This window comes from Acipenser ruthenus, chromosome 5 (genome assembly GCF_902713425.1).
Source record: "Acipenser ruthenus chromosome 5, fAciRut3.2 maternal haplotype, whole genome shotgun sequence".
Lineage (NCBI taxonomy): Eukaryota > Metazoa > Chordata > Actinopteri > Acipenseriformes > Acipenseridae > Acipenser > Acipenser ruthenus.
Window position 1 is genome coordinate 10,235,168 of NC_081193.1, and position 72,089 is coordinate 10,307,256.

Consider the following 72,089-nt stretch of genomic DNA (forward strand, 5'->3'; position numbering starts at 1 on the left):
GCAAATGAAACTCAGTTTCAATAAATGTAAAGGGTCACTTGCCAGTTGCCAAAATGTAAGATCCAAATACCAAATGGGCGGTATTATTAATTAGTCATTTCACAGACACTTTTATCCAAAGCGACTTACAGAGACTTGGGGGTGAACTATGCATCACAACTGCTGCTGCAGAGTCACTTACAATAAGGACCTCGGTTTTACATCTCATCCGTCTACAACCATGAGAAAGACCTCTGTGTTGTAGTAGACTCATCACTATCAGCAACCACACAGTGCGGAGAATCTACAAATTGTGGTTGCCACAGGATCGAAGGGACATTGTGGCCCTGGAAAGAGTACAAAAAAGAGCAACCATACTAATTCTGAAAGAACTGAATCTATTTAGCCTTAAACAAAGAAGAATGAGGAGAGAGAAGAGGGAGGGGGATAGGGGTGATTGTTTTCAAAAGTCTTAAAAGGAGTTGACATAACCCAAGCCAATACTACTAGGAACCGGAACCGGATGAGCTTAGATGGGTTCAATAGCCTCTTCTCATTTGCACATTTTCTTATGTTCTTATTTCAAGAACTTCAGGATACAAACAGGATATGTATCGTGCTTGATATTCAGATTTTTTTTTTTTGTCGAACTTACTAGTTTTAATTTACTTGTAATCAGTGCTGATACATTAACAAGAAAACTTTAGGGTTACCCCATCTAATAAGAGGATTGAAAGTTGCAGTTTACTAAAAATAACTATAATTAAATGGAAGCATTGACCCTTGCCATTATGTCACCACTACAAAATGACAGCCGATGAGTTTTTAAGCCTGTGCTGAAGCCAGGAGTTCTTAGAGTTCATTACTCATTATACAAGGATTTAAATAACCCAAGCATTGCATAGCAGTTTGAACCACTACAGAGCTGCAAAGGAATGTGTTAATGTTAGACTACAGGTGCCACCAGCTGGAATTGTTGATCTTAAAGGTAAAATCAAACCAGCATTTTCTGCTTGCCACTTCATAATTTTACATCTACCTAACGTTTATCGCAAAAATAAATACAGTTTATTTTTGCCCACATACCTACCACACACATTCTTTGGTCTGTAGAAGCACAGAGTGATCTGGCTGGCTCGGGGTTCTCTAACACACACATTCTTTGGTCTGTAGAAGGACAGCGTTATCTGGCTGTCTCGGGGTTCTCTACCACACACATTCTTTGGTCTGTAGAAGGACAGAGTGATCTGGCTGGCTCGGGGTTCTCTACCACACACATTCTTTGGTCTGTAGAAGGACAGAGTGATCTGGCTGTCTCGGGGTTCTCTACCACACACATTCTTTGGTCTGTAGAAGGATAGAGTGATCTGGCTGGCTTGGGGTTCTCTACCACACACATTCTTTGGTCTGTAGAAGCACAGAGTGATCTGGCTGGCTCGGGGTTCTCTAACACACACATTCTTTGGTCTGTAGAAGGACAGCGTTATCTGGCTGTCTCAGGGTTCTCTACCACACACATTCTTTGGTCTGTAGAAGCACAGAGTTATCTGGCTGGCTCGGGGTTCTCTACCACACACATTCTTTGGTCTGTAGAAGGACAGAGTGATCTGGCTGTCTCGGGGTTCTCTACCACACACATTCTTTGGTCTGTAGAAGCACAGAGTGATCTGGCTGGCTCGGGGTTCTCTAACACACACATTCTTTGGTCTGTAGAAGGACAGCGTTATCTGGCTGTCTCGGGGTTCTCTACCACACACATTCTTTGGTCTGTAGAAGGATAGAGTGATCTGGCTGGCTTGGGGTTCTCTACCACACACATTCTTTGGTCTGTAGAAGCACAGAGTTATCTGGCTGGCTCGGGGTTCTCTACCACACACTTTTCTGTCGATACAGAAAGGACAGAATGCCTCTGTTTTAATCATCAGCATAATTGAATAACGATCAGATAACTTTTTTTTTACTAATGAATCTCCTCCTAGGAGATGATGAGTTAATATTAGCATCAGCATAAGACCGTGCCTAACTCTCGACTACAGAGCTTGCTCTTTAGTTGAATGGAAAGACCTTTGTTTTTTAACTGTATGGTTTGTGGTTCACGTCCAGCCAATGCCTTGCTATTTAATTCAATGGACTGAGATGCCAAGCCATTACAAAAGCTTAAATAATCTTAAAGCAGATGACTTCAGGACCATCTAAAGTCTGGAGAGTGAATTGAATAGCAAAGTAAACTAGATTGCATGTAACTACAGCAGTTGTTTCTAATGGGAGGGGGTGAGGTAGTTAGAGCTAGGCTAGATTCCATTGGTAAATATCTGCAGATCACAGCATTGTTGAGTATTACAATATATTGTAAGTAAGTCTGTCATAATGGGTTGCTAAGTGTGTCTTAATGTATGTCCAGACATTTAAGTAGCAGGTCAGCCACCCTTTATCTTGGACATTACAATGCCCTCGGATTCAGAACCTCCCCTGTTTTCAAGAACCAAATATCAGTGTTTACTGCTTTTCATACAAAAAAGCCATAAAAAGTAGATTGCAAATTCGAGACATAAAAGGCCATCAAATTGTCCATGTTGGCTGTACAGCATGTACCAGTGTTACAGCCATGTGAGTGTGTAAAGCAGACTGCGTCTGACTATATTAATAGCAAACACATTGCCTTCATTACATCTATTTCCTTTAAAAGCAGGTGCATAAGCCCTTCGGCTTGTTTGTACTTTGGTTTAACAAAGCAAGTATCGGATATGGACATTAATGAACAACTGGTCTTCACTGATCAAAATAAAAATATCAATGTTATCTAAATAGCATGGGTCTCCAAATTAAATTTACTTAGCCAGATTATTAACTAGAAAACATACAGTACATAAAGTGCCTAATTGGGTGAGTAGATATAAGAGACCAGAGATGAAGATCAAAAGGAGCAACAACAGCATGGCGTAAGACAATGTTTGCTCCCCACAGCTGGTCACACATTTTTTCGAAATAAAAGATAAACGGGTGAAGTGTTACGTGTGTGGGTCGTCATTGAATAATAATGAGGCAGACACAGAGCATTGGGTTTTGACACGCTGCACAGGGGCACAGATTTAATAACATAGGTGCTTCCACTAGGGTACCAGCAATGGTAGCCCTAGTGTCAGATTTAATAAAGAAAACAAACAAAAAAAAGCTAAAAATAAAAGTTTGCCCACAAATGGCGAGCGCAAGTCCTACTAAAAGGAACGTCCAGGTCCAGGAACCTACTACACTACTAAACCTCACTGTAGCCTACTTCTGGGTTCACGGAGGCAAGGAATCAAACAGCCTCGGCTGGGCAATGCCTTCATGAGCACCATCTTGAAATGGAAGGGTTTTGTGTAGTAGTTCTCTTCATGGAGCAGATGCTCTCCTCCTCGATGTCAACAAGCGCCTGTCTGTGTAACAATGGCTGTCCAGTAGCCTCGAGCTGTGGCACAGATGCTTTTGGAGCTCCACACAGCCTCCCTGGGAACACGCCCTGGCCAATCTGGACCTCCCAATCAGCTCAGTGCCGGGCGAGCCTAACTGCTCAATTAGTCTCTGCGTCCCAGTTACACACATTTGTGCAGGAATCAGTGTCAGGGCTCTCCCTTTCACAAGATGGCAAATACATCAGGAGACATTCATTGGATAGACCACCTCTATTGACGTATATCAGTTTTAACTGTTGCTTTGGTTGTACTCCTCTAACACATATATGCAATTCTAATTCCATAGCACATAGATGTGATAGATTATGACTGTATAGTGTGCACTCAATGTTTTCTTAGTAATAACACTTTTGGTTAAAATAAACTGTAAGCATTAAGCAAATACATATAACCTTGATGGTATTAGGTATTAAAGAGAAAAAGTATTTCTCAACACTAAAGCAAGTTCAATGTAAGTTAAATTGCATAACAGATGCATGAGTGACAAGTTTTAAAACACCGTCACAGCAAATAGGTGTATTTTTAATTTAAAAATATATTTACAATATATTAATGTCAATATAAATACAAATATATTGCAGTATACATATATTTTTATATTTAAGAAATACATTTTGACAATATATTTATATCTTAAAACAGCAATAATTTGCAAATTAAAATATATTGTTATATGTTACAACATATTGCAATATATTTACCAGATAAATATGGCAGTATATTGCAACATATATATTACATTTCCATAAGGGATTATCATGTCATCCTTTATGATGCAATATTACTCTATACCCATAGAGTTTGTTTGCTTAGAATTTCAAAGCAGGATCAGCCTAGGGAAATCCGACCAATCAGAACAGGTTGAGTGAGTAACCTGACGGGAACAGTGTTGGGCAGGCTGCACAGTCATTTGAATGTCTTAAGACTAAGAGGTAGGGTTACTATGGGTTAGGCAGAAACTCAGACTATGACGTGCTCAATGTTCATAATGTACTGTAGGTCATCATTATAAGTGCATTGTCTGTTGCCTGTTATGGAATGTTGTAAATGTTTGTTTATCCAATGTGCTTTTATCCAATGTGACTTACAGAGACTAGGGTGTGTGAACTATGCATCAGCTGCAGAGTCACGTGCAACAACATCTCACCCGGAAGATGGAGCTCAAGGAGGTTAAGTGACTTGCTCAGGGTCACTCAGTGAATGAGCCAGGATTTGGACCAGGGACCTCCTGGTTACAAGCCCTTTTCTTTGACCACCGGACCACACAGCCTCCTTAAATAGGATTGTTTGTGGTTTGTTATCAATGGAATTATGGATTTTTGGTTTGGAGGCATTGTAATGACTTTAGCCAATTGCTTTCATTTGCGTCTCAGCAGGAAGCTGTTTGCTTTGAGTTTAACAATCATGACATTCACATTAGTGGTTTCACAGACTAAGATTTGCACTAATCTTAGACTAGCATTAGTGTCAATCTGGGTCTGGGAAACCAGCTGTTAAAGTGACTGTGTATGCAAAGGAAACAACCTCTTCACTTGGGTGTTTTTACTAAGACTGATATTTTTTTCTTATATATATATCGAATTAGGGCACACTTAAATCAAATCCCCTCAGTGGAGAAGTGCATATTTTACCATTAATGATAAGAATTACATTTGTAAATATATACCTCTTTTGGTTATGTTTCTTCACTAATATGATTTTAGATGGAAAATGATTTCTGTCCAGATTTGTTGCCCCTACAAAAAGATAACTTCAATAACTTTTATTTTGTGGGGAAAGACAGAAAAGTGTATACATATATTTAGCAATCACCAACATATCTGATATGTTTAGACAAGTTTAAAATTCTAATAGCAATCTATTATTGGGGCTTGATTTCTGAGTCACCTGTGCTTGCAAAAAGAAAATTCTGAAGAGATTTTGCATCTGTTTACAGGGTTACAGTCTCATTGCTATCATGTCAAGGTAGGGTGACTAATGTTTGGAACATGTAAATTGGAAGTTAATTTGGAGATTTGTATACAGTAAATAGAAATTGTTTTGCATCAATTGCATAAAGCCATGTGACATTGTGTTAGAAAGTTATATACTGTTTGCAGAATGTAGATCATGAGGTATGAAAACATGTCTTGTTTGGTACATAACAAACTTTTCTCCTGGAAACACTGTAAATAGAGAAGCTGTATAGAACACTCCTTTAACTGGTTTTCTATCCACGTGACTCCTGTATTGTTCCCAGCTGAGGATTGAAGCGTTCTAATTGGCTGGAACAGCCCATTCCACTCAACTCCCACACAGAAATATTGTCTTTATTAACTATTTCTTTACAGGCTGACTGCTTGTACAGTAACACAAGGCAAATGACAATCCCACACTGACCGAGCGACAGCCATTATGGTAGAACGAACCAGCATTGTGGTGCAACCATGTCTGCATCATGCAGGTTTTCAAAATGTTTCTTACTGGTGTTAGACTAGTCTTATTACTAGCTGTGTGGCAAATGAAAAAGTAACTTACTCAGTCAGTGTATGAAGAATAGCTTTATGTTAGGCATGTAATCAATTCCATTATAAAATTAATTTATTATAAAGTTTAAAAAAAAACAAAAAAAAAACATAGAAACATAATGTTAGGTCTGTTATGTTTTCCCCAACTAGAATCAGTCACATGAGACTTTAAACTTTTGAGTGCAGTTTATAGCCTGGGGCACATGACTCTGAAAGCAAGATTCACAGCAACAACAACCATTCAGCAAAGTTTCAAAGGCAGACAGACAACACAATATGTACTGCTCAAATAAAGGCAAATCACATTCACTGCTGTCCAAAACATTTTAAATTATAACACGCTTCAAGGTGTTTTTTTTTGTTTTTTTTTTGCTATGGTCAAAAAACATCAAGCACAACCATGGTGTACATATTTCTTATGTGTCTGTGCCCTACACTGTAGTATCAATACACTTACTGACATCGCTTGTCTTTGTTGTGGAATGTGCTGTATATATTCCTTATTGAGTGCATAAAGACTACTTGACAGATAGTTTTCCCAATAAAATATTTTATTTGAAGAGATAATTATAATAATTATGTGTTGTTGGTGCAATAACATATTAATACTGTTTTAGGCACCGGAGGTGCTTTATTCAAAGGCTACACAAAAAAAAAATCACCCACCCCCTGCATGGCCCCAACCCACACCCCATGCCAGACCTATATAATTTGCTAAACTTTTTCAAATGAAACTACCAGGCAAAGTGTTTATAATGGAACAATACAATGTCATGAAAATAGCTGAAACTGTGCATGGTGGTGCATATTTCATAATTATTGAGCACACATAACAGTTACAGGCATAAAACAGCATATTCTGTATTTGATCTGTGTTTATGTTAAGGGAAACATGTTTACATGAATACATACTGTGCTCTCCTAAGACGTTACTTAATATAGACAGTTCCTAGATAAGGGTATGTTCAAAACCACTGTGAAGCACATACTGAAGGCTTGCGCTTCCTTTCCAAGGTCAGTGTTTTTCCTGGTTGGTGCCATATCATTGGCTGAATCTCCCCATCCCACTTAGCCCTATATGCTCCACCCCCATATCCCTTAGGGACACAGTGAAACATTTCCTAGAAGTTTCTTGTTTTTCTGATTCAGCGCTAGCAAGCATTCTAATCAGCAGAAATGTTATGTTAAAGACAGCATGTACTTTATAGCTAGAGTTATAAGTAAAGGGCGTATTCCTTTCCCCACTCTGTAACTCTATGAGAAAAACAATCATGCTCTTGCTTGTATGAGTAAGGGATTATGAACCCTTTCGTTATTGTTATATGGATAACATTACAGGAACAAATGATCAGCTAACAACTACAGGTGTATGGGGTACTGAAATGTTGTTTGTAATATTTATTCGTTACACAGCCTCAGTAATTTTCCCAGGCTGGAACATGCAAGTTCATAATGAACAGGTGCTTGTTTTAAAGTGTGACCAAAAGTTTCATACTAAACATTGTGCTGTCGAATTTGAACCGTCAACTTCTTATCCTATGTATATACTTTTAGCAAATTTATTTAAGCAGCTTAACAAAAGCATGAGACCCTTGTAAGTAGTTAGATTACAAGGTGGCAGAGAGTGGATTTCTAAAAATATACAGCATAAAAAGTGTCAACAACCACAGTAAAACAAGTAGCAGTTTATGGCTTTAGATTCTATCTGTAAGCTTGTGGTAAATACAGTGCTGGACAGAAAATGTGAAACACCTGCTAAAAACATATCAATAGGGGGGCATAATGAATCGGCACTTTAATTGTGAATGCTTCCTCATAAAGCTCAGATAGCTCCATGGATTGGCCTGGATGTTTGTTAATGTTGTCCTATCAGTGCGTGTGTGAAAATAATTTTGTCAAGACATAGAAGTATCTTTTGGCTAAGAAATGAGTTTAATTTCTCTATGCTAAGCTAAATCTTCAGTCATTATTCTTTCAAAACTCTGAGATTGATCAGCTGCTAGGACCTGGACGTGCAGCACAGCACTCTGAGAGCCCTTTCATTTCTATTAATATAATCTGGTGTGTAGTCTGTGTTTGCACATGATTTACTGTGTCCTGCCATGTATTGAAGCCATATGAAAACTAGAAGGGTGTTTGCCTTACATAACAAAACAAACCAGTGATTATGCACACATATTTGTACTGTAAATATAAATGGTTGGTTAGGTTTTTAGTTCATGTCTCGGGGAAACACTTTCCTATATAAATCTGCAATTGTCTGCGTTTGAGTATACATCATTCAATCAAATCAATGTGCCACAAGCTTTCCTAAAAAGAAATATCCAAAAATCTATACAAAAAATAAACATACTGTAATACAATGTCACATTATGTTATACAAAAGCATGTGATATGCCATAAAATCGACTGTAAATTGATTTGTCTTTGTGTGGTTAAAAGTGCCATACTAATGTTTTTGGGGCACTTGTATTTATTTATTTTGATTTTAAAATGTTCTGTAGAAATAAGATTCGGGAGCAAGAATCAAACTGAGAAACAACAGCATTGAGTGACAGACCTTGGATGTTCTGCTAAAAATAGTATCCCCTGACTAAACTATTGGCTTCTTGTAACCCACTAACTAGCTGCAGTATACACTGCAATTCAGACCGTTCTGTTTATCCAGCATTTGAAATTTTGAAACCTTTGAAACATTTAACTACTTAATGCTACACTGCTAAATCATATGCTGTTCTTGCTGAATATTAATAAGTCTTGAACTGGTCCGCTCTTGTGGGGTTACTGGTGCAATCTCAATAACCCTGTGATTATGACACAATGGCACGGGGGCTGATGTAACCATTTTTTTTTCCTGCAGTAGGAATGTTCTGTTTTTTATAAGTCAGGAGCAGCTTTTATGTATTGGTTACTTACTTGAGAAGATTACAGGCAATTTAATGTAATAAATAAATACATAATACCCTTGCAACTAGCAGCAGTTCAAGTAGTTTCCACCTACTGAGGTTGGCATATGCTTTTGGTTTGTATTCAACAAGTGGAAATGGCAACATTTCAAAGTATAATTAAATTAAGAAACACATATTAAGTACATTTTGTGGTACATGTACATACACATCTAGTGCTGTACCACAGTTCCAGAGGAGTTTGGAATTATCTCTTTATTATGCAGCACCAAGACATAATGAGTGCATTCCTATAATATGCAAGTCTTTGCGACCACCCATGTTTGATCCCTTCAGCTGAAAACCTTTGTGTTAAAATGTTTTATTAGAGATAACTAGTATTTTAAAACAGGTGTGTGCAGTAACCTGCTTTTCACCACAGTATACCAATAGTTTACTATATATATATATATATATATATATATATATATATATATATATATATATATATATATATATATATAGTGATAAGGCAGGGAGGGGGTTAAAATCCTCCCTGCCAGAAACATTTGTTTAATTGTTTGTTTATTGTTTAATTAAATTTGTTAATTGTTGTATTGTTTAATAATTACCTGCACCTGGCTATTATTGTAAATTAGAGCGAGGTGCAGGGTATTTAAAGAAACCAGTCAGTCTGCTTAGGGTTGCTGAGTAGTAGGAAGTAGAAGGTGTGCTCTGTTTCTGAGCAGTCATTTAAAAAAAAAAAAAAAAAACCCTAAAAGTCTTTGGTAACTTTATTGGGTGTGTTTCTCCTTTTTGAAAAAAAAAAAGTGCTAATGACTATTGAAGTAAATTGCTTTGAGAAAATAGCCGTGTCTAAATTTTGTGTTCAACCAAAAGCAATGTTTGGTTCACACACAAAAATCAACAAGTTTAGCAAAAACGTATTGCTATAAATTACACAGCAGACTCCGTGTCAAGGCAATGTAGAAAAACCATTGGCTGTGGTATAATCACCTCATGACTTTATTCCACCAGTCAGTGCGCAGTGAAGTTGTGAACACTCATATTTCAGACACAGAAGATGATAGGGGACTTTAAAGGGGTGTCGAAAAATTTGTTATTTTGCAATAAAAAATGTAATAGTTTATTGACATTTATAAAAGCCCCAACAGTTCGATAACTACATCTTTACAAAAAAAAAAAAAAAAAAGTGGGGGGCTGCAGATTGAAACATGTTACGGATGTGTGGGTCCCACTCCCCTCGCTGGGCCCCATGTGGATGACAGTTTGCTAGTACTGTGTGACAGGATTGCGAACACCACAAGTAGACTTCTGTTTGCATATTTTTCCCTTCAGCTAGATAAGTGTCTTATTAATACTTTATTTAGTTGTTTATTTTACCTTCCGCAACAGAATATATCGACGGCGATTTGAAGAAAGCTTTGTTTGGTTTTTCAAATAGGAAGTGTGCTTCGCTTGGCTCAGCTCAGGATGGTGTGTGTCTACTCTCGTGCTCTTATTGGGTAGGGGCGGGTTCCACTGTGATGATGTCAGCAGTATAATTGGGTAGGTTTTTAGGTAGAGAATCAGTAGCGTAGGAAGACCCATTGTACGTACCGGTATTTTGCGGCTTAAGAAAGGTTCGTTGTTGTTCTTAAGAAATATTGAAGCTGTGGCCTACTCTGACTCAATTTCATTGAATGGGCAATACTTTGTTTACCCGTACTGCTGGTGCATGGATGTTTACGAACTGTTAAAGTGGTAAGTCAAGATTTTTTTTATTATTATTTTTTTTGAATACCTTTAATTTAACCCGAAAAGTAATGTTTTAATCTGCATTTTTTTTTATGTATAGATATTTACATGATTACATTTTCAATGCCGATTTTTTTTTTATTGGAATGTAAGTATTTTCAGTATTAAAAATATGTGTAGCCTAATATGGTTTATGTAAATAAATATTATAGACAGTAGTGGTATCATTGTATGACTGCATGAGTCTTTTAAAAGATAGAAATTTCTGCCTTTTATGTATTTATTTATTTATTTTCATTGTGCTGCCAGTGAGAGAGAAGCCTCATTTTCCCCTGTCATGGTCTTGAGTACATATTGTGAATTATTCTGTATCGAAATACTGGAAATATTGTATACAACACGTACCTTGAAATCATAAAATACATATTGCAGTTACTGTACCATGTTTTCATATTCACCTCATGTACAGATACTTATCACAAGTCTGGTCAGGATTAGAAGCAGGCTGTGGGAATTGTTTTACATTAAATATGTATTTGAAAATGTTAATGTAATCTCCTAATATATGCCAATTAACAGTACTATGTGTCTGTATGTACAAAATAATACAACAGAGGTATAACTACAGTGTAGGGAATGCAGTTAAGCTACCCACACTTTGAAGTGTAGTCTATGTCAAATTAGTTTTAGAATGTTTCACAACAGCACATCACTCCCAATACCTACTACATTTGTGTACAGTGTTGTTACAATAAAAAAATATGTCACAAACGAATCCCCCAATTTAACCATCTGTGTTTCTATGACATAGCAGTAACACTGTTGGGGTGTAAAGTGGTTTGATTTCAGTTTAGTTCTACATCTCAAGTAATTAATGTATGCTGTATATTTCATAAATCAAGGCTGATTTCCTTGTACTGTCCCCACTCAACATATCTGTTTGTTGTCACAAATACAGTAAAAGTCATGACTTTGAGGTTGTAAGGTAAAAGTATTTAAATTCCATTTGAAAAGGGTTTCTCAGTTTCAATAAAAGCCAGTGTCAAAGTGAGTGTTGTCATTTTCTTTCATTTTAAAATTCCGTGCTTAAAGCACAGCACAATTATCGGAATAAAATGAATGGTGACTGATAATGTGGAGACGTTTAATTATATAACAGAAATCATAACTTCCAGATGAAATACACTTTAAGACAAGCTTTAGAAGGTGGCTCACACATATTGAAGCCTTCAATAAATTTACAGAAAAAGTGAAAATAACAAAAAGGCCCTTTCTTTACTGCATGTAATTTTTAGCGAGAAACACAGATACAATATACAAAACATGTAAGCAGGTTTCATGCAGTAAGAGAGCTTGTTACTGTGGGGACCCCTTTGACTGGAACACTGCCATGTAAAATAAGAATTGGAAATGTATCTCCCTTTCCCTTCCTCTTTGTTTACCGTACAGTAAGGACAATTTGAAATGACTAGCTAACTTTCAGATGAACAACTTTAAGCAGAACACAGCCTTTTTTAAATTGTGAAGCTGCTTGTAACATAGAGTTAGATATGTTTTATGTCAAAAGAAGGCAGCATTTCTGATTGGATACTCCTGGGTCTGGGTCTGTCCATGCCAAATACCCACACATTGTCTATTTTAGGGGGTGGGCAATATCAATAATGACTGTTTATACTGCACAGTTATTATACATAGAACCGATTTGGGATTCAAATGGAAGAGGAGCAGTTTTAAGAATAGGGCTTTGACAAGAGCGTACACCAATTTTCCTCTGACAAATTGTATGGAATGTTGCCTATTGGCTGAATGAGTTGTTTACATGTTGGACACTGCTGTCTGGAACAGTACAGTACATTTTTTGTGCTAGAGATGTATTTTGGCACGACTTTAAAACGTATCCTTGGGGACTTGTGCGGAAACATCACTGTTCTGTTATAGTTTTTATTAACATTTATACTGGATACTTATTTCACTGTGGTTTCAGGTTATAAATTTGATGGTTCATGTTCGCAACGTATTTACCCAAGTGGAGATGGATGGATGGATGGATGGATGGATGGATGGAGGGGGGGTGCATACTCTGCAAGCTTAGAATTTTTTACATTACACAGACATTCATGTAATGTATAGGCCTAATGAAAGTGATTATTAGAATAATAATCCACATATCTGAAGTTCTGTATAATATACTGATTTATTAATTTCCCATTTCATAGAAATACATAAACTGTACTTAAAAGCTCACAGGTACTTTATCATTTATACAATATACATGGCTACAGTATACTTTAAAAGAAAACGACAAAATCAAACATTAGACTCGGTCAAACTTTGAAATATATTCATTGAAACAGAGTATGATACTGTTGCCTGAGGAAAACACAACACAAAACATGAGGCTTTTATAAAGAGACACTTCTACCTACTTTCCCTGATAGGTGCCCCACTGTGACACACAGTACAGTAGAGATCAATAAGACATTATGACAGCCTTCAAACTCTGCAAAGCAACAGCTGAGGGTGGATCCCTGGTTCTTGGCAGATTATTCAGTCATTCAGCTGGGCACTACCTGTGATTTGGTCAGGTGTGTTTTTGCTGCTACTGGTTGTATTAGGTAGAGGGTTCAACAGGGCGAGCCAATTTTCATGCCTATTAGGGTAGCCAGCTTTAAAAAAGTATCAAAGAATAATGCAGGATTATTTGAACATTGAAGTACAATGACTTCCCACTGTAGCGCCATAAGTCAGAATCCTCCTTCCCTGTTCTTTCATCATAGTACTGCACATAAAGATAGGCGTGGATGCAGTTACTGTAGCATGACGCCACCCCTACAGTATATCAGAAACCGCCAAAGGGGGTATGTTTTAAAAAATACAAGTATTTTACGACCACAGAAAAAAAAAAATCTATAACTGGTTTGGCTAGGAATCAGACATATTTAAGTGTGGGCGGATATTGGTAAATTAAACAGATGGGTAACCTATCTGTTAAGAGATCTCTGACTTGGATGGAATTGTTTTTTTCGAGGCAGAGTAAACTGTCATGTTTTTGATATGCAGGTTAGTTTTGAAAGGCATACTAGATAAGTTAATTCACATTAACATAAACAAAGGTCTTGTCTCACGAAGGCATTAGCCAGAGCCTTTGTCTGCTTTACTTGACTTAGTTTCTTGTGGTTTTACTGTACCATGTAAATCACTGTACATTTATTTTTTAGACACAAACCATGAACTACGTTGGGCAGCTTGCCGGTCAGGTGTTTGTCCAGGTGAAGGAGCTATATAGAGGACTAAATCCTGCAACACTATCAGGATGCATTGATATCATTGTGGTGCGTCGGCCAGATGGGACTCTCCAGTGCTCTCCGTTCCACGTCCGGTTTGGGAAAATGGGGGTGCTGAGGTCACGGGAGAAAGTGGTAAGACAATGTGTCTGGGGGGAAAAAAAGTAATCAAATGATTTTGTCAGCATGATCAACATAATTGAAAAAACTTTTTTTTTTTATGATTTGTAATGTTTAAATGCAGACCTAGTGGTTTATGCTAGTTGTTGGTCATACATAATCAATGTTATTATTTTTTGAATTGACACCTACATGTATTGGCTGTTCAAGAAAACATTTACTTCAACAATGATGTGAGATTTCTAGGCAGCTGCTGTCTTACAATTTGTTACTTGCCTCTTGTGGATCACTTGCATAAAACAATCTGGTGGTGCTTTCTAAATAAACACATTAGTGAAGAAATAAAAGGTGTAGCACAACTTTCCTATTAGTAATACAAAATGTTGTAGACTTTCTCAGTACTGTTTGATGTGAATCTGTGCTTAAAGTGTATAGTCACGTTTTACTTTTACTTGTATGGATTATTTAGATGCAAAACTAAGAAGAATTTTAGTTTTTCATGAATTGTTAGCACTTTAATGTTACAGCAAACCAAGAAAGAAAAGTCAAGTGTTTCGTGTTTGGTACTACTGTGGGTATTTTTTGTACAAATGCCGTAAGACATGTATAAGAGGTTGGGTGTTAACACTGAGGCAGCATGCACTCTTAGTTTTAACTAATTTATACGAGTATTTAATACATATTTTAGAGAAGTAGATTTTTATTTAATCAATGGTGTGCAAGTGATATTATAAGAAACCGAAATTAACATCTTGATGGCTCTATGTTCTTATAGTTTATTTGGCAGACACCTTTATTCACAGGCGACTTTTAATTAAGAAAGTCACATATAATTGCCTATGTTGGTTTGACAGATACTCATTGCAGCTTTTCCCTGTTCTGGAAAGTACCAATAGTATGACATTCACTCACTGAGATTTTCTTCTCATTCATACTATTGCATTTTCCAGATTATATTTGGTCTCAAACTCTAGGTGTAATTTGTTTGGACTTGTCTTTTTAAATGTAACTTGTCTTCATTAAAACATACTGTTAAGAACCAGAACTTCTTTGGAGGAAATATTATTTTTTTAACAGACATTTGAAAAAGTAATATATTTGTCAACAATTATAGCATTAGTGATTGTTTACAACTTCCAACATTGCACTTTTACTGTAAAAAAAAAACAAAAAAAAAACAGTATCATTGTTTTATGGTTTATGGTTCACTATAACTGAGACTTTAGAATAAGTACTTCCTTTATCAATGTTTAAATATGATGTCAAAAATGGACCCACAGGTAATAAATGCTGAAAGGATTTTCTCATCGACAAAGGCAACAATAGGCTTTCCTTTGATAGGCTTTCACAACTCATCTGTTTCTCTCATTTTTTTATTAGGTGGACATAGAAATTAATGGGGAACCTGTGAGCTTACATATGAAGCTTGGAGAAAATGGGGAAGCCTTCTTTGTTCAGGAAACAGGGGATGATAAGGTAGGCCTGAAATTGATTTACATAGCCATTACACAGAGAAAAAAATGTCTAACAATTTAACTATTCATTTTATTGTCTGATCACTTTTGTTTGGTTTAATTGCAAACCCTGTTCTGATCCTCCTCCTTCTGGCTCTGATTTCTTATTCACTTGCAAATAAGGCACATCACTCATAAAAGGAAGTACTGTATACATAGCGTTCCACATTTCCAGTTTATTCCGAATTTTACCGAAACTGAACCTTGTCTTTTACTGATTTATACCTGAGTTTTAGTCTACTATTCAGTATTTAACCAGTACTATTTTCTAGAAAAGACACAATATTTTTTATTAAAAAAAACTCTGACATTGTAATAAGCAGCCCTACACTGACCTAGGATACAGCAGGTACGTTTAGACGTCAGAGGATCAAATAACGTTCAAACGTTGCATGTGATTGGTTCTCTGTTACTTCACAAACACATTATCACCTGATTCTGTTGGTCAATGGTGAATCAAAGTCTGATTATTGTGACAAGTGCTGGTAACTAGCTTGATCAAAAACTAAATTGAAATACTTACCTTAAAATATAACATTTTGAGTGGATGAGGAGTGGAGGGAAAATGTAAATCAGTTTATGAATATTCAAAAGAAAACAAATGTTTCGAAGTATACAAAAAGCCAAATAGCAGAAGTGAGCCAGATGAGGCAGAGGATGCATAGTGATGCAAATACTGCTGCATTGAGGTACATATTCACGCTGACAGATAAAACTAAAACCAAGAAAGTGAACTGAGAGACGAGCAATCAATTTCTGTGGCTTTTACACGCGCTTTAATAAAAGAGAGAGAGTGCAGAATGACTGTTAATGAGTTTGTCAGAGCTCTGTGCTTTGCTGGACAGCCTCTGTTTATTGCAGAGGGGTGTGGTGATTTTGTGCGACAGTACTATCCATCACATCAGCTAAAACACTGCCTAACACCGACAATCTTGTAAATATTTGACAGAAAATGATGATGCTTTAGTTGGTAAACTTATGGAACTCACTGATGGAAATGTCCAGTGTGATTTTTGACTTCCAATGCCTTGGACCATCCAGTTCTGTCAATTTTCTTTTCATTTTATGATTCCAAGGTATAAACCTGGCGTGTGTTGTGCTAATGTCACGTTCACATCTTCTGCAGATACTAGCTCTGTCAGCACAGCGATTGCCCAAACGTTCGCAAAGTACCTGCTAACTTGAGAAAATGTGTCCTTGACTTGCACAGATTCTGCTTCATCATACATGGCAAAATTTGCGAGGACATTAAACTTAATCAGAAACCAGAACTGCTACGCATCATATTCCACATGTAAAGTGTGTATAGTGAGAATTTTTTTTAGTCGATGTTTTAATTAAAAACATTTTTTTAATGTTTGTATCTCTATTTTAATATTTGTAAAATATACTTGGAAAAATCCCGGGATACATGTGTTAAGATAAAAACTGAAAATGCGGAACGCTGTGTGTACAGTAAATGGCTAAAATATGAATTATTATAATCAGTTTAGTTTTGATCAAATCCAACATTACTACAGGCATTACCACTTAATGTGTATTTTCATATTTTCTTTTAAGAAATAAATAAAAAAAAAAGAAAATTCTAGAAACATTTACAGTAGCGTTTAAAAATTTCTCTTTTCTGAAATATAAAATTTTACAATCAAAGAGTGTCATGTGCAGTGATTAAGTTTGGACCCTGGTTTAATTGACTAATGGACTGCAATAGACCATTTGCCTATGACGGAGGAGCAGGAATAACAATGTGACACTGACCTTTGCAGCAGGACATTCCGTGTATCAGTGACGGGATCAAACCACGTAAACAAGTAGAATGGGACTTCAGCTCTCACTCAGCTGTGATTCACTCTATCCCTGGTTCTGCTTGGCATCAAGTTTCAGGCAGTTTTGGAATTTTGTAAAATAGTTCTGATTGTGATTCAGTGGGCATTTACAGATTTCTATTTGCTTGTTTATGTAAATACAGTCCTGCAGAAGTGACCTTGAAAACTTGGGTTGTTGGCAGTTTTACAAAACATAAAATACATTTTATGCCCCCTTTATAACACTGTCATAGTTGGAGTTGTATTTAAGAGATTGCTATTTGTGTTCAGCCAAATATAACAAAAGTGAAGACCTTGCAAAGTCACACGTTTGTTATGTCAGATCATTCTCACGTGGTAAGTAAGTGCATTCCCCACCCAGTCCAGTTTTGATTGAACGCATGCTCCTCTGCTGCTATGGAGCAGGTTTGTGAGTAAGGGTTAAATCAACTAGTCAGGCTACAGTAAGTCTGTTTAAACTAACAAGTCAACAACAGTGTATGGAGGGAGGTAGGTAGCTAGGTGGGGGGTCAGCTTCACCTTCAGGTGGCTTTACATTGAACACAAGAAAATGCTTTACAAATGAATGTATTGTGTATGTTTGTAACCCAGATGAGAAGCATGATGCAGTGGTGTCTGAGCTATTTTTTTACTGCTTGCAGGTTCTCGAGGTTTAGAGTCCACCCCTATGAAAAGACAGTTACTTTATAAAAGTGGCTGTTGCATATCTACGAAATCTTTGAAAACTAAAATACAGTGTAAGGTATAGTCACATGAACTGGGTGTCACAAAGCGGACAAATAAGTGACTCTCCCAAATACAGCATGCTTCTCCTAATGTGGACAATGAGGACAAAGCCTTTAGGCAGCTGTCCAATTAAAACAAAAGTGCAAGACATAAAGTACTTGGTGGGGACGACAAAATGGTCTAGTCTTTTCTTTGTTGCGCTTTCTAAAACACGTTGATTGTGTGCTAGTTCGCCATTGGTGTCTGATAAAGCAGGGGTTCCCAAACTGGTCCACGGCCCAAGGGTGGGCCGCGACACAGTCCCGGGTGGGCCGCGGGAGCAATGACATTCTATGTATTGTTTTCTATTAATAGTGAAAAGCAGGCGCCAGCGGCAGCTGTAACTGTAGAAAAATAAAGTATAGCAACGGGGTCTTGGTGGACTGTCAATCGAAGCAGAAATTCACAAATCAGAGCTAACAGATGGCCTACCTGTAGGCGGGATGTAAAGCGAGAGCTCTGACAATAGGGCAGTGTTAAGGCCATGTGATCATTCTGCTGGCAGATGTAAACATTGTGTTCAGTATTAATAAAATTACAACAAATCGAATCCGCAAACAAAGAATACGTTTTGCAAAGTATACAGAACAAAAAAGGCAGCTACAGGAGTTTGAATGCATTTGTACCGTGGGCTCAGTTTTGATAACGTTAATTTAAAAATGCAATTGATGCTTATGATGAATACGTTTTTGTGACTAATTAGCTATTAACATTTTAAATATTTAGTACTTTGATGTATGTTTCAATATTAACTAAATCAGGTTATTCATCAAACTGATACATCTTGTTACATACCGGTAACTGATTTATTAAAATGTTTGGATATACTGCTATTTTATTGATTATTGGCTTGTTAGAATAATAACGCTAGAATATGTTTTGTTTGAAAATAATTTTAAAAAGAATTTTTTGACTGATTCAAATTTCGCTATAGATGGATTTATTTTCCTAAGTTTTCTTTTGTTTAAATGGCGCAGCTGTGCTCCAATTTTTTTGGGGGGGGGGATGTTCCAAGCCAACTGAATGTGATTTTGCAAGTTGTATTTGGTTGTACAGAGTAGTGGCGAAAAAAGTAACTTCTGTAAGGCTCTCGTTTCCGTCTGTATTGTGTGCATTTGTCTTTTTTGTGCATGACAGTTCAGCGTGAGAGGTAACGGCTGGAAGTTTTATTTACAGTGTTCAGAAATTAGGATTTAAGAGTTATGTTCTTGTGCACGTTGTACTGGTTTTACTCAAAAGTTCAGGTATTTATGAATGGGAATAATAAGAGACATGCACTTTTTTGTTTGATGAGCAAAAAAAATAACGGCATTTCTAAAATGTTCAATTATACAAAAGTACCTAATTTAAAGGTTTGATACAAACTTCTGTTTAGTTTTTGCAATTTATATTATTTACTAAAATTAAAGTGTTTCAAAAATGTTTATTTTCACTCAGTGCATATTCTATGTGATTTCCATCTTTCATAATAGTTAGTCAAATGAATAAAGGACAGTTTAGATTAGGTTTATTTATAATGTTACAGGTTTAAACATATAAAATGTTTTTAATTTAACAGTGGTTAAAGAAAAGGGCTTGTAACCAGGAGGTCCCTGGTTCAAATCCCACCTCAGCCACTGACTCATTGTGTGACCCTGAGCAAGTCACTTAACCTTCTTGTGCTCCGTCTATCGGGTGAGACGTAATTGTAAGTGACTCTGCAGCTGATGCATAGTTCACACACCCTAGTCTCTGTAAGTCGCCTTGGATAAAGGTGTCTGCTAAATAACTAAATAAACAATAATTTTCTCAAGGAGTGCTAATAGTGGGCCGCAGTGCCAAAAGCAGCTGAGCAGGTGGGCCTCGGGTAAAAAAGCTTGGGAACCCCAGTGATAAAGGACAGGATTTCTTGGCATAAACATAACTTTAAAAGGCAATTCTACTCACATTTACTGTAAAGAGTTAGTTATCTTAATGCAAGAGCATTAAAGTTCCATAAGATATAGTTACTCAGGTTTAAGGTGCATTTTAGAGGACAGAGATAGGGTGAACATTTTTCAGTTTTGATCTATAAATGTCACACTACAATATATTTCCTGCCTAAAAGGTCCGAAGCATATTCCTTGCTGTCTCCAGTACACTCTTTTTTGAAATTTTGAAATCTCAAGAGTTAACTGAATCCAGGCATGATGCTAATTTTTATTTTTTTAATTGAGGAATGAAGAATTCACAGATTATTACCCCCATGTATAGTACAATAAATAATTTTCCTAGTACTGGCACAGTAGTGTGCAGGGGGTTTCCACATGGAGAAATATTTGTCTATCAGACAGACGTGACCTAAATCAAGCTGTGATAATCTGCACTTAGATTAACTTTGATCAATTTCAGTTTCAGATCAATGCTGCTTAACGTTTGCAATGTATTTCCGTGGAGTAACCCTCTTTCCATTTGCTGCAGAGTATCAGTAAATCACATACTGTAGCAGTCCCTATAGGATTTTACAGCTGAAGAAGGATTTTCTAGTTCGGAGTGGTTTATCTTTTTCAGTTGTAAAATTCAATACGCTTTACGGTGTGCAAAATTATCTTATCGACAGATAGTCGCCAACACAAACTGAATACAGTGTAAGCATTTCTGACTGTAACCATGAATAGGTTTAGTTTACAGAGTTTCTACACATTAAATTAAGACGCTTCTCGAGTAATTCTTTTTTTGGCATTAATCGTTGTAGTCTTTTTTCAAACCCATTATTAGCCTTAAATAGGATACTTGCCCTCTAAATCAAAAGAGCCATCAGTTGGACAGTCCTGGCCTTTATGAGTTTAGTACGACGGTTTGTCTGGTTTACACATGTTTTGTTCAGTTCCTAAATCATGGAGAATTCATGCTCCGCTGTGTAGATTATATGTTTTAAAATGTCGACCCACACCACGACAGCATTAGAAAGTTGCCTGTCATGCTCAGCAAAATGTGTAAAATAGCCTACGTCACTGTGTAGAACTTGGCTGGCTGTAACTGTTTCAATAATGCATCGATAAGGAATGCAAAGGCATGCAAAGTAACAGCCAAAGTGGACCGTGATCTATTAGCTCAATTGATTGTGGAAACTATTATTAGCTATGCAGGCTGAATTCGTGCACACTGTGCATTATTCTGCACCCTGACAGTTTTATTTATTTATTTATTTTTATTTTTTTTAATAACCTGGTTATAATTCCACGACTAGTACAGTATCTATCTATCTATCTATCTATCTATCTATCTATCTATCTGATTCAGTACTTTTGACGCATCAGCAGAAGACCTCGACTGCCCTTCAATCTGATAAGAGTTAGTGATAGCTGCATTGCTGCACAGTCACAACAACTTTATCTAATTTTGTGTTTTGGCTTTTCACATTTATTTTGGCTGAAAGGTAAAAAGCCAAGTTAGCTTCTGAAACTGTGTTCGAGTTGAAGGATGTTCATTATGAATCATACTAGACTTGGTAGCCAGTAAGACAGCAAGAGGTTCCAGAGAGGATTAGAAGTGCTGAAGCAATAATAGATTATAACGTTTTTCTACAGTACATTGTATCTACCGTAGATTCATGCATCCCAATGCAGTACGAAGGCAAAAGTATTTCTGGTACTTTTAAATTTTGCAGCTTAATTTTTTTAAGTTGATACATTACTGTTGTATACATCATATGGCAGTTTGTTTACATAAACTCGTTTATTTTTTCAAACTCCTACTTTCTGTAAATTAATGTTCAATAAAACAAAATGAGCAGAAAACAAAACAAACCCCAAATGAATGATAGCAGACCCCCAAGATATCCATATATTAAAAATATATGTTTTACCCACTTCTCCCTACAATGACACCAAAAAGCATTTGTTGTGTGGCAAGATGTTCAGACCTCTTTACCTCAGCAACACCTTCCTGTGTCAGTTAATGCATTTAAAACAAAAGGCTGTTTTTGCTTCCCTCCCTTATTCTCTGTCTGTCTCTCCTTGCAGGAGATTATCCCCTCATACCTTGCTACCTCCCCCATCCTCTCAGATGGGGCCACGCTCATGGAAGCACAGATGAAGAAGAATTCGGTGGAGAGGCACAGAAGCTCTGCCCACAGTGCATCTTCTCAATCACTGATCTCCATTCACGTGTCCCAAACAGGAGCGGACTGCCAGCCAGGCATCGGCTCCTTGAAGAAAAGACGGAAGAAACGACGGAAACCAAAGCTCGACAGCATGAAGAGAGAGGACAGTGGAGATCACTCTGAAGATGAAGACATGTTTCCTATTGACATGAGCTCTGACGAGGAAGCTGAGCTGGCAGACAGTGCGGGGTAGGTTGGGGGGGATGCAGGGTTAGTATATGCTTGACATGTGAATGGGTTAACATCCGCTGATATCGACTGTTACATGCAGTAAATAATTCTGTTCAGAACAATTGTTTCAAGACAGTCTTACAACCACAGTGATTTAAGCACTGGGGACCTACAGTGCCTTGCGAAAGTATTCGGCCCCCTTGAACTTTGCGACCTTTTGCCACATTTCAGGCTTCAAACATAAAGATATGAAACTGTAATTTTATGTGAAGAATCAACAAGAAGTGGGACACAATCATGAAGTGGAACGAAATTTATTGGATATTTCAAACTTTTTTAACAAATAAAAAACTGAAAAATTGGGCGTGCAAAATTATTCAGCCCCTTTACTTTCAGTGCAGCAAACTCTCTCCAGAAGTTCAGTGAGGATCTCTGAATGATCCAATGTTGACCTAAATGACTAATGATGATAAATAGAATCCACCTGTGTGTAATCAAGTCTCTGTATAAATGCACCTGCACTGTGATAGTCTCAGAGGTCCGTTTAAAGCGCAGAGAGCATCATGAAGAACAAGAAACACACCAGGCAGGTCCGAGATACTGTTGTGGAGAAGTTTAAAGCCGGATTTGGATACAAAAAGATTTCCCAAGCTTTAAACATCCCAAGGAGCACTGTGCAAGCGATAATATTGAAATGGAAGGAGTATCAGACCACTGCAAATCTACCAAGACCTGGCCGTCCCTCTAAACTTTCAGCTCATACAAGGAGAAGACTGATCAGAGATGCAGCCAAGAGGCCCATGATCACTCTGGATGAACTGCAGAGATCTACAGCTGAGGTGGGAGACTCTGTCCATAGGACAACAATCAGTCGTATACTGCACAAATCTGGCCTTTATGGAAGAGTGGCAAGAAGAAAGCCATTTCTTAAAGATATCCATAAAAAGTGTCGTTTACAGTTTGCCACAAGCCACCTGGGAGACACACCAAACATGTGGAAGAAGGTGCTCTGGTCAGATGAAACCAAAATCGAACTTTTTGGCTACAATGCAAAACGTTACGTTTGGCGTAAAAGCAACACAGCTCATCACCCTGAACACACCATCCCCACTGTCAAACATGGTGGTGGCAGCATCATGGTTTGGGCCTGCTTTTCTTCAGCAGGGACAGGGAAGATGGTTAAAATTGATGGGAAGATGGATGGAGCCAAATACAGGACCATTCTGGAAGAAAACCTGATGGAGTCTGCAAAAGACCTGAGACTGGGACGGAGATTTGTCTTCCAACAAGACAATGATCCAAAACATAAAGCAAAATCTACAATGGAATGGTTCACAAATAAACATATCCAGGTGTTAGAATGGCCAAGTCAAAGTCCAGACCTGAATCCAATCGAGAATCTGTGGAAAGAACTGAAAACTGCTGTTCACAAATGCTCTCCATTCAACCTCACTGAGCTCGAGCTGTTTTGCAAGGAGGAATGGGCAAAAATTTCAGTCTCTCGATGTGCAAAACTGATGGAGACATACCCCAAGCGACTTACAGCTGTAATCGCAGCAAAAGGTGGCGCTACAAAGTATTAACTTAAGGGGGCTGAATAATTTTGCACGCTCAATTTTTCAGTTTTTTATTTGTTAAAAAAGTTTGAAATATCCAATAAATTTCGTTCCACTTCATGATTGTGTCCCACTTGTTGTTGATTCTTCACAAAAAATTACAGTTTCATATCTTTATGTTTGAAGCCTGAAATGTGGCAAAAGGTCGCAAAGTTCAAGGGGGCCGAATACTTTCGCAAGGCACTGTACGTACAGTGACTTGCTTGTCATTGGTCGACCCAGGATATCATTAGGTCGTTTTCTCTATTCCAAAACTAAAAAAAAAAAAAAAGTTAAAGTTGTTTGAATATATATTCTTTGCTTTCAGGCCCTTGCTTTCTTTGGGGGGGGAGGGGGGGTCATCTTTCACCCCAGGAGTGGTTCCAAACACAATAGAAGCAAGGGCGTGTATGTGTAACTGCTACATCAATGTCTGATTTTTAATTAGCTGGTCTACACAATCGGCGTGGTCTGTTTACAAATGATCTTCAGCCTCTCAAAGTTTCTTCCCCTTTACAAACATTCTTAAACAAATAAATTGAGCGCTTGACAGCAGAAGTTTTTAAATGAAAACAGTGATGTGGTGGATCAGTGTGTAGTCTGTGATAAATGTGGCAAGGGTTGATTTGATAATGCTAATATGAACTTCATTGCTCTAAATTCATTTTTATTTATTTGGTACAGAGCATCAGCACGGGATGAAAAACCATTGAGCAGTGACTACACACAGAGTACAGTACGTGCTTGTTCAGATGGAGAATGGTCACCTATTCAAAGGCAAGTGTGACCATTGTTGCATTGGCATGTCAGCAAAAACATGCAGCACATTTCTGGTAAATGCTGATTTTGTTCTTCACAGTTTTAATGTTTTATTGACACAGCTTAAACGATGCTTCCTGTCATCATTGTCACATCTGCTACATTTTTCTAGACAGACTTTCATGCAGCTTCTTTGACACCTGCATGGTGGCTGTAGAAATCTTTATTATCAGACAGCAGCTGCTCTGTATATAAAAAAGTGACAAGCTTTGTTGGCTCTGTATTTGCTGCAGACTGCTTCTTATATCATTGCCAGCAATGGTGAAAACTGTTTTGCAAAAGTTATGTAAAGTGATAGCCTTCAGCATAGATGTGAAGACACAACAAGTGGACAGTGAATTTATAAAGCATAGGTAGCCAGAGGCTGAAGGCATCATACTGTTTGAGAAGTGAGAAGAGTGGTCTCAGTAAAACCTTGCTCTTCCATGCTCGCTGAATGATTTTATTGTTGGAAAGGCCTGACGTCTCCTAGAGAGACTATGCTGTACAATATGTTTTTCTCTTTACCAAAACCAATACCACAGGTAATACTAACGAAACAGAGAGAAGAATTACATTTATTTGACATGTAACTTTTTCTCTTTTAATGTTCTGTAAAATGTAGCAAGACCGTAGAGTGCAAAGGTCCATCCTCTGTTTTACATGTCCCTGGCAGTGGAGGCTTGTCTGTCTCTTGCCCACAGCAACCTTCTCTCTTCCAGTCTTCAGACAGGTATAGGACTGATAAATCATCTTGTCCCACACTGTGACCCCCCCCCCCATAACACGGTTTCTGCCTACTAACAATTGTAAGGTAGAACAAGGAAGTGGCAAACGGACACTCTGATCTGGTGTGGTGCTGAGGTTTCACTGCCTGACTTCAATGTGTGATTTTATGCACATTTTAATGATTGGCTGTTGTGCTTTTTAATACATGGTGAGGATGAGGAAGGTAGGATGGTTAGGATCACTGCGGTGGGTCTGAAACAAACAACAAGCTGCTTAACAATAACACTGTTTGACTTTAGGCTCAGTTTTTCCTGAAAGTTGCAATTACTGAAAAAAAAAAAACCAACGGTCATTTGTGGTCCTTAACCTGATCCCAGTATGTGTGTGTGTGTGTGTGTGGGTATTACTATCAATGTGTGGACAACATTTGAGAAAATGTCCCCACAAAGATAGTAACTCCTGAAAAAACAACGTTGTGGGGACGTCCCCACTTTGTAAAACCCCTTTTTTAAGAACTAAATATGTCTTAAAAAAAAAAGAAAAAAAAGTGCCAAAATATTTAGTGTGTTGTCGACTTTCACCCTGCGTGGAGTTTTGTCTGACTGGAGTTAGAAATAGTAAATAAAAATATAGTGAGAGTCAATGAGAAGTCCACACAAATATAGGAATGCAAACGTGTGTGTGTGTGTGTGTGTGTGTGTTGTTTCCAAGTGTCTTACCACAAATGTTCCACAAAACTTACTCGAAGCCTACTCGAAATGTTAATTAAAAGGTCTAGAGCATTAAAGCTTGTAAATACTTGTTTTGAAAGATTAAACGTATTTTTTCTTTGGGAGCATTTTTAATATATCACTTAAGAAGATTCAGTGTGGTCTTTAAGATTAATTATCCTGCATGTCGCTTGTTGCTGGTTGACGTGTTGGTATAGGTTTGAAAACATTTGTGTTGGAAGATGATTGAATTGTTGCCATTCTAACTAAGCTTCTTCATGTTTTGATTTTATAGCCCTGGTGGATCCCGCCCTTCAACCCCCAAAAGTGACTCGGAGCTGGTCAAGCCTTCAGACAAAGTGAAGCAGAACAACCCAGAGATGCTTTGGGCCTGGGGAGAGCTCCCTCATGCTGCAAAGGTATGTTCCCCAGTCTTGGTCATCGTCGTCTCATTTTCTAACAGGTTTGAGAATATTTACATTGTTTGTTTTCTTTCTAATATTTCACTTCCAGATATGTCCGTATTATGAGCTTGTGTATCCCAAGTTCTCAAGACCATTTATATTATCCCTGCAATATACATATCATGGTAGAGTTTGCAGAGGTCACACACGGGGGTAGTTAGTGAGTGGAAATCCCAGCATTGCTCTTGAGTGACCTGGAGATGTCAGATGATGGTCAACAAAATACTGAATATGTAAAGGAACAAGATTAGGTGTATTAATTTTTATAAATAAATAAATAAATAATATATATAATATATATATATATAATTACACACACACACAGAGTAGTTTGCAGAAGTATTCCCCCCCTACCAATAATGTCACATTTTGTTGAATTACAAATGATGTATGCACAGTTCTTCAAACAAACTTTTTTTATTCAAAGCTGTAGTGGTTAAACTGAACACTGTTATATGAGGAGGAGGTTAAATGTCAGCAAAACTTGCAAAGAAAATGTACCAAATAAAATTTACTGGTTGCATAAGTATTCAGCCCCTTAAGTCAGTACTTAGTAGAAGCACCTTTTGCAACAATTACTGCTATGAGTCTTTTTGGAGAGGTCTCTACTAGCTTTGCACAGTAGGATGGTGACATTTTTTTGCCCATTCTCCATGGGGAAAATTGCTCCAGTTCTGATAAGTTTCTTGGGGATCGTCGATGGACTGCAATCTTCAGGTCTCACAATACATTTTCAATTGGATTCAAGTCAGGACTTGACTGGGCCACTCAAGAACATTAATTCTCTTCTTGTTCAACCACTCCAGTGTGGCTTTGGCTTTGTGCTTCGGGTAATTGTCTTGCTGAAATGTGAATTTCTTCACCAGTTTCAGAGTCTTGGCTGACTCAAACAGGTTTTCCTCAAGGATTCACCTGTACTTTGCACCATCCATTCTCCCCTCTATCCTGACAAGCTTCCCAGTCCCTGCTGAAGAGAAGCATTCCCATAACATGATGCTGCCACCACCATGCTTGACAGTTGGGATGGTGTTGACTGGGTGATGTGCAGTGTTGGGCTTGTGCCAGACGTAGCGCTTGGAATTTAGACCGAAAAGTTCAATTTTTGTCTTCTCTGACCACAAAATCTTTTTCCACATGTCTGCAGCATTATCTACATGCTTTTTCGCAAACTCCATACGTGCATTAAGATGAGGCTTTTTGAGTATTGGCTTCTTTCTTGCCTACAGGCCAGCTTTGTGTAGGGACCGTCATTATTATTATTATTATTATTATTATTATTATTATTATTATTATTATTATTATTATTATTATTTATTTATTAGCAGACGCCCTTATCCAGGGCGACTTACAGTCGTAAACAAATACATTTCAAGAATCACAGTACAAGTAACAATACAATTATTGTTGATGTGTGAACACTGACTCCCATCTCAGACACAGAAGTTTGCAGATCTTTCAGGGTCATTATTGGCTTCAGAGTGACATCCCGAACCAGTTTCCTGCTTGCCCGGCTGCTCAGTTTGGGAGGGCGACCTGATCTGGGTAGTGTCTGGGTGGTATGATGCATCTCCACTTCTTAATGATGGACTTCACTGTGCTGAGAGGGATAATCGATGCCTTTGAAATTTTCTTGTACCCTTCCCCTGCTCTGTACACCTCTACCACTTTATCCCTGACTTGTTTCGAAAGCTCCTTGGTCATGGTTGCTTTGTTGGATCACTATATGAGTTGCAGGATGAACGCATTTTATACCTGACGTAAATTATCTACAAATTAAACCACTTTGCGTACACACAGGCTGAAACCATTTCACTAATTTTGTGACCTTTCAAACAAATCATTTGCACCTGAGCTGATTTAGGGCTGCAGTAGCAAAGGGGTTGAATACTTATGCAACTGAGATTAATTTGTTTTTCTCTGTAAATCTTACTTATTTATATTCTATATGCATTTTTTAACTTTATCAGTGTGGAGTAGTTTGTGTATATTCTGCATATAAAGTCTAATTTGAAAGCGTCGTGGAGTACGCTTACGTGCCAACAAAATGTGAAAACTTTGCAGGGGGGTGAATACTTTTGCAAACCACTGTGTGTGTATATATGTATATATATATACTGTATGTGTGTGTGTGTATATGTATGTATGTATGTATGTATGTGTGTGTGTGTGTGTATGTGTGTGTATATATATATATATATATATATATATATATATATATATATAACCACATGTCAATATCAAAAATGTATATACATATATTTACTATTGTTTTATTTTTTTTAAGCCTTCGTTCACACAGAAATCGGACCTGTCCACTGTGGTAAACATACCAGTTTCAACAAGCACTCACTTTCGGGTGATTTCCAGTGATTCAACTTCAGAGGCCCATCTGAGTGTTTCACCCTCCCCTCCACTCTTTGAACCAGTGGCTTCAGAGTGCGAACCCCAGGCTGACACAGGCTTTAACGTCAGGCCTGATTTTGAGATGCTAGGAGCAACTGCACCATTATTATCAGAAAATGGAGAGCAATGCCAGGCTGAGCTACAGCCAGTCAGTAAAACAGATTCCCCTTCTAAAAAGAAAGGTACCACATATGCTGTACTCTTTATTAATGGCATGTCACACAGATGAGGTGTAGTAATACACACGTCCAAAAGACAATCTTGTTATTCTCATTTAAACTCTTGTATTTGGTCTCTAACTACACTTACAGTTTTTTATACAGTGCAAAAAGGGAAAAGGGAAATGTATTGGTGCCCCCGTGTGGTTAGTTGGAGGTACTTCAGTTAAATTGTTACCCTTTTAGATACCGTAATAGGATTTGCATATTATTTTAAAAACTCACATTTCAACAATGTAAGCATTAGATTTTATAAGCTAATATTTTGATTATCTTGCCGCCTCAGATTTATTTTTACAGTACTTTATATAATTAAAGATGTTTCTTAAATGGGAATTTCATATTATCAGTTTTACACAGTAATAATTTGATGTCCGAATTAATCTATTTTACAGGTTTTACACCATAACTCTACATAGAAGGGTATAATTTAATACTTTGTTCTATTTATAGATAAGAGAAGTCGACATCTAGGAGCTGATGGTATTTATTTGGATGACATCACCGAGCTGGAACCTGAAGTTGCAGCTTTGTATTTTCCAAAAAGGTAGCTTCTTAATGCAACGGTGAAGTACCTGTAAATACAGTTCTTAAGTGAGATTTGAGGTCAATTTAGGACCCATAAACACTTAATTTACATTTTAAATGATGTTTTGCAACAGTTAAAACACATAGTACTACACATGCTGCTTCAAAGCATTTACTGGTTCTCTATGACAACTAACGTTTTTAAGTTCTTGCAGTGAAACCAGCAATCCTGGTAAGGGCTGCCCCGACAGTGAGGCCAGGTTAGCAAACCAGTCCCCCCAGTCTGTCAGCTCTGGAGTGGACAGCGGGGTCGACAGCTTCTCAGACCAAATCGGAGATCTACCGTCCATTGCCATTTCCCTCTGTGGTGGACTAACTGACAACAAGGAGATAACGAGAGGTACAGCAAAAGAAAATGGAGTGCTGGCTAAAAAAAATACAAAAAGTTCATGTCTTAATGCCCCCCTGTGGTAAATTGGAGGTACTGCTCCAGCAAATTGACCCCAACATTTGTTTTCCCTTTAAATTTGTATACAATTATTTATTTTATTTGTTTAGCATTTTTTTATTTATTTTTAACAGAACTGTTTCAAGAAAAAGCTGTATCGTATCAGCATTTTGTTGAGAACCCGGCAATCATTGATGATCCGAAGCTTGTGGTGAAAATTGGAAGCAAGTAAGTTCTGTGGTATATTACTACATGATAGTGTTTGGCTGGTTTTAATGTAAGTTCTCATTTCTGTGAATTATTTATTTATGTAAATTTCTGCTCAGCAGGATATGCTCCCTAATATGCCCCTTCATCTTGCCTTGCAGGGCAGCTCAGTGTACTTTTGACCAATATTCTGATGTGATTAGCACAATGTGTTTTTTTTTTACCTGCCCTGGCTTTCAGCTGGCCATGCTCAGGAGATGACAGTGTGGTTTTAAAGGCTGGTAATGCTGCACACAAAAGCAATATATTTAATTTAGGTTTTATAAACCCAGGTTGTTTTCCCAATAGTACCTAGTCGCTAGAATATTATTATTATTATTATAATAATAATAATAATAATAATAATAATAATAATAATAATAATAATAATAATAATCTTTATTTATAGAGCGCCTTTCATACCACAAGGTTCAAGGCGCTGCACAAAAAACAAAAAAGAAGATAACAGAACACAAAGATTAAAATCAAAGTTAATAAAACGGCATAAATTGATGAGTAAGTTAAACAGTTACAGTTAAAAAAAAACAAAAAGAGAAAAGACACAATTTAAAACAACTAAAAACAACAATATATAAAATCAAAAAGCTAAATTATAAAAATAGGTCTTAAGCCTAGATTTAAAAGTAGCTACTGTAGGTGAACCTCTGACATGGTCGGGGAGAGAGTTCCACAGCTGCGGAGCACGAACACAAAAAGCAACCTCTCCTTTCCTCCTGAGCCTCACCCTCGGAATACAGAGGAGGCCACTATTAGTCGACCTCAATGCACGCCGAGGCTGATAGAGACAAGAACTCTGAGAGGTAATCTGGTGCCATTCCATTTAGTGCTTTAAATGTAAGCAATAGAATTTTAAAATCAATTCGATATTTCACTGGAAGCCAGTGCAGAGAAGCAAGTACGGGAGTTATATGTGCTCTCCTTTTGGTTTTGGTAAGGACCCTTATTTCTCATCAGTACTGAAAACTGTATCTTTCCAATATTTTAGGTATTATAACTGGGCAACTGCTGCACCTCTGATGGTAGCCATGCAGGTATACCAGAAACCTCTTCCAAAGGTGAGTCAAAACGAAATGTTAGACCAGCAGCAGAACTCAATAACCACATCTCTGTTACAGAGAATGTATTATAGGCTACTTTTGTCCACTCGCCCTCAAGTAACTGGTTACGAATGTAACTCCTTGTGTGCTGTTCTGGTTGATAGAGCTTGCTCACTGTCTGCATTCAGTGTTTGGGTTTTTACTGCTTGCCACTTTGTGATGTCAGTCCTCTGCAGCCATTGTCTTCCCTTGTTGAACAATCAATAATTGCTATTCCTTTAAGACGTGTGACTCAGTGATCCTTAGTTTCCTTTTTGTCGTAGGGCATCCCACTTCCTCTCCCATTTCAGACGCAGATAGTTTTTTGCTTCTACCTATTTTACTACAGCTAACTGCTGTATACTGCGCAACTTGCTTGCATAAATTGAGTACTGTAATCTGCCAAGTGTTTAATCTGTAGTATTTTGTATTTAATCATATCCTGATGTAACTATCACTGACACTGTTATCTGCTGTATTATTGAATTTTATTTTGTCACACTTGTTCTTGCTTGAACCAAAGTCATTGTATTTATCTTGCTCTTAATTGTATTATTACTTGTACTGTAATACTTGAAATGTATTTGCTTATGATTGTAAGTCGCCCTGGATAAGGGCGTCTGCTAAGAAATAATAATAATAATAAATGTACATTATGACATGTCCACTTTATAGTGTACTGATAAAGTGCCCACATCCTGTAAATGTGCAGATGCTCTGTTTTGACATGCATTTAGCTAGATTGTTTTAACATTCGCACGCTTTATCTCGGATGTGTTCCTTTGAAGAAGTTGCTTTCCTCAAATACAGATGACCCTCCCCCTTTCCCTAAGTAAACCACAGCCAGTGCACCAATCACAATGTACCAATATGTACCACTGTAGTTGATGTTATTCTTGCATTCCTAAATAAAATAGACCCATAACGTTATAATATTTCAAGCTTTTTATTTAATTTTCTAACCCGGCTTTGTTTTTATTCCCTGTTTTCCTCTCCTCCTGTTTTAAATATGTGTGCTAAGTATTCATGCTTCAGTTATGTCTTGTGTGCTTTGGGTGGGTTCACATATAATTTGTCGAAGATCTTTGTCTCATCCGGCGTATGTTGTCATTTTAATTTTTGAAATTATTTTTTAGTTGTTGCAGCCTGCAGTTTCTTTTGCATGTTTTTCATTTTTGGGTTCTGTTGGTTATTTTGTGCATTTACTCCAGACCACTGTGGAGAACATCATGAAGGAGAAGATGCCCAAGAAAGGGGGCCGGTGGTGGTTTTCGTGGCGTAGGAGAAACAGCACTGTCAAAGCGGTAAGGCCTCCTCTTTTATCAAGAACACTGTCAGCTCAAAAAATTTGGTGCCCTCTCCGTAACTCAGTTTTGGCAGCCAATATGGCACAGAGCCAATGTTTAAATTGTTCTTTTAATACTGACATTTCTTTATTAAAGTAGCTCAAAAACACCTGAACTGTTTCCCACTGTTTTAAGTACGGCAAGGTGTGTTTCTTAACCCTTTATGTGCCATTGCTACTTTGTCATCTACTTATAGTTTACATTTTCACTTTAACTATAAGTGTAAATGTAATGTATCAAATTACATAAATACAGCTTAGGTTCAGATATTTTTTCAAAGAACGATTAATTTGGTAACAATGGGTTAATTCTGATTAAAAAAAAAAAAAAAGAGGGAGCCTATTATAGGTCCCCGTTTGTGCAAGAAAGTCCAAGAGAAGGCATTAAAAATGTCACCTACTAGAAATAAAGGACATACAAATATATCAGAAATAAAGGACATACAAATCGTCACCTCACTACGAAAAGGATATTGCTGCTCTAGAAAGAGTGCAAAGAAGAGCGACCAGAGTTCCTGCCTTTTAAAAGGCATGTCATAGGCAGACAGGCTAAATTATTGAATCTATTCAGTCTTGAACACAGAAGACAACGTGGCGATCTGATTCAAGCATTAAAAATTTTATAAGATATTGACAATGTCGACCCAGCTGACTTTTTCGACCTGAAAAAAAGAAACAAGGACCAGGGGTCACAAATGGAGGTTAGATAAAGGGGCATTCAGAACAGAAAATAGGAGGCACTTTTTTACGCAGAGAATTGTGGGAGTCTGGAACCAACTCCCCAGTAATGTTGTTGAAGCTGACACCCTGGGATCCTTCAAGAAGCTGCTTGATGAGATTCTGGGATCAATAAGCTACTAACAACCAAATGAGCAAGATGGGCCGAATGGCCTCCTGTCGTTTGTAACCTTTCTTATGTTGTTGTGTTCTATATAATTCCTAAAAGGCTGCCTTGTGTGTTTAGTTGTTTTCAGATTTTCAGTTCAGTTTTTGTTTCTTACCTCCATAATCTTTCTTGTCAATTTAAGTCACTCTAGTGTCAATAATCTTTGTGTTTTCATGAGTGTAGTAGTTGGTTTAAAATCTTTAAGGTCTAATAAATTTGATTGCCTCAGCCCACCCCCCACAAAGTAATACTCAGTATCAACTACTGCCCTCCTGCTGTGCTTGTATTTAGAGTAAAAACAAAGTATCTATTCAAACATTTTGTTTTGATAGGAATCCACATCAGAACCAGGAGGCAGTATGTCAGGATCTATAGGAGGAGAGGAGTCTGGGCAAATGAGTTCTTCAGACAGGTAATATTGGAGTAGGACCTCTAGAACACTGAAATACCGTGATTGTATTTACCTTTGCTCTTTTTATATTGGCTGAATCTTCCTACTGTTTTTCCTTGAATTGCTTTTATAACATGTCAGCGGAAATCGGAATATAACTCATTTCAGCTGCACCCAGGAGGAATGACATTGGCTCAACCTGCAGAATACCAAATCAAATGAATGAGCGCGTAAGGGAATGAGTAAGTGGCTGGATGAATGAGTAAATAAATGAATGAGCAAACAGCCATCTGCGATGATGAATGAATAAGGAGCAATTAGGGACAGCTTTACACACCGTGCAGTCTTAAATGTCATCCCAGGAGAGGATACTGTGATTTAATCAATACAGATCGTCCTGTCCCACTGCTCAGAACTCATTTATTTTACATGGGGACTGAGAAATGTAGACGCAGTGTCTGGGCCTTACGCGGTTTTGTTCCGTTTTGTTATTTTAGGTTGAAAGACGAGTCTTCTTCCAGCGATGAAGACACCCATGCCTCCAAGCTGAGCTCCAGCACCTTAAAGCAGGAGGCCCTCTCGTTCTCCTCTTCAAGTGTTTTATACAGAAAAACTCTCCGGCTCACCTCCGAGCAGCTGGTGAGTTTCCATCACAACCAGCTATGAGTGGTGCAAGAGGCTTTTTGGTGTTGACTTTTGGGGACGATCCTTCTGCTTCAGTAAAAAAAGCAGGCTTTCATATTGAACAAGAAATTCAACGAGCCGCCCTGTCAAGCTTTGGAATGTGCCACTACCCCCAGTGTTTATTTTCACACATATGGTGAACACGCGCTAGAAAAGTATATTACCACAGCAAAAAGCTTGGAAGATGTTTCTTCTGAAATTATGTAAATGTAAAACATATTTAAATAAATGGAGATAAAATAACAGGTTATTGCTCAGACTAGTTACCATAACTACTGGTCGAGGGTTTGGTACTTTGACATATAGTACCATTTAGGCCTCTTTCTTACAAACTAAATAAGTAGTCTTAATTGAATTTTTATAAACATTCCTTGGTAGAATTTTGAACTAGATTATTCAGTTCAAATGTGTATGAAGGGGGGATATAGAACTAATAAAGCCTTTATTAATTAACAGGGAAGCCTCCAGCTGAAGAATGGCCCCAACGATGTGGTGTTCAGTGTTACAACACAGTACCAGGGCACATGTCGCTGTGAAGGAACCATCTACCTGTGGAACTGGGATGATAAAATCATTATCTCGGATATTGATGGAACCATTACCAGGTGTGTACTCATTCAACATTAATAACTTCAGTATATGAATTTCAGTACAAATAATAACAAAGCTTTTTCATTACATGTTACCAGAAAACAACCCATAACTATGAAGAAACTGGCAAGCAGTTTTTTTTTTTATTTATATAAATAGGATTTGTGGTGCAGTGTAACTGTGAAGAGCTGTTTACCAAACCATAAATGTGACATTGTGTGAAGAAGAAAATGTCAATTCGGGGCACTGGGCATATGTGTTTTTTTTGTTTTTTTTTATAACTTAACTTTGGTTTTTACTGCTTTATACCTGATTTTTTGTCTACTATTCAATATTTTCCTGGTATTATTTTTAGGAAATACACAATATTTTGATTAAAATTATGTTTTATTTTGACATTGTAATAAGCAACCCTACATTGCATCCTATTATACAGTAGGTACATTTAAATGTCAGGGGATCAAATAACTTTCACAAACACATTATTACCCGATTCTGTTGGCCAATCAAAGTCTGATTATTGTGGCAAGTGCTGGGCGTAGTAACTAGCTTGATCAAAAACTAAACTGAAACACAGTCGGCGCCTCTTAATTGGGAAACCTCGGGAGAAGTAAAAATGTCCCAATTAACCGAGATGCATTTGAAAGGACCTTCGTCACAGTTATATTATGAAAAGAAAAAGAATGAAATCAGAAAACAGTACAGTATGAATACAGTACTGCAGTACCTGTAAATGTTAAATGCGTCATTTGAAATAGGAGTCAGTTTCTGTGACTGAGCTGCTTGGGACTGAACTTTGTCTTCCACCATCCTCAGAAGGGGAAGCACAGCTTGTCTAAGGCGGTCCACCATTTGTAACTTCTGAGCTAAGGTGAGAGCTGGCGGTGCACTGTCATCGTCACAATCAGAATCTCCCTGTCGTTTTAACTTTGACATGCTTGCTGTAATTTGCAGCCTCCAAAAGCTCAGCATTGGTAAGTTCGCCAGCAATTTCTACGTCTTTGTCCATGTCAACGAATTCCTTAAATTCTTCAGACATCCAGTTTTCAGGAACTGAATCATCCCCATCAGACACATCTGCTGCCTCGTCGATGCAGAGGCTGCCCTTGCGAAAGCAGTTCAGGATCGTCTGTGAGCTGACTGCATTCCAAGATTTGTTTGCCAGGTAGAGCGCATTTAGCAGTGTGATGCTGTTGGAAATATCCTTGGCTTTGTTCTCAGGAGCTGCATCAAGAGCACTGATGATGCTGTGGTTGAGCCGGCTCTTGTAATGCGCCTTACAGTTTTTGACCACCGCCGTGTCCATCGGCAGTATTATACTGGTGGTGTTGGGTGGCAGAAACTTGAGGTCGATGTTTGTTAAACAGATGTTTGAGGGATGCACCGAGCAGTTGTCAACCAAGAGGCATATATACGGTGATCCCTTGTGCGAAGAGCCCTTTTCTTTAACCACTGGACCACACTGGTTGTGCAACCACTGCTGAAATATCTGGCCAGTCATCCATGCCTTCTTCGAGCTGGCATAATCCACTGGAAGTCGGTTCAGATCCTTCGGGAAGCAGCGCGGTTGTTTACCCTTGCCAATGATTAATAGAGGTCGCTTTTCAGAGCCCAACATATTCGCACAGAACAGTGCAGTAATTCTCTCCTTGGTTTTCTTGCTGCCAGCTAGCTCCTCTCCTTTAAAGCAGTGACCTTTTTCAAGAAAGCCCCGGAAATACAAACCAGACTCGTCTTCATTGAAGATGTCATTAGGGCTGTATGAATCGAGAGTTTGAGGCAGATTTGTATGCTTCCAGTCCAGGGCAGCACACAAGTCCGCATCTTGGTGCTCACCTTCCTCTTTCTTGAACACTATATTGTGACAAGCTTTCCATCGAGAAAGCCAACCATCAGAGGGCATGAAGTCTGTTCCTTCAGCCACTGCCAAATCTACAGCCGCCGCCTTCAGCATGGGGCCAGACATTTGAGCTGCTTGACTTTAATTTCTGTCTAAAACACAAGAAGAGCGCATTGCTGACCTACTTGTCCTTGCCCGCTCTCTGGCGTTTTTGGTTTGAATTGACGTTGTTTTCAAACTGCTTCAGGGTTTCATCTTTACCATTCACGAGGCGAGACACCTGCGATGTTGACATGCCAAATTTCTTTGCCACAGCAGCCTGAGAAACCACAGGAGACGCCAGCTCCTTCAACAGTTCAGACTTCTGAGCCAGAGGCAAATCAACTCGTTTTCGCTTCTCAGACATGATGACAGGCGAGGTGAGGCAAAGTCACAGCGTAATCACTTACTCTCTGTAATGCTCTGAAAAGCGATCTCCGCTCGTCATTTGAAAATTAAACGAAGTGACTTCTCAATTAAACAACATAAATAGCACTGGGGAGAACCGTCTCACAGGGTTGTATCCCATTTAAGCAGAAATCACGATTTATCAGGATCCCGATTAGTCGGTGCCGACTGTACTTACATGAAAATCTAATATTTTGAGTGGATGAGGAATGGGGAGAAAACGTAAATCAGTTTATGAATATTCAAAAGAAAACAAATGTTTTGAAGTATACAAAAAGCCAAATAGCAGAAGTGGGTCAGATGAGGCAGAGGATGCACAGCGCTGCAGATACTGCTACATTGAGGTACATGTTCGCGCTGACAGAATAAAAGAATATGCTGAAAGTAAGCGACACATTAAACTAAAACGAGAAAGTGAACTGAGAGACAAGCAATACATTTCTGCGGCTTTTACACGCGCTTTAATAAAAGAGAGAGAGCGCAGAATGACTGTGTTAATGAGTTTGGCAGAGCTCTGTGCTTTGCTGGACAGCCACTGTGTATTGCAGAGAGGTGTGTATTGGTGACTTTGTGCGACAGTACTGTCCATCGGGGGGGGGGGAATGTGGCCTTGACTTGCACAGATTAAACTTAATCAGAAACCAGAACTGCTACGTATCATATTCCACATGTAAAGTGTGTATACTGAATTTTTTAACCCTTTTTTTTTTTTTTTTTTTTTTTTTTTTTCCAATTGTTTCAATTGAAAACATTTTTTTTACCTATTTTAATTCGACTTTTAATATTTGTAAAATAAACTTTCCCATAAAAATTCCCAGGAAATTTATTTTTAAGATAAAAACGAAAATACGGAACTCTAGCTTATATAGTATGTAGTGTTTCTTAAGAATACTACTTTTGTTATTTAACCAGGAAAATCCAGTTGTGATTAAAATCTCTTTTATCAAGGGAGACCTGGTCAAGAAGGTGGTTTATAATTTAAAATAAAAAAAAAACACAAAACACACACAAATACAAATGAGCACAACCAATACAAACAAGTTAATACAATTACAAAAAAAAATATTTAGGAGCACTGGCCAAAACAAAAACATGACTCGGCTACATAGATTCATTTAAAAGTATCAAGACAGTAAGTATTATTTCAGTTCCTCCTGAAGTTTATTCCAAGACTATGGAGATAGAAAACAGAATGAACTGGAAAACTTATAACAGTCTAAGATCTAAGATTATAAGCACTACTAGAGGTAGTTAACACTTGTTGTATGTGGGAAATTGCATAAAATGTATTAAAATGTGTTTATCCAATTCATTTAATTCATAAGTAAACATGCTAGTAATTGATCCCACTCATGTCTCTATTTTACAGTTATAAATGATCTACCTTTGATATGGTACTTTTGTTTTTCATAAATATATATATTTTTTAAAAATTGAATTTAATAGGAAAATATATTTGTTTTATGTTAACCTTTCATGTATGACTTCAGATGGTTCAGTGACTCTTCCCTTTCCATACCTCAGGTCTGACACACTGGGTCACATTCTGCCTACCCTTGGCAAGGACTGGACTCATCAGGGCATTGCCCGGCTTTATCACAAAGTTAGCCAGTAAGTTTAAATAGTACAACAATATTTGATTTGACACCTCCAAGCGCTCTACATATTTAACGCAGAACACAAGCCTATAAATATGTTTTGCTTTGTATTCTGTACTATATAATATAATGTATTTTTTTTCCAAGGAATGGCTACAAGTTCATGTACTGCTCAGCCCGTGCTATTGGAATGGCAGACATGACAAGAGGGTACCTGCACTGGGTTAATGAAAGGGGAACCATGCTACCTCAGGGGCCTGTACTGCTGAGCCCAAGCAGTTTATTCTCAGCATTGCACAGGTACGCATTTGTCCTTTAATTTATAATGTAATGTTCTTAAAAGAGTCAGTTGATTATCTCCAGTTGGAAAGATGAGTTCTTTCTTCTGTCAGTCACCCAGCTGACAAAACAGGTGATTTGAGATTTTGCAAGCAGCCCCTAAGGGCCGAGAGAGTCACAGAAGGTCATATAGTTCAAAATCCTGCCTTTAGAAATGCCAGATCTTGTGAAACTCAAGCAATGGGGTCATTTTAAAGGCAGCTACCTTGGGCATTATAGAATTTGTCAGCAGAGGTGCTTAATTACAGCTTTTCAGTCTCATGTGAATGCTTAATATTCAGTTATTGTGCCACAGCATCTCTTTAGAAATAATCATGCTTGAAGAGATTACACTGCAAGTAAATAAAGCAGATTCAGGATATCAGGATATTAATGTGCTATTAAAATGGGTAGCATCATTCTGAGAGATGGAAAACCAAATAACTACTACTACAACTGATGAACACCAACTTTAGGGGTTACCAGCAAATACAAGATTCATTTTTCATTCATTGTTTACTTCTTCTAAATTGGAATAAAATACAATATCTTCAATTACAGAAGCACAATTATCTTTCCTTTTAAAATGATATTGTGCTTTTTGAGTTTACTGGAATGATTCACATGACAGCTTTCTTATTGAAAGATGGTTTAGCCTGATTGTGCTACATTATAGGTTATACATTGAAAGATGAAAACGGGATACTGGGTGCCTTTGACAAGGGAAAGACAGGTTTGTTTATGTTAGAAGCCACAAATTGAGAGTAGATAATTTACATAACAAATAGGGGTCATTCCAGTTGAAGTGGCCCACATTCTGGGGAGGTGTTTCCTTTATCTGTGCTAATGATACATACTGGGAGAAAAGGTTCCGGTTTAGAATACAAAAGGAGAGCTGTGTATCTCTGCCCCACATTGTGAGGGTGGTGAGACAGAGCGTGACTCAGACAATTAAAAGCTTGTTTCAAAAGCTTTCCAAAAAATATTATAATAAAGTTATGCAAGTCGTTGACGTAAGTGGTCCCTGGAATGACCCAGATTGAGACTGGCCAGTATTGCTGGACGGATAGACCAAGCATAAATGCAAGTGTAGAAAAAGAGCTAAGCAAGCATGTCCTTTATCAAAGTAAATTAGTATGGTCATTTTGCATTTCACTTGCTTTTTCCATGCACGTACAATGCATTTGCTGTTAGTTGACATCACTTTGTCATATGCTCTACATTGTTAACCACTGTAAACTTTTATAAAGGACAGCTTGACTTTGTCGTGTCAATCAAACGTAGCTTTTCTGAAGTCCATATTTCCATTTAATGTACACTGTTAACGACGCAGAAATTCTTTGAAATATGTAATATAAGGTAAGGATTTAAGCTACTTCAATCACCCTATCCTCTTATCCTACATGTCTGTATTTGCACTGCTATTGCCTAAAGTAAATGGTGTGTGTTCCTTTGTTTCACACACAGGGTGAATCTTGTAGAATCTCAGAAAGTGTTGTGAATGATGTATTGAAATAAAACTCTCTCATCTTCATCCTCATGGTCCCTGTGAAGAGTGATTGTTATCGATAGAGAGATAAACCTGCTTAGGTTCTAAATAAAATCAATTTTATTTATTTCCTGCAAATATATCTCAGCAGATGTAGACGCATGGAAACAGGAAAAGGTGACTTTTTATAGTGTGCTTTTAGTTCAGATGTCTTTAGTGTGATTATATCTCTTCACTTTGTATTCCATTTATTTTCTCTTCAGTTAGTTATAGAAAAATTAGACCCTCCTGCTGAATATGTGACATATCTGGATGGATTAACACCATGGGGCTGATTTGTCAGTAGCACTGTACTGTACGCCTATCTGTGATATACATCACCTTATCTTGCTGCTTTATTTAGTATTCTCATCACTGGATTCTAATATGCCCTCAGTGATTCACATATTAGAACAGTCAATAACCGCATACTTAAGCTTTTTGTGGCTTTTGTCTTACCTTGTTTTACCATTTTATCAGGGAAGTGATAGAAAAGAAACCAGAGAAGTTTAAGATTGAGTGTCTGACAGACATAAAACATCTCTTTCATCCAAACATTGAGCCTTTCTATGCTGCTTTTGGAAACAGACCTACAGTAAGTAACAGTTCCCTTTATCAAGAAAATGTAATCCTTGCTGAATTACAATCCGCTGTAAACATTTATGACAGAATAATAGTTGATTCGTAACATTGTATACTAATGTCTAAAAAAGGGATACTAACTTTTAGTATTTTCAGTCGATTCCAATCCAGACCCTTGTTCCAATCAGACTTAATTGGACCCCTAGATTCAATTAAACAAAAAGACCTGGTTGGAATAGTGCTCTGCCCAACTCAATTCAGAAATTTAGGACATGACTGGAAAAGGTTGAAAGAACCAATGATTTTCATCAACATTGAGTATACATAGGCAAGGACAAGATATGACATGACAACTTTTTTTAAATCACTAATGCATTCCTTATATATTCAAATAAAATGCCTACAATTAAAATGGCAATTGCATGTTATTGTTATAACAAACTGCAGCAGTAGATATTCTGTATGAAACTGTAGCATCAGCTACAGGATAAAGCTTCTTTATCCTGTTAGTGATAAAGAACGATACAAGCTGATATTCCATGGCAACTATACACACATGGCTTCAGCTTTGTGGGTGAAAATGGCTTGCATCTTACACAGCACCATAGATTTTTAATAATATAGGTTAAATAAGAAAAAAAAATGACCAAGTCTTCTAACCTATTTTTTATTTTTTATTTTTTAAAAAATTTTTAGGATGTGCATTCATATAAGGAAGTAGGAGTTGCTTTGAACAGAATCTTTACAGTTAACCCAAAAGGAGAACTGATACAAGAACATGCAAAGACTAACATATCCTCGTAAGTGATTGCTTTCGTGGTTTACGGTATTGCTCTTAAATCTCTTCTCTAGTTTTTCATTGCAGTCAAAATAGTTCCCCTTTAGTTGGGTTGAATTTTTGCACTGACAGGTATATACCAGAGATGTTTCTTGAGAATCACTTATCCAATTATGATAAAACTTGGTGAGGACATTATTTTGTGCTTGTCAGAATTATGTTATTGTCAGAATTTGGGGATCAAGGAGGTGTATTACAAACTTGTTATAACATAAACATAGGTAGATGTAGGCCATGGCGATCTCATTTTTCATGATATTGCTCTCTAATTTTGTATAATTTATGTTTTACCTAACGTCACCATTTTTATGACATCATCCTTTTAGTCTAATGGTTAATTTATTTTACAACTGTTTTACAACTATTTTACAACAATTTTGTAAAATACATTTTTGTTATTTTCAGTGAAGGGGTAAACCATTGTAGGGATTATTTCACTGATGCAACACTAACCTAGATAGAGCACCATCTTACACTCATGTGTTTTGTCTGCAGTTACGTGAGACTTGGTGAAATCGTGGATCACGTGTTCCCGCTGCTGACACGAGGAGATGCCTCAGACTTCCCCTGTTCTGACACCTACAGTCAGTTCACCTACTGGAGGGAGCTACTGCCGTCTGTGGAAAACCCAGATGTCCGTTTAGAATCCAGTTAAACATTAGAACCAGATGTTGAACAATTGCTTCTGTAACGGGCAGTGTTGTGTGATACACTGCCGTTATGGATTCTGTCCCCTGTCAGTGAAATGGAATTAGGCTAAAAGCTCTAAAACCATGAATGCTGAGGAGCCTGGCTCTTTTGCATTGTGGTTAAGACGCTTACTTGCAGGATGCGGGTTCGCCGGTGTTTAAACACAGATTTTGTTTTCTACACTGGGTTTAGCTCTTTTTTTTTTTAAACAGATACAGTACATTTGTGCATTCTAATCCTACTTTATGTGCATACTAAGTTGTTAATTAATCAAAATAGTCTTTTTTGCTACACTTTTTTTAACATTTTTTAGAGCTCAGAAAACAATTATTATTTTTTTTAATTTTAATGCTGATAGATGTTTTTAAAAGGGGGCTAGGCACATTTCAGCAAAGCAAGTCACTTTGCTTAATACTGAAGCTTTTAATCTTCATTAGAGATCCTTGAAAAAAAATAATTCAATAATAAAGAAAGGTTGTTACTCTTGCAGCCAAATAAAGATACACCCTGGTGAGAACCCTTTTATCATGAGACTGTAAACCATTGCAGTGTGCTGCTTCTCTTTTATTTCTAAGAAAATAAGAACAACACACCAGCACAGCAGGTTAAATACATCGGAGAAGGTATCAGTAGCTTCTTCAGGGCAGAAGAGGGGGACATCGAATTCCCCTGTAGATTGTAATTTATCTGATATGCATATATGTGCCCACCAGTATTCCACAAGCCCTTTTCATCTCCATAAGTTTAAAGCTTCAGGAACTCTGTATGTAGACAGTCATGTGCACTCAGCCTTGACTGAACTGAACTACATAGACACTGTAAAGGTTGACATGAAGTGACAAGCTAGGTAACCAGGGCAACAGATGAACTAGAAGTTTACACGACATGTCTTGTTTCTGGAAACACTACTTTTTAATGATCAAAGCTTTGCAAAGGATTTTCTGCTTTGAATAATTGCATGTTTTGTTAAAATATTAGCCCATATATCAACCATTTGAGTTGGCATAAGTCACTTTTCATTACAGATATGTCTGATTAATCTATCTTTCCGTTTTGTTTTGTGAAGTAACAAAACTGAACCGATTTAAATAATCTCAAGTTTCCTACATCCACTAATCTTTTATGAACTTCAGCTGCAACAATATTCAAATATTAACATCTATGGATCAGAGTTTATAATATATATATCATCCCGTAATACACAAAGTGGGTTTCAGTGATTTTTAATGAATTACAATAATACATCATGTCAACCAATCACAGTGATGTATAAACCGTGTTGGCATGTACAGTGAGGTCTGAAACTTTTTTTTTTTTTTTTTTTTAAACCATAAATTGTACTAAATGTAAAGTGTGATCAGGGTGTCATGTAAACTTCTGTTCATATAGATTCTTAATTCTGTGAAAGTGTTCTTAGGATGATACTATACAGTACTTCAGGATGATGAAGCTTTGGGAGGTTTACTTGAGATTTGTTAATGATAAAGTTACTGTATGTAGACACCTTTAAAGAAAGGTATAGTTACTTCATGTAAATAATGTTAAATTCTACTTTGGCTTCTGGAGAACCTGAAACAAATGTATACGAACATATATGAACTATATCTTTTAATGAAATTATCCTTAATCTCAATATATTGTTTGAATAATGGCTGGGAGTAGTTAGAAAGCAAAATGCCTATTCTTTCTGTGAAAGATAGTGTTATGATCTGCTTTGTATTGCCATACTCATGGTTGTCATTAAATTACTATTTTTGACTGATGTATGTATATAACAGAATCCAATTGTAATGAATGTGTGCAGTGTAATGTCATGTATATATGGCTGTAATTGTAATAAATGCTCAGAATATTCAGACTGTGGTTTGTTTTGTTGATTACAGCCCAAAGCGCTCTCTCCTCCCTCTCTCTCTCTCTCTCTCTCTCTCTCTCTCTCTGCTAACAGAAACCCAGGCACATTCACTGTTTTTACCAAAGAAATATCAGGCTACAGCAGGAGGAGCTAAACAGTGTGTCGGATATTTTCAGTATTATTTGAAGCATCAGTTATAGAAGTATATTCTGTAATGTGATATTTTATAATGGGCTATTTTGTACTGTGATAAATTGTAACAATTGTAAGTCGCCCAGGATAAGGGTGTCTGCCAAGGAATAAATGATAATAATCAATAAAGACATGACAAGTTTTTGGGGGGTTTACTTATAGTACACGTAGTTCTCAAGACCTATGTATACGTTTTCCATTTCATCCAATGGTATTTTAATTTAAACTATGCTTGGCATTTTGGGATTTTTCTATTTAAAAAGCTACAGGTGAAATAGCAGTACTGTTTCTTTGTTATTTGTAGGTCACATGGTCTAATTGAAGTGCCTTTGAACAGTTGCTAACACATTCTGCTTTTACCTATTTTGATTGATATCTACAGTAAGTTGCTTTATCCAGTTCCAGAAACTGGCATACACGTGGCTTTTGTTCCTGTGAGAACAAGAACAGCTTTAGCACAGAGTACAATAGCTATTAGTACTGTAACTACAGCTGTCAAAGGTCTGACATATGTGGTACTCTGCACTACTGAAAAGCAGTTACTGTTTGTGGTAGTTTTCATCCTCAGTACACTGGTTAAACGTCATTGCTGGTTCAAATTAGAACAGAAGAAGTCTGGATGTTATCATTTACAGCTTAGTTTTATTGGAGTTATTCTACATTATGCTGTGGAAGACATTGCCTTGAATGTGGAGTCGTGTGTTTGGACTGGAAGTGCAATTCTGTAAAGAGGGCAGTATCTGGCAAGCATGTTAAATGTTCTACTAAATATGATTTCTTGTTTTTCTGTGGTTCAGCTTTCTGTGCGCTGAACTTCAGACCTAATTGATTATCTAGAATATGTTTAAATTCTCCAAAGATTCAGATGTTTTGACTGTCAATGCTACCTAGTGCTTTAGACTTTCAAGAAGTTAAGAATGACATATCTGGGCTCTGTTACAGCTCAAAAAACAAACATGATTACCATGACGTGACAACTTTTAGATTTATTATTTACTCAAGCAAAAAAGCTTTGATAAGTGTCTTGCTTGTGAGTACTGTACACACAAAGACTGGCTGATGTACTGTAGTAAAGCTATACCAGGTTACATGCTGATAGAAATTATTTAAAAAGGGCACTTTAAACCTCACTAGAAATTATCCTCTAATATACTGTATTCACAAAAATGGCAATCTCATCAATACAAACTGTCAAAGTGAAGAAATATTAAGATTTTTACACTACTGTCAAATGCAGAAGGCTTGTGCTACTGTAGATGACAAAGGAAAGATATGTCAAGTTGAGTTTTGAACAGAGACTATGTAAGTAATGTATTTTATTAAATTAGGGTTATACTATGCATAAGTAACTTCCCTTAATTTCCTTTAGGAGGCATAGTCTTCACAAGAATGCACGCAAGCTCCCTCACACTATACCTGTTACTCTCTAAATATGTTTTCCCTTGCTTTATGGATTTTTTAATCTTTGTTTTGTACCACCTAACAATGATATCACCGTGTAACAATTTTTATTTTTTTTTTGTTCCTGGGTAGTAAGTGTTATTTCCTAATTGCTTATGCCTCAAAAGTACAGAAAATGGCTATTATTCCCCACAAACTTTGCTTTTGTGACCAGGACAGTGATATTTTGAAATTTACCTATTTTCCAAAACATTCCAGATAGATTCAGTGCTGAGTAAACTTGGAGTAACTTCTAGAACTTTCTAGAACTTTCCAGTAATATAAATAGTAGTATAAATACAGGGGCCTTAAGCCCACCAGTTCAGTTTAGTTCCAGCTGCCTAAGTGGATACATATCTGCATTTTTCTGAGATGGCATCAAGAGGCTGCAAGCATCCGGCAGACGCATTTTGCTATGCTTGCGGCCAATTTATCAAGACAAGAGCGAAAAAGTACTCCATGGAAGCATCTGCTAAGAGGCCTACAAGGCATATTTCGGCATGCCTGTCGGGGTTCAAGACAAACCCTGGGCACCTCATTCACCTGCGAGCACTGCAAAAAAACTCTGGAAGGTAAGATGGACAATTGTTGCTCGGAATTTTATGTTATAAAATTTGTTAAAATTTTTTAAATTGTAAAAGTTTTTAATTTTAAAATGTTTTACAATTTTCAATGTTATTGAAAAAATATATCATATATGAAAAATGTTGCGAGAATCTCTTACACATTAGTCATGGGTGAAATAAATGTATTTTTGTAGGATGGTAAAGAGGGGAAAAGAGAGCCATGAAGTTCACTATCCCAAGAATTTGGCGGGAACCCACTGACCACTCAAGCAACTGCTACTTCTGCATGGTGGACCCTTCCAAACGTCGGACTGGCAAGAATGCACCTGCTATCACGTATCCGGACCTTCCTTCATCCATCGCCCCGGTGCCACACTGCCATGAGCTCCCCATACCCACTCCTCCGGAGAGAGAGCAGCCGTCTTTAGAAGAGAGCAGCAAGTCAGAGAGCGAGGAAGACGTTGTAGATCCAGATGACAATTTCAGAGGTGGAGCTGAGGAGAGAAACCCATACTACCCCAACCAAAAAGACCTCAACGACTTGATTAGAGATCTTGGTCTCACCAAGTCCAATGCCGAGCTTTTGACGTCTAGGCTAAAGCAGTGGAACTTGTTGGATGAAAGTGTGCAAGTCGCAGATCAGAGGAAGCATCACCAATCTTTTTCCAGCTTCTTCACCCGTCAAGATGGGCTCTGCTTCTGCCACAATGTGACCAGTCTGTTCGAGGCAATCGGAATCGCCTGTAACCAGAATGAGTGGCGCCTCTTCATTGACAGCTCATCCAGGAGCCTCAAAGCTGTGCTGTTCCATAATGGTAACAAGTACCCGTCTCTTCCCCTGGCTCACTCGGTGCACCTCAAAGAGGATTACAACAGCATCAAGACCTTGCTGGACGCCTTGAAGTATGATGAGTACGGCTGGGAGGTCATAGGAGACTTCAGAATGGTGGCATTCCTGATGGGTCTCCAAGGCGGTTTTACCAAGTTTCCCTGCTATCTTTGCCTTTGGGTCAGCAGGGACACCAAGGCGCACTGCCACAGGCGGGACTGGACACAGCGGACCGAGTTCTCTGTGGGGAGGAACAACGTCAAGTGGGAGCCACTGGTGGACCCCCGGAAGGTGCTGATGCCACCACTGCACATCAAATTGGGCCTTATGAAACAATTTGTCAGAGCTCTAGATAAGGAGTCGGCAGCCTTCAAGTACCTTCAAGACTTCTTCCCTAAGCTGTCTGAGGCAAAGGTCAAAGCCGGTGTCTTTGTCGGACCACAGATAAAGAAGATCCTGGAGTGCAATGAATTCCCCAAGAAGCTCACTAGTAAGGAGAAAGTGGCTTGGAACAGCTTTGTCGCAGTGGTTTGGGGCTTCCTGGGCAATCACAAGGCCGAAAACTATGTGGAGCTGGTTGAGACTCTGGTGAAGAACTACGGCACAATGGGCTGTAGGATGTCCCTCAAAATCCATATCCTTGATGCTCATCTTGATAAATTCAAAGAGAACATGGGAGCGTACTCGGAGGAGCAAGGCGAGCGCTTCCACCAGGATATACTGGACTTTGAACGCCGCTACCAAGGACAGTATAACGAGAACATGATGGGAGACTACATTTGGGGGCTGATTCGTGAAAGTGATTTACAGTATAATCGTAAATATCGAAAAACTACTCACTTCTAAATCTTTTGTAGTCATTTTTGTATTACTTTAGTATAAATACATGTTAAGTTGGATTCATATGTTTTTTTTCTGACTTTATGTGAACGAAAAGACACAAATTCGCCCGTTTTCTCATTGGAAATAGGTAAATTTCAAAATATCACTGTCCTGGTCACAAAAGCAAAGTTTGTGGGGAATAATAGCCATTTTCTATACTTTTGAGGCATAAGCAATTAGGAAATAACACTTACTACCCAGGAACAAAAATTGTGTTACATAGTGTATTCAGCACAGTTTGTTTAAAACATGATAACTAATACCGAGCCAATTATTTCTCGTTGAGAGTCTGCCATGAAGTGTGAAAATGTAAGTTTTGTGCAGTATGTGGTCTCTGACCAATTGAAAACTTGATTGATATTAACACTTTACACTGAATACAGAACACACAAACATTTAATCACACTAAATGTTAATCTGGCATTTTGTGGACATATTTAGATTCTATTGGCCCTAATTTTAAGATATTCAAGCAGCATCCTGTACATTTCTTACTATTATTTTGCTTAAAGGGGAATTCTCCAGGAGCATTTTGAGGAAAGAGTGGTCAGTTTATACATAAGAACACAAGAACATTTAAAGTTTACAAATGAAAGGAGGCCATTCAGCCCATCTTGCTCGTTTGGTTGTTAGTAGCGTATTGATCCCAGAATCTCATCAAGCAGCTTCTTGAAGGGTGCCAGGGTGTCAGCTTCAACAACATTACTGGGGAGTTGGTTCCATACTCCAACAATTCTCTGTGTAAAAAAGTGCCTCCTATTTTCTGTTCTGAATGCCCCTTTATCTAATCTCCATTTGTGACCTCTGGTCCTTTTTTCAGGTCAAAGAAGTCCCCTGGGTCGACATTGTCTGTACCTTTTAGAATTTTTAAAGTTTGAATCAGATCGCTGCATAGTCTTCTTTGTTCAAGACTGAACAGATTCAATTTGTTTAACCTGTCTGCATAGGACATGACTTTTAAACCCGGAATAATTCTGGTCGCTCTTCTTTTCACTCTTTCTTTTTGTAGTGAGGTGACCAGAACTGAACACAATATTCTAGATGAGGTCTTACTAATGCATTGCAAAGTTTTAACATTACTTCCCTTGATTTGAATTCAACACTTTTCACTATGTATCTGAGCATTTTGTTGGTCTTTTTTTATAGCTTCCCCACATTGTCTAGACATTTTTGAGTCACCATAAACTCCTAGATCTTTTTCATAGATTCCTTCTTCAATTTCAGTATCTCCCATATGGTATTTATAATGCACATTTTTATTGCCTGCGTACAGTACACTTTTCTCTATTAAATGTCATTTTCCATGTGTCTGCCCAGTTCTGAATGCTGTATAGATCATTATGAATGACTTTTGCTGCTGCAACAGTGTTTGCCACTCCTCCTATTTTGTCTGCAAATTTAACAAGTTTGCTTACTATACCATAATCTAAGTCATTAATTTAGATGAGGAAGAGCAGAGGACCTAATACTGATCCCTGTGGTACACCACTGGTTACCTCGTTCCTTTTTGAGGTTTCTCCTCTAATCAGTACTTTCTGTTTTCTACACGTTAACCACTCCCTAATCCATGTGCATCCCTACTGTGTTCAGTTTGAGAATTAATCGTTTATGCGGGAGATTGTCAAAAGCTTTCTGGAAATCTAAATAAACCATGTCGTATGCTTTGCAATTATCCATTGTCGATGTTGCATCCTCAAAAAAATCAAGCAGGTTAGTTAAACACGATCTCCCTTTCCTAAAACCATGCTGACTGTCTCCCAGGATACTGTTACCATATAGATAATTTTCCACTGAACTTGCTGTGTTTCTCAATATGGAGTCCCCAACAATCATGACCTCCCTTCTTTTTGCTGCCTGGCCAGCACTGTTTATGGGGTCCTGGATGTTGTTCCTTTCGTTCTCTTGATGTTGGTTTTGATCATCTAAATTTTGAAGTGGCTCAAATTTGTTTGATGTTTTGATTTCTAGTGGTTGTGTTTGACTAAGTTTCTTTTTTTCCCTGGCTCTGCCTACCTGAATCCAGCTGTTTAGACCCTCTTCTATCTCCTTGGTGGCTTTCTGTCTGGTAGGGGTGAAAACTTCCAAGAACTCCAGGTGTCAGCTCCTCAAGTTCCTGTTGCTCTGTCATTTCGTACAGCTCCATTTCTAGCTTACTTACTAATTTAAGCAAGTCCTGGATCTTGCAGCACTTTACACACACTTGACTTTGCCAGTTTGCCAGTGAACCCGCCAGTTCAGGTACATTCATATATAAAAACAGTCATTTATTAAATATATGTTGAAGGTTTGTCTCAAATAAAAGAAAGTCTAGCACAATGTTAAACCCAGACAAAGCTTGCATTGATTCAAAACTTTTAATGGAAGGAAGAATAATTTGATATTGTAAGGGATTTAACTTTGGCTGTGCATTATTTCAGACCATATCAGGTGTCCGGGTTGCTGCCAGAAATCTATTTTATTGATACAGGAAATCCATTTTGCCTTACATTACCCTTAATGAGTTCTGCAAGCAAATGGCCTCTTCCTGTGACTCATTCTGTGTTTCCTGGACCGGAGATTGTGGTTTTGTGTTTCACATTGGAAAGTAACCACCATGTCTGCATTTGTTTTTTATGCAATAGCATTGTAGAGGTGATAACATTATGGCTACCCTGTTCAAAATGAGCTTGAAGTAATATTACATTTCTACAAGTAATTTGTTTTTGCTAGTGCTGTATATGTAGATAAATCTAACTAGGTTCTAAAATGATCCTGACTATCTCTTTAAACGTCATGCATTCAAAGAGTTGACTTTCAACTCAATTTAGTTGAATAAATATTAAATTGGCTCTCCTATCATAAAATATTGGGAAGATTGGGGTTGTTGATTCCATGGCTTTAATTATGATAAACATATTTACGATTATTTGAAATTATATTCTATGTAAGAAGAAATATAATTTTTTATATTATAAAAATGTCTCCTGTCACACAAAACTAAATGACCATAACTGGACACTATTTTGCAAATGTTGGCAGATGTTCTAGCTAGGCAGTTGTGGTGGCCATTACTATGATGGAATGGTGACCCACAAACATGATTGCTGATGGAAGGATTGTGGTGGCTTGCATTATTGAATAGAATTAATCCCAGTAAAATCCAATTGATCTTCAGGAAGGGTCAAAGACACAATAGGAGAGTCCAAATCCAGAGAGGCTTAAAGACAGGCTGGTTTTTTTTTTTTTTTAACTCAAGCTGAAACTGAGAATGCCTGCAAATCCCTTGGGCGAAATGAAGAGTCTGGTACATACAGTTACATTGATATGGTTGCCATCCAGGGAGGTCAAGAGGCTAGGTTATGCTGGACTGGGTTATGTTGGACTGGTTTTACATCTATGATTGCACATATTGCAAGAGCCATCCAGATACCTCTGAACATCTAAAGGTGAATTATCTGTCTGCAAGAAATAAGGGGTTGTGCTCCAGGCCTGTTCAGCTGAGCAGCATGAATGCTTGTGATTGTACTTAAAATGACTGCTAGAACCACAAATTAATCATACTTTTGGTGAAGCAATTTTGAAGCCAGAATATGGTCAGAGTAAGGATTTTCTTTTGTCAGAAAAATAAAGCATCAGATTTAAATTTATTTGTGTGAGAGGGATATATATTCCCTGCCAGTTGGTTCCATTTGGAAGGAAATAAACATATTAAATTCAGAGCAATAATCAAACTACTTCAACCAAAACGATGTCATGGATTAGAAAGAACGTTAAGGAACCAGTACCATATGGCTGTTTAAACCAAGTAAAAAGGGTTTCTACAACTGTAATTGACTAGGTGGCTATTTTATCCTTATTGGATCTTTGTTGCATCTTAAACCAATTAACAGCTGTTAATGCTAACATTTAGAAAACAAATATGAAGAAAGCTAACTAAGGTTGGTGCTGAGCATGCAAGAACCCATATACTATCAGCAATTGAATAGCTATTTATGTATTATCCAAGCCATGAAATGTCACCCACCACAGATGGAAGCTGCAATTACTTACAAACAAGTGCTCTTAAGTGGGATATAATGATATGGTATGCTGTATGTAAGCAATTTCTTGAATCTTGGCAATTTGATGTTTTACTTAATGGTAACATTAAAATAGTTCATTTGGTTTTATTTTTGGTACTGCACCCGGAAAGAGACTGGGCATGAACCGGTGATCCCACACTCCACAAGCGATTGTTTAACCACAATGCAAAGCTGGGCTTGTCTAATCATTCTAGAGATTTTAACCTCATCTCCCCTTGTTGACAAGGGGACAGAATCCTTAATGATGCAGCACAACCCGTTACACTAGCTGACAATGATTGAAGGTTGATATAAAGGCCAAGAGAGAGATAGAAATGAGCATTGCTAAGGGGGCTAAAACCAATTCAAAAAGTTTTTCCAATATTATAACAGCAAAAGAACATTCAAGGAGGAGGTTAAATGTCTAAGAGACACAAATGGCAACATCATAGATGAAGAGAAAAAAATAGCAAATATATTAAATGATTCAGTTTTTACAAAGGAGGATACAACATGCCCCACATGTCGACCTGTTCCTATCCAGTTTTAAATAACTTTAGCATAACAGAGGCAGAAGTGTTAAAGGGACTAGGAGCTCTTAAAATAAACAAATCCCCTGGGCCGGATGAGATCCTCCCAATAGTACATAAATAAATGAAAGAAGTTATTTAGAAACCGCTAACTAAGATCATGCAGCAGTCTCTTGAGACAGGGGTTGTAAACGTAATACTGATCCACAAAAAGGGAGACAAAACTGAACCAGGTAACTGCAGACCAATAAGTCTGACTTCTATTACATGTAAACTTATGGAAACTATAATAAGATCCAAATTGGAAAATTACCTATATGGTAATTGTATCCTGGGAGACAGTCAGCATTGTTTTAGGAAAGGGAGATTGTGTCTAACTAACCTGTTTGATTTTTTTGAAGATCGACAATGGATAACTGCAAAGCATACGACATGGTTTATTTAGATGTCCAGTAAGCTTTTAACAAAATCCTGCATAAAAGATTAATTCTCAAACTGAACGCAGTAGGGATTCAAGGAAATGCATGCACATGGATTAGGGAGTGGTTAACATGTAGAAAACAGAAAGTACTGATTAGAGAAGAAACCTCAAAATGGAGCGAGGTAACCAGTGGTGTACCACAGGAATCAGTATTAGGTCCTCTGCTATGTTAAATTTGCAGATGACACAAAAATAGGAGGAGTGGCAAACACTGTTGCAGCAGCAAAGGTCATTCAAAATGATCTCGACAACATTCAGAACTGGACAGACACATGGCAAATGACATTTAATATAGAACATGTAAGGTAATGCATGCCGGCAATAAAAATGTCCATTATAAATACCATATGGGAGACACTGAAATTGAAGATGGAATCTATGAAAAAGACCTAGGAGTTTATGTTGACTCAGAAATTTCTTCATCTAGATAATGTGGGGAAGCTATAAAAAAGGCTAACAAGATGCTCTGATATATAGTGAAAAGTGTTGAATTTAAATCAAGGGAAGTAATGTTAAAACTTTACAATGCATTAGTAAGACCTCATCTAGAATATTGTGTTCAGTTCTGGTCACCTCGCTACAAAAAGGATATTGCTGCTCTAGAAAGAGTGCAAAGAAGAGCGACCAGAATTATTCCTGGTTTAAAAGGCCTGTCATATGCAGTCATATGCAGATCAAAAATAAGGCTGATAATGCTAATAAGAGGTAGGACAAAACTTGGCTTGCACCACTTTCAATCTATACTTGCACTGCATCATCTATACCACATCATTTTGTTAGTATGATTTATGTACTATATTAAAATTGAATGGCATATGCAGTATCTTAACGTTTGTAAATGCATAATTAAAATGCAACCATAAAAATCTAAACTCTGGTTGTATTTAAATTTTGAAAATATGTATATATATATATATATATATATATACAGTATATGAAGCAATTGTGTGGTTAAGGCTGATTGGCCACAAGAAAACACCATGTGTTAACTGGGCCCCTTGTTTGTGTGCGATTGCCAGACAAACAGCAGCCCTGCTGAGTATAAAACCAGGGGCCAATACAACTTAAGAACATAACAAAAACAAATTCTGTAAATGTAATCATGAACACAAAAAAGTAGCCAATGCAAATAGCCAAATATATTTGGGGTGGGAATCTACAGTGAAATTAGTTCTCCAAAATTGCTAGTTAAACTGTTCCTTGTGAAACACAGTAATGGCTGCATCTTGGATAGCAGAGCACCACACTGCCATCTTATCACTTGCAACAGGGAGATGCAGCTCTTATTTTACAGAATACCTGTCGAGAATGTATTCGTACATGAATCACGTGAGTGATTTTGAAAACTAAAAGTGTGTATGCATACTAGGGTTGACACCTTTTCCACAAACCAAACCCGGACATATTCATCAGCCAGTCTAGGTCTATCAAAACTGCAGTATACTCTAATACAGTTTAACATAATACCACCAGATCAATAATCATGCAGTATACACAGTATTGTGCTGTTGATATTTCTGGCCGTTATGTCATGGCAAATTTCGCCCCCTCTATAATAAATATTAACAAACGTTATTAATAAATGTTAAAAACTACAAAACAACAGCACCATCGGTTGTGTGTTGGTAAAGAGACAAAATGAGTCAAAATGTACAAAATTTGGTTTGAATTTTTTAATGTTACAAAAAACAGCTACGGCTAAATATGAAAAGCATATTATACATACACACATGCATATATATATGGTTTAATTACCATTATATATCGTAATTAAACCATATTGTATGTATTTTTGTATTCACTGTCAAGGTTATGTATTTAATCACATGTAGATCAATGTAATTTAAAGCATCCAAAGATGATAAATAACAAATGCAATACAAGTATAAACATCTCATTTCTAATATTCTCTGTGAAATTTCATTATGAATTTGATTCACCAAATATTGTATTTTATCTAATTAAAAATTTCAGTTTGTACTTGAGTCATCCTTTGAGTGCTTGCTTTTTGTAACTGTATATGCCACTTAGCTCCTTGACATTTACAAGTCAGTGTTGTGAACTCTGGGAGGGTTGCCAGGCTGTGCAATCCCCTTAAACACACTGACAGCACACAGCTGCAGCATGCCAGTTGGGCAGAATAAGGCAATAAAAACAAGTGCATTAAAATAATACTAATATTTTGCCTTGTGTCATTTTGTCACATCCTGTGAACTCTGCTCTGCAATGAAAACAGCAGTGACTTTCTTTGTGTTATTATGAATGTAAATTGTCATTTATATGTGGTATAGGGCACTAGAGTTTCATGAATATCTAATTTTATTTGGTTCACTTACTAGTCGTTTAAAATATGTTTGTTGGCCCCCAGAAATAATAAAAATGTGCCAAATCTTTTTGATATACAGCAGAACCCCTCTGTAATAACCACCAAATCAATAGCTGCCACAGAAAAATATCTTAATTATTATTATTATTTGTTTATTTAGCAGACACCTTTAATCAAGGCGATTTACAGAGACTAAGGTGTGTGAACTATGCATCAGCTGCACACAACATCATCTCAACCGAAAGACGGAGCACAATGAGGTTTTAAGTGACTTGCTCAAGGTCACACAGTGAGTCAGTGAGTGAGTTCGGATTTAAACTGGGGCCCTCCTGGTTACAAGCCTTTTTCTTTAACCACTGGACCACACAGCGTCAGATTGAAGTGGTCTGACAGAGTGTGTCTCAATGCTGAGCTGGTTGTTATATGTCGCTGGTGACACGGATGGAGTCAGATAAATAATTTTTGAGGTTGGTGATCCAGTGGTAAAGAAAAGGGCTTGATACCAGGAGGTCCCCGGTTCAATCCCAGCTCAGCCACGGGTTCACTATGTGTGACCTTCAGCAAGTTTAAAAGGTCACTGCATATACAAATACTGGTATATAAAATACAGATCCATTATTATTATTATTATTATTATTATTATTATTATTATTATTATTATTATTATTAGTGTAGTATCTCAATAATGCAGTTGCAGCATCAGAACTGACATTTTCTGGGTTAGGCAAAAGGACTTTGGAGCAGATGAAGCAATAGTTTGCTTCTAGCTAACTGCCTGCAAGAACAACATCAGGTGTGAGCCAGACTTCTATTTTTGTGTGTGAGATACAGCAGCCCTGTGACTGATGCAATGCAAGTGTATTTCACAAATGACAGCTAACTTTCAGTGGTCAGGAGCTTATAAAGAACCAATGTTTTCTTGGTGTCTAGTGTATTTTATCAGCATGATATAACATTAAGGGTTTGGCATGCACTGTAGAAACAATTCTTAACTTTTCTGTGGTACAATTGGCTTATAACATTGGTTAAATCATGTTTCTGTTTCCTGGAAACTAACAGATAGTTCTTGCTGTGCAAATGAATGCTTTTTTCCACAGTGAAACCTATTTTTTTAGTTTATCAGTCATGCAGTTGCATAACTGTTTTTATTGTGGTTATTTGTATGTTATATCCCACTAGGTAATTATTACGGGTAAGTTGTCTTGGTTCCTGCTGTGAAACATAAAGCAAAATGACATAATATCAAATAGCAGCAATGTCATTAGATTACATTAAGGATCTTTTAAGTGAACAAGTTGTTAAAGCCTTTTTTAACAGCAGTCCTACTAGCTGTAATGTTATTTAGTTGTTCTTCAATGCTTGGTGGCTTCTGTACACATGTAGGAAAGAGAAGCAGATACTATATTAATTATTTTTTATTTTACTGTTTATTTCAATTTCTGGCCTATAGGATCCAGCAGACAGCAAATTCAACTGTATAGCAGTACCATGCCTTCCAATACTTGGCACAGTTCCACCTCACTTACTGTATATATATTAATGGAAAACAAACTGTATTATAGAATGTATTTTAACCAAGATTCTTCTTACATTTGGGCCTCTAATTTATCCATATGCTCTTTACAAATAGGTTCAGTTTTCTATGCTTTTCCCATGCTGTGCACTTACTGTGCTCTACCATGCAATGCTGCAATGCACTTTGCTCTACTTCAACCATGGTTTACCACAGTCAATTTTTATGAGGGTCTGCATCTTAATTGAAAACAAAATGGTGGATAGAAAAATGACTTTTTATAGCCACACTGAATAACCATTCTTACTGGACTCAGCATCAAATAGATGGGTTGATACTTTCTTCAGCTGGGCCATTAAATGTATTTAAACCAGATACAAGGAAAATATCAGCACATTTATTCATAAATAAACAGTTACTTTTTTACCCAATAAATCTTCCTTAAATGATTATATATCATATGTTAGGATTAAAAACATAATATCATGTGCAGTACACACATTATATATTACCTTTGGTAAACATGTAGGCCATTAAAATGCAACAAAACAAGTGTCTAGCTGTCCCTTGTGTTAATATTCCACGGAACATACAGTACCGGTACTGTAAAAATGCATGTTTTTTTCAATGGTAGAGATACTCTCCCTGAGTGCCAGCAGGTGGTGCCATCTGGCAAAAAAAAAAAAAAGCACATGACTGAATGAGTGAGTTACCAGACAGCCTGCTCATTGGCAGAACTTCATGCCAAACACTTTGCGTCTGTCAGCACATTCCTGGAAGGTCAAAGTCAATGATGAATGCTCCTATATAGAAGCTGGAGTTTTCGTTCAGTGGATTGCATCACTTGGCGGCGTCTGTGCTTCATTCATTTGACTCCTGTGGTTGCAAACCTTCCCCCATTGTTGCAAGCCTTGCTTCCTCCAGTCCCTCTTGTGGCTGTGGCAGGAATTTCATATTTGGCTGACCCCGGGAACCTGGAAGTCATCCAACAACTTTCCACAACACAGCTGCTCACTTTCCCCCGAGGTCCACAAGATCCTATGGGAGCGGGTGGGGGGGGCTGGGCTTAGCACTCCGGATGTACATTCATTTAAGCCATGTGAAGGGCCATGTGATTCTTAAGGTTGAATGTGTCAGCTTTACTAATAATGCTAAAGAGATTGTTATGCTTTAGGAACCAGTATCACATGACACAGTAATAGGAATTTAAGAGCTGATTCCAAATTGCAGGCAGCAGGCATATTGTGTAACAGGTTGGCAGAGTTTGCCTGTTTGCTAATTATCTTTACATCTCAGTGCTTATGCAACCAACCTGCTTTCTATGTATGTTACCCATGCAGGTTATTAAAATCTTCATAGAATACACATTCACTGTCTTACACTGGCCACAAAATGGAACATTTATAGAGAAAATATACTTCCCCTGCAGTAACCTTTCAGAAACTATACTGTATGCTGCTTATCACAGTGGTATGAACCAATGCACAATGCATATCTCTTCATTCTTCTCATTTTAATGGGTGACCCAGGAGTTTTCCTAATACAATTATGATTATCTTTCTCATACCATTTTCAAGCATAAATTTGTGTTGTATTCTTGCAACTCATTCTGAATAAAATGGTGGTATTGCTGGTTTATTCTGCCTTTTAAAATGGCTTAGTTGATTGTGTCAGAAGCAAAATCTAGGGTGGCATGATTCTTATTGTTTCAATCCAGTTTTAGAATGGGTAGGGCAATATGTGTTTATTTTAAAAGAAAAATGTGTAAAGGTTCCAAATGACTACCTACAAAATGATGTGTTTTTTCAATATACATTTAAAAAGTTTTTCAAAAACCTGTAATATAAAACAGTTTCATCAAGTAAATGTCACTACTGTATATAGGTGTGTGGCTAAGTGTGTGAATTTACCTCACACTTAATGTATGCCTGCCACAGGGCTCCCCTGGGTCCTAAACCCTGCTAAGTACAGACCGGGGATTGCAGTAACCACACACCGGCCATGACTTTTGCAGATATTAAAAGTCTGCTGACATAAGGGGGTTTAACAGTAAATTATGAAGCAAAGTACGGGAGAAAATCTGCCCAGAGAGTTGTCTGGGATAAGTGTCCAAAAAACGGGAGAGTCCTGGCAAATAAGGGAGAGTTGACAGGTCTGGGAAATAGATCTGCAAATTACACATACTGTATTTCGCAGCAGTTTGAAATGACGTGGATCTGCAAAAACATCTGCACATCATTCAAGAGCTGACATGCAGCAGCTTACCAGAATTGTGTGTCTGTGTCAGTGTTACAGATCTAATAAAAACACATGGGTTGAATCCAAAGCTTTTATTTAAACAGTATGAGATTGTGAAAAATAATCGTTCCCTTTCAATTCGAAGACGACCACCAACGACATTATGTATGGGATATGCCTGCCCATTGGGTAGGTGATTGCTGAGCTCCCTATACCAGAGCTGCTGACAGGCCCCTTCCTGGGATGACGCACTCTGTCCTGCCCACCGAGGGATTAAAATCATCATTCTGAGGAAGCCATTTCTCTTTTTCTTTCTCAAGACGGTATGGTAAGACCTCTGTGTTGAGCTGAGCGTGTTGATAGAAAAGAGCTTCTCTAGTCAAATTAAGTCGATTGTATTTCCCTTGCATTCATGCTGAAAGCTGGCTTGCCACTTTATGGAATCAATGACTCTGAAAAAGACAGAGCCTTTGCCTTTCTGTCTTTCAGTGGCCTCCTCGCTTGCGTGGTAGGCCGCTCTTTGTTATCTGTCTGTGGTGTGTGAATGACTGCCTGTGCAGTCTCCCTCACGAGTGGTTGTCTATTTCCTTCTTGAGAGTGCACAGTTCCTCCACCCACCTTGGTGAGTTGGGCCTTGTAAACAAACAGTGTGCTCTCCCCTATCTATTTCTACCACGGTTTTCGCTTTCTGCTTCCAACTTTCCCGCCGCGGCTTCAGCCTTGTGTCTCCCTGGTGTATGCTATGTGATGACCAGGTATGTGACCGTGCAGTTATGGTAGGCACAATTGCATCGCTGCCCCCCGGTGCTTCGGTACCATGGTGCATGCATAGCCCTTGGTACTTCGGTATCTCGGTGCACAAGATGCTCATTGCACACGGCACACGGTGCCCAGCACTACAGCGTCAGTGCACAGACACAGCGCTGCATGGTACACAGTGCCCGAACCCTCAGTACAGGGTGACAGAAACGCACCTCAAGGGAGCGTGCTGACAGTTATATGGACGGTATACTGCGCGAGGCCCTGCTCCCTGGTCTCCTGTCCAGCACGCTGCTGCAGATCTCCCGTCTCCAAGGGCAAGCTCTTGGCTGGATCCTGGCTAGCTTGATGTGGCTCGCAGACAGCTGTGGTTGTTGCAAGTCAGGGTCCCTAATGCAAATAAGGCTGTGCTGCTAGATGCTCCTATATCCCCGGGACACACCTTTGGGCCAGTCATGGAGGAGATACTGCAGAGATCCTACTGGAAATGCAAGGTGTCCTGGCAGATGGCCGCGTTGCTCCTTCCCCGCTCTCCCGTGTGGGGCAGGTCGAACTGCTGGTGAGCTCCTCTGACGCAGACTGTCACCAGGACAGTTCCAGTCCCCACGGCTCTGCTGGGTGACCTAAGACAGCGCTTACAGGGCACACCAGTAGCAAACAACCGCGCCAATCCAGCAGGCAGAGGGAACGCAGGACATGGCCAGTCCACACACTAGCGTCCCAGGAGACGTTTCCAGGGCCAACACCCTATACAGCCACAACAAACTGCGCCGTCGCAACCTCAGCAGCCCTGGCAGGGCCCCTGAAGGCTGGCGGCCTCAGACTCCCTTTTCGGCACAACAGCTGCAGTACTGGCACACTTGCACCTCGGACACCTGGGTGCTTGCCACCATGCACAATGGTTACTCACTTGAATTCTGCTTGGGACCTTGTCCCTTTCGAGGTATCACGAATACTTTCGTGACAGACCCTCTCCAGGCCTTTGTACTTCAGTAGGAAGTGTCCGCCTTGCTGTGCAAGCGAGCCATTCATCTCGTAGACCCCACCTCCCACGGAGAGGGGTACTACGCAAGGTATTTTCTGGTGCCCAAAAAAGATGCCGACTTTCGCCCCATCCTAGACCTCAGGCTCCTCAACGGGTTCTTAAAACAGAGGAGGTTCCAGACGCTGACTCACCGCCATATTCTCCCGTTTGTCTGGCCGGGCGACTGGTTCACCAGCGTGGACTTACAGAGTTTGCTGTGCTGCCATTCAGACTCTCCCTAGCTCCTCATACGTTTTCAAAGTGCATGGAGGCTATCCTGGCCCCCCTGTGGCTGCAGGGGATGAGAGTAATAAACTATCTCGACAACTAGTTGATCTGTTCCCAGTCACGAGAGGGAGCAGTGGCCCACACGGCAGTCATGACAGAGCATCTGGCGAGGCTGGGCCTCACCATAAACAATGCAAAGAATCAGCTTACACCGGTGCAGTGCACAACGTACTTGGGACTCCAACGTACTTGGGACTTGGCTGGACTCCAGTGCGATCTGCGCATACCTGTCAGACGACAGAGTTGCAGCTATCCAGGGTTGCCTCTCCCTGTTTCGACAGGGATCGCAGGTCACCCTCCTATTGTGCCACAAACTGTTGGGTCTGATGTCCGCAGCCATGTCGGCCATTCAGCTGGGTCTATTTTGCATGTGCCCGCCAAGTGGTGACGACAGATGCCTCCAACTTGGGTTGGGGGGCAGTCTGGGAAGGCAGAGGAGTCTACGGATCCTGGTTGGACTGCTGGACGTCCCTGCATATAAACATGATGGAGCTGCAGGCGGTCTCCCTTGCTCTACGCCATTTCCTCCCAGTGCTAAGAGGTACGTATGTCTTGGTCCGGACGGAAAACACAACAGTGGTGGCGTATGTCAGCCACCAGTGTGGCCTATGGTCCCCGGCATTGCATCGCATTGTCTTCAGGCTTTTGATTTGGGCTAAGAGGAACTTGCTGTCCCTGCAGACCTCCTCTTGAGGGAGGGCCCCCTTCCGTCAGAGTGGCAACTCCACCCTCAGGTAGTGGAGCGTATTTGGGAATGATTTGGTACTCCCTCGACCGCTTAGGTCGTCCACTCGGGGTTGACGCCCTAGCGCACGAATGGCCAAAAGCGTTTTTGTACGCTTTCTCCCCTATACCGCTGCTCCAGGCCTTTCTCGAAGAGGTCCAGTTAGAGGAGGCGTCAGTTCTCCTAGTGGCCCCCAGGTGGCCCTGGAGAATCTGGTTCTCTACCCTGTTTCAGCTGTTACATGGCCAGCCCTAGGAGATCCCACTGCAATGGATCTCCTCAGTCAGGCAAGAGGCACTCTTTGGCACCTGGAACCGGGAAGGTTCTGGCTATGGGTCTGGCCCCTGAAAGGGACCACTGGTTAGCCCTAGGGCTATCAGATGCAGTTGTGGGTACTTTGCAGAATGCTAAGGCAGACTCCACTAGGTTTTTTTACACATGTGGAGTAGTGGTTAGGGCTCTGGACTCTTGACCGGAGGGTTGTGGGTTCAATCCCCGGTGGGGGACACTGCTGCTGTACCCTTGAGCAAGGTACTTTACCTAGATTGTTCCAGTAAAAACCCAACTGTATAAATGGGTAATTGTATGTAAAAATAATGTGATATCTTGTAACAATTGTAAGTCGCCCTGGATAAGGGCGTCGGCTAAGAAATAAATAATAATAATAATAATAATAATAATAATAATAATAATATTAGTGGAGGTATTTCCAAGCTTGGTATCTGGCTAGAAGCCATGACCCAATCTCTTTCCCTACGCCAGTTATCTTACAATTTCTGCAAGAACTGCTTGATGCTGGTTGGTCACCTTCCACTTTGAAGGTGTATTTAGCGGCTTTCCCCCACCTGATAGGGTAGCCACACACTCCACTAGAGGGTTGGCTACATCTTGGGGCCTCGCTGTCTGATATTTGTACTTTGGCTAGCTGGGCTACGCCGCATACTTTCTCCAGGTTCTACCACCTTAATGTGGTAGATCCTGCCCTGCCTTCATTAGGCACAAGAGTCCTTGTGGGTGTAAGCTCGCACCGCTAACCCTTTGGTTATGCGGTTCTGATGAGTCCCTCATATGCTGCCATTCCTTCTCCCTCGTGAAGGCTCTGGTATACATTATCCCATACATAATGTTGGTGGTCATCTTCGAATTGAAAGGGAACATGAGGTTACTTACCGTAACCCTGGTTCCCTGTAAGAGAAGACAAAGAAGAGTGACCAGAATTATCCCGGGTTTAAAAGGCATGTCGTATGCAGACAGGCTAAAATAATTGAATCAATTCAGTCTTGAATAAAGAAGACTACACGGTGATCAGATTCAAGCATTCAATATTGATTTCCATTACACGAGAGTAGATGTTAAAACTTCATGCTGATTTGAACTCGGCTCTCGCCAAGATAAGCACCAACTAAGACTTAGCTTTACAGTAAACTAATGTGATCCATCTGTGCCTCCATCCATATGCGTTTCCTTCCATATGATGATGTAGATATCATTCTGTCTTGTGTTGATGGCTGAAGTGTAATGCTGGCTCCAGGAATCAGCTTATTTGCCTCCCTGGCGCGTCAGTACACACAACGGCTGCGATGCTGGCTCCAGGGATCAACCACAGTGCGGTCTCCCCAGCGCATCAGCATGACAGCCGTCTGGATTGAGCTAAGTAGGGTACATCTCTGGGGTCTTCAAGTGGGCACCTTCCATCCTCAGTGTTTCGTCGACTAGCCCACGACACCTCAAGAGGGCTCGACGGTGATTCTGGCGTCCCAGCATCACCCCCCAGGGGACTTTTTCGACCTGAAAAAAGAAACAAGGACCAGGGGTCACAAATGGAGATTAGATAAAGGGGCATTCAGAACAGAAAATAGGAGGCACTTTTTTACAAAGAGAATTATGAGGGTCTGGAACCAACTCCCCAGTAATGTTGTTGAAGCTGACATCCTGGGATCCTTCAATAAGCTGCTTGATGAGATTCTGTGATCAATAAGCTACTAACAACCAGAGGACCAAGATGGGCCGAATGGCCTCCTCTCATTTGTAAACTTTCTTATGTGTTTATGTTCTTATGCTATGCCTATTTCGTTATTAAATAATCGTCCTATGTTGATTTACGAAATAATGTTAATATCTTAACGAGCAGGGCTTCTTGCGACTATTTATTTGTTTGCGTGGGAATTTAAAATGAAATCTGTGTTAATTGCTATAATTTATCAGGAGTTAATTTGCACATGGAAAAGGAGGGTTTAAATTGATGAAAGAGTATATAACTCATCTTGAAACAGAAATGTAACAAAGCGACAATGCAGAGAGAGAGTGTACAGGACCAGAATTAATTACTTACAGTACCTAGATAATTCAATATTTGTAGTTATGAAAATATTTAAACCTTTTCTGTACTTGTGGTTATGAATGAGATTTATTCACTTGTTTTAATCATTTTTAACCTTACCGAACGTTTGTTGTACTGCTAAAATGATATACAGTTATTTGCACCCTGTGTAATGTTACTCAATGCAACTGTAGCTTATCTGCACTCTAGATACGTACATTATATGACAACTGACCTGTACTGTAGATTATATTTGAATTATACCAATAAAAACCTAAGGATAAATAATTAAATCTTGACCATCCAACTCTCAGATTCTCCTTTACTACCGCGCACTCACTCTCTTTACTGGCCTATCTCGATTCTTTGAGTGCCTGGTCTCAAATTCAAATTCAAACTTTTATTTAACCAGGTAAAGACATTGAGAACAAGTTCTCATTTAAAATGCCGACCTGGCCAAGAGGCAACATGTCTCGAAGTTACACCTTCTGGCATAACAGTAATATATCAATCAATTTAAATCATTTTTATACTATACACTACAATAATGCTTTTAACCTTTTCCAGGGTCCTACATCAGCAGAAACATCGGCACATTGAAGAATATTGCTAGAGTCTGGCCCTAACAGCATGTTTCAGGCATTGGCAGTAAAGCTAGTTTGCTTTCCTCATCTGTTATTTTAGAATTGGGTCAGTCTGTATCAACCTGGTAGGGTTTGAACCCATTGGCTCTTATTCATATATACTGTACCAACTACAAGACCTAAATCTGCTTCATTGTACGGCATTAACAGACATGTGGTTATTAAATACCAGGAATTGACCAATTTCTCAGGGTTTAGTTGAGGACCATGTTGGCACTATTGTGCTACCCTTATGTACCTATAATTAGACATGTCTTGTGTTTTTTATATGGGCCTCTTTAGTTTACACAGTCTTCTTGGACATCCGAACAAACATCCAGGCTCTAAATAAAAACATGTGACAAGCATCCTGTTTTCCTTTTATATAATTATGTGTTGATATAAGCCAGAATTATGAAAGTAAAACCATTTTTAGTGCAGTGAGCTTTCCCCAGAGGGAAATGCTATATTATTTTTGGGAAACTCTGTGTAACAATCATCCTTCAGAGACTGAAAGATGGACTGAAATAATGAATATATTGTACAAAGTGAGCTGAGCTACTGGGAGGCATTGTCTTTACATTATCATAGCTGAGGCTGGCAATTTGAAATCAATGAATAAAAGGCATTGCACAAATGAATGATCTTAATATGTAAAGAAGAAAGTTTGTCTGTCTGTCAGTTCCTTTATGCATTCGGACCCTGCAGGAGCCAGTGCAACCAAACTTTGCATGGCCTCCTCTTTCATCCAGGGGAATGTCGAGGGCTAAAATTTTGACCCCCGGGGTACTTTATTTAGTAACCCCATTGCTGGATCACTACAGTAGCCATGTATCTCAAATTAAAGAAACCCCTCAAAACCAAAAATAAATAAATAAAAAGACAAAAATGTAAAAAAAAATTAAAAATGGCAAAAAAAGTTTAAAAAAAAAGGGAAATGGGTCCGAGCGCAGTGTGCGACACCCAAAATCAGTAACTGCATGAAATATTGAAGTATTTTAGCTAGTTATCTATAAAATCAGGAAGGTGCAAATGTAAGGTAAGGGTTTATTAAATGCAGCATTTATGTCATATGTAACATTCAGTTTCCTGATGCACAAATGTAAATCTACCTGCAGATTATTTACTGCAATTGAAACAGCAACTAAATAATGAAACACCTGACTGCAATACAGTCCTGCACTAGAAGAACCACAGGTTTAGGTATATTGTACAGTGTAACTGGGTAGCATTCCCAAAGGATCAGCTGGGTTTTAGTTGAACTACAGACTTACTTTAGTCTCATGACTAGTTGAGATGAGATGAGTCGGGACGGCTTGAGTCGGGCTGTGTGCGGGCTTAACAGACCTATGTGACAGCTCTTTAAAGTTAGTCTTCACGCAACTAAAGCCCGCCGCACACAGTCCGACTCAATCACTTGTTTATGCGACCCTCATCATTCAGCAACTGACATTAAACCAAACCCTACAGCTGCAACACTTGCATCTCATTATACAGTACTGCAGCAATTTTAGATTCTGTCTGAATATTGCACATTATTAGTTTTTCATTCCTACAGCTCACACTAGGCCAGATTGCAGGTGGAATGATGAGACTCACTGCAGCACATCTCTGAACAAAGCTGTTTGTGAGTTCTGACGACACTGTACAGTTCAGCTGGGAATACACGTTATTTTTTTTAAAAGGATATATAGTAAAACATACTTAAACACTGAGTGCTGTCATTTTTGTTGTTGATGTGAATTTAAAACCTATTAAAATGAAATAAGAAGAAAAGCTACCATACTTCATCTAAACAGATTACAGCACTGGTGAAAGTGAAAGTTATTTCTGAATGATAAACTAATATACTGTTGATGTTACAGTATTTATATTGAAACACACTTTTTCACTGAGGTATGAATATTATTTACTATAACAGCTACATCAAACAAGTGTACATACAGTATGTATCTTTGATATTATTTATTTTTATTGGCTTGAATCAGATCGCCGCGTAGTCTTCTTTGCTCAAGACTGAATAGATTTATAGTTTAAGCTTGTCTGCATATGACATGCCTTTTAAACTCAGAATAATTCTGGTCTTTGCACTCTTTCTAGAGCAGCAATATCCTTTTTGTAGCGAGGTGATCAGAACTGAACACAATATTCTAGATGAGGTCTTACTAATGCATTGTAAAGTTTTAACATTACTTCCTTTGATTTAAATTCAACACTTTTCACTATATATCCGAGCACCTTGTTGGCCTTTTTTATAGCTTCCCCACATTGTCTAGATGAAGATATTTCTGAGTCAACATAAACTCCTAGGTCTTTTTCATAAATTCCTTCTTCAATTTCAGTATCTCCCATATGATATTTATAATGCACATTTGTATTGCCCATGTGCAGTACATTACACTTTTCTCTATTAAATGTCATTTGCCATGTGTACTACTGGAATTACATTGTATGCAGTAAAATTATACATTCAAGCCTGAAATGTGTTTTACTTCCTAATATTCTGATTCAGTTGTATTGAGGACCAGTTTGAACCTCAGGGAAAGTAAAGCAAACATGCCTTGAATTGATTTTGTAGTATTGATGCGAGTATGCATGTTTATTGACTTTTGGATAATTACAACCACACAAATGGTTTATCTCCAATAACATCAATAAATGTTTATCATCACCACTTACTCCTGCAGTGTTTTGGTTCCATTGGGATTATTGAGGTTGTTTTTTGGTATACACACTGAATATAAAACCAGTCTATAAAGGTCATGAACGACCTAGAAATAAAATGTATGGGGAGAGAAAGCTAGAGAATCAATATCAGATAACTGTGTAAAATGTTATCGAAGAATCAACACGCAAGATTGCTGAGCAATTGCTACTGCTCACAACATGTCATGAATGGTTATATACTGGCTTCTGTTTGTTTATATGGTACCCTTTAAAATAATTTCCCAGACCATTTCTTTTAATTAGGTCCTTTTTCCTAATTTCGGAACTAAATAAAAGTACAAGATAACATAAGAACACACAAACATAAGAACATTTATGAATGAGAAGAGGCCATCTAAGTTTGTTCGGTTCCTATTAGCTGATTGATCTCAGAACTTTGTCACGTTGTCAAATTCTGCCTTTACAACATGTCTAGGTACCACATTCCATACCCTCCCCCCTCTCTGTGTGAAGATGTCTCCTTCCCTCTGACCAGGTTTGTTCAAGTCTAGCTCTACTTCATTTTATAGTGTGATATTTTATAATGTGATATTTTGTAACAATTGTAAGTCGCCCTGGATAAGGGCGTCTGCTAATAAATAAATAAATAAATAATAATAATAGTTATTTCCAACTGTGTCCTCTGGTCCTGGTTTCTGTACTTACAGTATTGGCTTGGGTTAACTATGTCAACTCACTTTAAGATTTTAAAGAGGGCAAGGGATAAGCAGGCATTTGGGAATAAAATGTAACTTGAATGCAGGAAAGCTGTGACACTCCCCTGAGAACACACATTGCAAAAAGAAAAAGGAAAAAGGTAGCAAAAGTCAACAATGATGAGTTACTTCAATTGAAATTGACACTGCAGATGATTTGCTCAGTTAATTGAATGCAAATTTATTTTTCTTGATCTTTTTTGTTTTAGAGAAAAAGTAAATTGAACTGGATCCATTGTCCGGAGCTTCATTGTAAAACATTGTGAGATATAGTAATACTGTCATTAGCACACTTGCAGATGAGCTGCAGCCTGCTGCTTTAACCACCATTTTAATCATGCTCTTTAATCATGTATGAGCATCAGCGAAGTTGCAGGATGGAGCATCAAAGCAATCAGGATTATGTTAAAAGACATACTGCTGTGATACCTACAACACAGAATATGGCAAAGGTAAAGCAGCAGATCTCGTAAACACAACAGTGTGTTCTGTAAACCTGCAAGCTGCAGACACAGTATCCACATGTATGTGTGTAAGCACAGTGTGCTCCAATTCATGCTCTTTCTTATTGTCCTTGGAAACATGTATGGGATTTTTTTTTTATTGCAGCAAAAAAAATATCTTAAAATGCTATTGGAAGGACGACGAAAACCCACATTACAGTGACATTGGGTGAGTTGGGTTAGTTAGCCACTGCAAATCACTATGATTTTTCTACATTGGAATTTGTATTTTTCAATGTTGCATCATATACCCATCAGTTTATATTTGCTGCAGCTCTGAAATAGCAGTCTTTTCCACATTACACTGTATTGATATCTCTAGATAAAATCTTTACATTCACAAAAGGGCTTTGAAGTACCAAAGAATGTGCGGTAGAGGCAGTTAAAATACCTCAGAACAGTAGACTATTATTTATAACAGAAACCACGCAGAGGTTAGAAAGGGTAGGCTGTGCGGAATGTTGCACATATTTAAATAATTACAGTCTCAAATGTGCTGCATGTAGGTTTAATTTGCATGCCATATGGCTTTGCTTTCCAAAGGATATGTTTTGAATACTGGAATTTCCCATATCTTCTGCGGTGAATGTAAACTACGTCAGGTAACAGCAGTGTAAAAGCACAAAGAATCCTGGTTTCAAAATGTTATTAGCATTTTTCTATCTTATATATGTGTGCAGTCCACTCTGGTTTATATAGTACAGTATACTGCAGTGTTTTCTCTAAGGTAGTAATTGATCTAACCCCGCTTTTTGTACAGGTACATTGAACATGTTTTTGCTTGGTGGCATGAATATTCAGCTCTTCTTTCTCTCAAAATGAACACAGTTTCACTTCCACTGTTATCCAACAACATATATGGTACAGTACATACCATTTAGGACAGCCCTAGGGATGGATAACATGCTCTAGAATCAGCACTGGCACTGATTGCCTTTCTCTCCTTGACGAGGGTGCTGGATATCATCACTGTTTATCATCACGGAATGTGCTGTTGACTTATCTGAAAAATAAACAGGTGCTTTGACTGAGCTCAATTGGCAGCTAATGGACTGGAACTTAGGCTTCAGACCCAAAACCTGCTACAAGAACAAAAACAAAAAAGATTTGAAGGTTTTAATCTAAATAAATGGCTACCTCTCGCGTAATGAGCAATGGAAACTATGCAGTTTGTCAGAAGCTATCAAAAAAAAAAGAATACCTACATCTGGAAATACTCCTGAAATAAACAACAAAGACTTCAAATGGCCTCCTGTGAAACGTTTTACATTAAACATACCTTAGCTAGTAATGCTACACTTGAATGCAACACTACTTAACCCAAGAAAAGTTACTAAACCCAAAAAAAGTCAGGTCCCACAGAGTCAGATATCTTCAACTAATATTATCAGCTTCCTTAGGAATATAGATTGAAAGAGTTACTGTAGTCTATTTGAAATCTGGTACAGCTACCTGATAATATGTACTTAAATAATACACAAAACCATGTGATTACCAGACATTATGTTACCTGGGTACATACTGTATTGCACAGTAATTATATGGTGAGGATCTATTTTTTTCTCTGTTTCCTAGTAACAACTGGTGATATTGATTGGATTATGAGTAGGTCTATAAATTAAACAGAGATTTTCGTAGAATTTTTGTAGTCTTTAAAACTACCTGACTTTGCATGTGGGTTCTTTAGATATTAGGCAGACAACATGGTGCTTTTTGTTATTCTTAGTCATAATTTCCTCTTAGATATTAATGTAGTTACTTTCAGTTTGAATGTAATGGCTGCGTAGCTTATTAGTGAGGGCCAGATGAAAAAAACGAAATAAATCTAGTTTTAATAAAAAGTAATCGCCAAGATAGACTTTCATAGGTCATATTCACAATGCATTTTTTTTTAATTTTTTTTTTTAAAGAAAACAAAATGTTAATGATAAAAAGCTTCAAATAAATAGCTTAGGAGGTTAATGTAAGAGCTCATCCATCTTGTTGTTTCTTGCCATTATGTAACATTAGCAGTTTTTTTTTGTACACAAAATTAGTGCAAACTTCACACAGTAGGAAATACTTTGTGAAAATGGCACCCTGCATGTAGAGTAGGCCTCATCCTTTGTTAGTCACACATGCCTTTGCAGCCTGAATCCCGAAGTGTTTAATATTTAATTGGCATTCGTCTCATTTAAAA

General features: G+C 38.2%; 1 protein-coding gene across 1 annotated transcript; it reads left to right on the forward strand.

Moving 5' to 3' along the window:
* The first annotated feature begins 10,285 nt into the window (after positions 1-10,285).
* LOC117403269 (phosphatidate phosphatase LPIN1-like) lies at positions 10,286-45,214 on the forward strand. The gene is made up of 20 exons (XM_059023632.1): positions 10,286-10,587; positions 13,800-14,000; positions 15,366-15,461; positions 22,074-22,402; positions 24,664-24,756; positions 26,512-26,635; positions 28,965-29,265; positions 29,755-29,848; positions 30,045-30,229; positions 30,412-30,505; positions 31,530-31,599; positions 32,832-32,924; positions 34,184-34,263; positions 34,740-34,881; positions 35,383-35,531; positions 39,329-39,415; positions 39,550-39,702; positions 41,729-41,843; positions 42,527-42,630; positions 43,164-45,214. Exons 2-20 carry the CDS (start codon positions 13,809-13,811, stop codon positions 43,321-43,323), a joined length of 2,661 nt encoding a protein of 886 aa, XP_058879615.1. The 5' UTR covers positions 10,286-10,587; positions 13,800-13,808; the 3' UTR covers positions 43,324-45,214.
* Positions 45,215-72,089: the final 26,875 nt, after the last annotated feature.

What these genes read in the sequence shown, in the direction of transcription:
- LOC117403269 (XM_059023632.1), top strand. Translation starts at nt 13,809, where the DNA reads ATGAACTACGTTGGGCAGCTTGCCGGTCAGGTGTTTGTCCAGGTGAAG. An exon ending in GGCTCACCTCCGAGCAGCTG is followed by an intron (nt 34,882 to 35,382) that starts GTGAGTTTCCAT and finishes ATTAATTAACAG; the next exon opens with GGAAGCCTCCAGCTGAAGAA. An exon ending in CTTTTGGAAACAGACCTACA is followed by an intron (nt 41,844 to 42,526) that starts GTAAGTAACAGT and finishes AAAAATTTTTAG; the next exon opens with GATGTGCATTCATATAAGGA.